This window comes from Rousettus aegyptiacus, unplaced genomic scaffold (genome assembly GCF_014176215.1).
Source record: "Rousettus aegyptiacus isolate mRouAeg1 unplaced genomic scaffold, mRouAeg1.p scaffold_m13_p_5, whole genome shotgun sequence".
NCBI lineage: Eukaryota > Metazoa > Chordata > Mammalia > Chiroptera > Pteropodidae > Rousettus > Rousettus aegyptiacus.
This window is the reverse complement of record NW_023416308.1, coordinates 115,722,770-115,790,676: the sequence shown is the minus strand read 5'-3', so window position 1 is coordinate 115,790,676 and position 67,907 is coordinate 115,722,770. Positions and strand designations below refer to the sequence as shown.

The 67,907-nt window shown below is 52.3% G+C and overlaps 1 protein-coding gene and 2 pseudogenes across 2 annotated transcripts; 1 reads left to right on the top strand and 2 right to left on the bottom strand.

The window, feature by feature from the left end:
• The first annotated feature begins 1,989 nt into the window (after window positions 1–1,989).
• LOC118603218 lies at window positions 1,990–2,108 on the top strand (annotated as a pseudogene).
• A 51,774-nt stretch (window positions 2,109–53,882) lies between these two features.
• Window positions 53,883–54,001, bottom strand: LOC118603225 (annotated as a pseudogene).
• Window positions 54,002–56,006: 2,005 nt separating this feature from the next.
• Window positions 56,007–66,404, bottom strand: RPS6KA4 (ribosomal protein S6 kinase A4). Of its 2 annotated transcripts, none has more exons than XM_016118607.2 (17): window positions 66,255–66,404; window positions 66,081–66,152; window positions 65,200–65,418; window positions 64,962–65,077; window positions 64,280–64,387; window positions 63,991–64,071; window positions 63,805–63,908; window positions 63,562–63,712; window positions 61,068–61,232; window positions 59,254–59,382; window positions 58,971–59,104; window positions 58,790–58,883; window positions 58,220–58,393; window positions 57,943–58,137; window positions 57,462–57,621; window positions 57,126–57,289; window positions 56,007–56,865 (listed from the first exon to the last, which is right to left on the bottom strand). In XM_016118607.2, the coding sequence occupies exons 1-17, from the start codon at window positions 66,307–66,309 to the stop codon at window positions 56,692–56,694; spliced, it is 2,295 nt and encodes a 764-aa protein (XP_015974093.1). In that variant the 5' UTR covers window positions 66,310–66,404; the 3' UTR covers window positions 56,007–56,691. The 2 variants fall into 2 exon arrangements, with proteins under 2 accessions (XP_015974093.1, XP_015974094.1); XM_016118608.2 differs by having other exon boundaries at window positions 66,127–66,152; window positions 66,255–66,390.
• Window positions 66,405–67,907: the final 1,503 nt, after the last annotated feature.

The following is a 67,907-nucleotide window of genomic DNA, read 5'->3' as shown; positions in this document are numbered from 1 at the left end:
GCAGAACGAGAGAGAGAGGGTGGAGCGGTATGCAGGGCCCTTGAATTAAAGATGCACCATCTTTTATCTGACCCGTTGCCTCTGGATGGCCCCATGGCTCCAGCTACCAGCCTCACCTAGCGACTCCCCTATGTGTACCTGCAGCCCAGGCCCCAAACTCACACCAACTGTCCGCCTGGGATGTCTAATGGGCCTCTCAGACATAACGGGTGCCATCCTCGACCTTCCCTGGGTCTTCCTCCATCTCAACGAAGGCAGCATCGTCGCCCGGCTGCAGGTAACCTGTGCGCGCTCCTCGATGCCTCTCTTCCCCCTCACTCCTTGTTCTGAACACGCTCAGTGCTCACCCACATCTGCTCAGACTCTCTTTACCGTGTGCCCCTCCTCCAGCTGCTGCCTGCTCGCCACCTTCTCCAGCTCCTGGAGCCGCTTTAACTGAGCACCCCTGGGATCACTCCTGGTCGGGTTCCTCCCAGGTCTCCTGGCAGCACTTCTGGAAGGAACCCTCTGCCCATGAGTTCCCATCTCACAGTCTGCATCTGCGAGAACCCGATCTAAATGTCCCCCGTCCAAGCCATTACCAAGTCCCGTGGTCCCTCTCCATGCTCCACATCTCCATGGCCACCCCCTCATGCAGGGAACAGCTAGTTCCAAAGTGAACAAGGGCAATGGCCTCTGAACTGGCCCCCTTGACTTCTCCCTGACCTCCTCTTCGCCCCCACCACAGTCTCTACCCGAATCATGTCACCACCCAAGGAAAGTCATCCTTTCCTCAAGGGTCAAACATGAGAATCTGCTCAGCTGCCTCTGGTAGCCTCACCTCCACCAGGACCCAGGCCGACCTGTTGCGGTCACTGCCCTGCACCTGGCAAGGATGAATTGCCCTGGCACTGACTTTAACTAGCTGTGTGACCTTAGGCAAGTGGCTAAGCCTCTCTGTGCCTAGAGTTGCTCATTTGTAAAATGGGTTTATTAAAACTTTCTTCAAGAGTTGTCGGAGGAATGTAAAGGACTTAGAATAGTATTATTTATTATTTACACAGAGTAAATAATAAATATTAGCCAGGCTTCATTCATTTAATTCACGAAGCAAAAATGCACAGAGAGCCTGCTATGGGATAGGCACCGTGCTGGATGCTTGGGATGTCCCACGTCACATCACCAGTCCAAACTGTGTTCCCTCGGATAGGATCCAACGAGAAAAACACAACGCAACGTCTCTGGTATTCCTGTCCAAAATGCATAAGCTGACTCCAGTCCAAAGGCAACATCAACAAGTCCTACCAGAGGGACAGTCTATGAAACGGCTGGCCCTAACTCTTCAAAAGTGGCAGGGTCGTGAACGTCAAGGAGAGACTCAGAAACCGTCACAGACTGAAGTGGACTAAGGAGGCAGGACTCCGACCGAAATACAGTTTGTGGTCCTGGACTGGATCTGATGGCTATAAAAGACATTATTGGGAAATTGCCAGACCTTGAATGCGGGGGGGGGGGGGGCGGGTTCCGTTGATTAGACGGTGATAGTGGATGAGTGTCAACATCCTGATTTTGACGTTGCATTGTGGTTGTGGAGAAGAATGTTCTCGTCTGTCGGAAAAATGCAGTAAAGTATTTAAAATAATGGGACATCAGATTGGCAATATATTCAAGGATGATTCGGTGGGGAACAAGCCATTCATATTGTTCTTACGATTTTCTATGAGTACGAAATCATTTAAAAATTAAAAATATCTTTTGCATTAAAAATAAGAGGGATGATAAGCAAAGAAATTGGTAAATATGTGGGTAAATCCAAATATTGACTACGAAACAATAATAATAATAATGTCTAATTTTAACAGTTAAAAAAAGACAGGCTGAAAGACCAGACAGCAGTATACAAATTGGATGAGTTAGGGTAGGATTTATGGTATTCTAAGGCCCTCGATAGCTAAGAAGAGTGAGATATTCATTAAAATTAAACTTTGTTAATTTATAAATACATATTAAGTCTAGGGCCATGCCACCCTGAACAAGCCTGATCCCATCTGATCTTTGAAACTAAGCAGGGTCGGGCCTGGTTAGTAGTTGAATGGGAGACCACCTAGGAAGACCAGGTGCCGTAGGCGTAAAAATGAAAAAATAAGGGATTGTAAGCTGACAAGGTCCTTGCAATCTGTGAGGTCAACCAAGGGTCGCATTGCTTAAAAAAATAAATAAATAAAAGCCTCACAAACCCCATCCTCTAAACATAATCCAAAACAGCAAGAATAATTAATACAGAGATGATCAAAAAATATTTACAACTTTGAAATTAAGAGACACATTGGTAGCTTACACTTAGCTCAAAGAAGAAATTTTAAAAAATCAATGACACATTATCTTGACAACAAAGGAAAAGAGGACAGGTCATCCCAGAATCTATGCAAATTCTCAAAAAAAAAAAAAAATGAGCCTTGGAGGAAATATATTACTTTAAATGCTTTTGCTATTAGAATAGAAAGATGAATAAGATAATTCATATCTTGTATTCATCATTAAAAAAGTAGGAAAAACAAAATTACTCAAAAAAAAGAAACAAGGAAAGGACATTGACTAAGGGGAAAGGCGACATTGGTGGAAGGGAGGGGTGAGCAGGGTCAATCTGTGCATGGCTTAGGGCCACATTTCAGATATTCCCATCAAGCCTTGGGGCACAGAGAAGCCGCTGAACAAGGCCATGTGAAGAGAGAGAGTGTTTCCTTGAAAGACGGCTCTGGCCGCAGGGTGGAGAGGGGGCTGGAGCAGGGGAGGATGCGCAGAGCTACCCAAGGTTGCTGAGCGGCCCGCGATGGCGGAGACATGGTCAGGACTCAGGTGGGACCCGATTTGGATTTTTCCAACAAGATCCCGCAGGTGGCTCCTTCGTGGCCACGGATGGGATGTGGGTGGTTGTCGAATGTGAAACGGACCAGTCAGACTGAGTAATGGGGGCGGAGGCCTGTGGGTTTCTTTTGAGCAATATGAGTGTGAGAGAGTGTGTGAGCGGGTGCACGTGTGCACGCGCGTGTGAATGTGTAATTTCCAGAAGGTAATCACAGAAGGCCACACCCGGCAAGAGTCTCAAAAGTTGGGCAGAAATAGAAGTCACTGAAGAAAAAAGGTCGTTCTCTGGATGGACTTACCAGATAGATGTCTATGGCGTCCAGTACCGGTCGGCGTTAGGCCCGGGCGAGGACAGCAGAAGACCCCACTGGCATCGAGACGCCAAGGCGAGCAAACGCCAGAGGCCAAGGGACATTAGAAGAAGGAGACTCCTCGAGACCCCCAGCCTGTGGGGTCACAGGCTGGCTCTGGGCCACTCACTGTGAGTAGGGATCTGGCTCCTCCCGTCTCGGGGAGCCCTCGGGTGCCGCCATGAAACCCCCGAGGAAGGGTGACGTCCATCCATTCTTGCCGTCTGACATCTGGGCAGCTCCTTCCAGGGTTGCGTTTGTGAACAGAAGTCTCCCAAATGGCTGAAGCTGAACTGATGGCCTAACTTAGCAAAGCCCCTCGTCCCTGAGGCCCTGCCCCGGCTGTAGCCACGCGTATCCATGGCAACCATGGCTGACCACAGTGGAGGGTGCAGACTTCTCTGGAAACAAGGCCACCTCTGAGCGAATCTAAAGGGACTGTGGGTCCAGCTTGTGTGGGGCGCCCCCAAGTGGTCAGTCATGGCAGAGGCACATGTGTGTCCCGGACACCAGGACTGCGGGATTCTAGACAAGTAGCTGAAGCCCGACCTCTGAGCTCGCTGCCACCGGGAAGTGAGTTTGCCACGCCGCGCCCTCCCCACCCACCCTGGCCTTCCGGCATCGCCGTACTGTGCATCTGTTTTTCCTTCGTCCTTACGTGCGCTGGGACCCAGGGGAGAAGTGGGGCTCCCCAGCCCCTCCCCTCGAGGAAGCGCGAATGACGCCCGAGAGAGTGGGTCCCGTTACCCCGCGGGCGAAACAATTCGACTAGTGATTTCAAATCGTATTTTCATAGGAAATCAAAAGCAGAGAGTTATGGAGCAGTATAAACAATGTATAAGAATTTTTGAGGTAAAACAGGAGAGTTTCAGAAATTTTACAGTTGGATAGATCATTTCCAGCCCTTCCTCTGTCTTCACAGGGCACTCGTGAGGCTCAGGATGCTCCTGCGGAAATATTTGAGCATGTGGCATGTGGCATGGGCTACAGCATCAGCAAGATCCGGGTTGGAGTCCCAGCTCAGCCTGCCACCAGCCGTGTGGCCCTGGGTGTCCCTGCCTGAGTGAGTCGCTTCATCTCCTTGATCCTGTGTCTTCTTCTATAAAACAGAGATTCTACCTATTTTCCACAAGTCACAGAAACCTTAAGCTCATTTCTAAATCTCTGAGGAGTTTCAGATTACAGTGGACTCTCGTGACTCGAGGTAGTTAACGTTCCGCGAAGTCACCCGAAAACACTGAAGTATGGAATACGGAACGAACGCTCTTCGGGGAAACAGGTCGGTTAGGGTTCTGCCGCCCCTGATCGCGACATGATGCCAACTCATCGGTATGTAACCTTGTTTTGTGTGTGTTTCTATTCAAAAACTCCTCATTTGATATATATATCGCTGACCCATCGGTACCGAACTCACAACCAACAGCTCACGCCTGACACTTATCTAACACAGATGTTTTCTCCATAAGGCACGTCCCCACCTCTGGGACACTGGACAGCGCTTCAGCACAACCCTCGGGGGCACCAAGAAAAAGCACCAAGATGCACGCGCGCACGCACACACACACACACACACACACACACACACAACGGCAGCGCCACACAGGCTTTGAGGACGCTCGTCGACAGCGTGAGTGGAGACCAGACAGCAGCCTCCCCTTGTCCTGCTGCAGCTGGGAATGGGCACATCGGGCAGCTCAAGGTTTTGGCTGTTCTGCACGCGTCTGTCTGCAAATGACCGCGAAGCTGTTCTGCACGCGTCTGTCTGCAAATGACCGCGAAGAAACCGCTTCGAGTATTGATTTGGGGTCACAAATCAATTGTAGCAAGTAGGTGAATTTGCATATGCGGAATCTGCAAACAGCGAGGATCAGGGATCAACTGTATCTGCAAGTGGGGTTCTCTGGCCCCCCTCCCTGCTGCCCTCTGTTTGGATCACTGAGCTTTCTGCAGCTGTTGGATGTGGGGGTGGGGACACCTGGGTTGGGACCTTTGGCGGTAGCTTCTCCTGGGCTCGTCAGGAGCAGGCCTGCCCCTGGCTCATATCGACCTCTGCTAAGCTGCAAAGAAACCCCAAGAACTTGATTTTCCTTTTCTCTGAAAGGATGTTTCTACATTTAAGTCATCTTCAATCCTAGGTCTTCACTCTGCTTTTCTCTCTAACGAGAAAAGAAATAAGAAGAGACCTAAGGTCCCCTCTGGGCCTGTGCTCATCCCTGTTGCAGAGAGAGGCCAGACACCCTGGTCCCCTGCCTCTGCCTCTCTGGCCGGCGTCTCCCTCCCCACCTGCTCCTGATCGATCGACCCTCCCTTCCCCTCCCTCTCTTGTCCAGACCACCCGTGATGTCCTTATTGCCACACCCAGAGGGCAGCCCTCAGATCTCAACGACCAGACGTTTCTGAAGCCCCTGACACAGCTGATCATTCCTCCTAGAACGTTCTCTCCCCTTGGCTCCCAGGACTCCGCGCTGCAGGGGTGCTCCTGCAGGCCCTCTCGCCGGCCCTCCCCAACCTCCCCACACCCACCCCTGCAGGGGGTCAGCCAGTCTCAAGGTCGTCGGCAGATCCACCCTCCGGCCCTGACTCACACGCTCAGCTCCCTGACGCCAAGCATCCAATTGAGCATCTCCCTTGCAAGGTCCAGGAGGCATCTCCACTTCACATGCCAACAATGAATCCTGTCTGGTCCCCCAGGCTCCCCCATGAGAACGAATCCTTGGAGCCATCCTGGGTTCTCCCCTTTCTCTCACGTTCCATGTCCGGCCCACTAGCAAATCCCATTGGCTCCAGTTTCAGAATAAATCCAGAGGCCGACCTCATCACCCACCCCAGCTACCACCCTGGACCAGGCCTCCATCGACCATCACAATTCCACGGCCTCCCTGTCTCCACCCAGCAGCCCGGGGACCCTTTTAGAAGTGTTCGTCCCCAGCGGCAGGGCTGCCCCCAAGGGGCATTTGCGAGTTAGCAGGCGCCACATGGGTTGTTGCAATGATCGTGTCAGGTCGGCGTGGAGCGGCAGGGCCAGAGCGGCCCCCAGGCCTGCGACAGCACCCCAGGGGAGAACTTTCCTGCTCCCTGCAGTGTTTCCGGGCTTCTGCAGGACACTCCTGAGGATGCGAAACCTGTCGACCACATTATCTGCGCCCGTCGTACATATAGAACCAAAGCCTCTTTTGTACGTGTCTCGGCTTTTCCAGGCATGCAGCTGCCAGCCGCACGGAGCGAGGGGAGGCTGTGCCTGTTCGGTCGCGACGTCTCCGAGAGCCGTTCGCCATGGCGGGGCCTCAGAGTGCTGGGGACATCGGCGTCTGTCAGCCAGCTTCTGCAGCCGTCCCATCCAACACTCGCCGGTACGCTCGGCCCGCGGACCTGTTAACAGATTATGGAACAAATATTATTAGATCCGAAGACACAGGATTCCGCTGAGTTTCAGTATAAGAGGTTGTTCCACATATTTTTAATATCTCATAGGACAAAGAAAGGAGATCTGTGCTTGAGAAGTGACATAATGGAGTTATCGACTTGCTTCGGTTTGCCTGGTGGTTTGCCTCGCCCTCTGACCTTCTCCCGAGCCCCCCCCCCCCACCGTCACCTCTCAGAAGCCCCAAGGGACTGCTTCTCGTCCAGCCATTGTCTCTCCCATGCCACCACCGAAGGCGCTGGGAGCAAGCCCTCCGACCATGTGAGGCTCCTCGTAAGACCCCCGACCACGGCAACGTGATTGTACAGAGTGGTTGCGTTTTAAACAACAAAAAATATGGTTTTATTGTGATTTGCTTTTCTCTCCTTTATACTGTGGTTAGAACATTATATGGCGTTTTAAAAAACACTATGCGTAGGTACAGTGTACTGTCTCTAAATTTCATGTCCAGTTAGCATGGAGGGTGGCACATACCTCTATGGGGAAGGAAACCTCTGGGTCAAGAATCGTGAGGACAACCGGTCTGAGAAGTACGGCCCGCCGCGCCCTCCCTGCTCCCAAGGCCGTGTGATGTGCCGGTCGCCGCCCCACGGAGTGCTGAGCTCCCCGCCTACTCTGCTCTATGCCGCAGGCCTGCGGTGGCTGCTGCCGCGCTAACCGCCGGGCCCACCCCACCCCAGGGCCTTTGCACCAGCCGTCCCTCTCTTCTCCCCGGAGCCTTCTCCTCCCGGGTATCCTCACACCTCACGCTCTCACTCCCTTTGGACTTTCCTCAAGTATCTGCAGCCTTCCCCGATGCCCGGTCCAGCCCAGCCCTCCCCACCCCTCGGCCCTCGCCTAGACTTCCTGCCAGCATCTGTCACCAGCTGAGGAACTATTAATTCACTTCCTCTCTTTGCTTATTGTCTGTCCTACGTGACCCTCCACACTCACACCCGCCAGCACCACCGCCGGAACGTGTGGACATGGAGTTTTGTCTGATTCGTTCACTGCTGGATCCCCAGGGCCTAGATCCATAAACGAATATTGAATGAATGAATGAATGAATGAATGAATGACTACCTGCCTCACAGAGTTGCTGGGAGGATCAAACGAAAGGGCCTGGCTCGGCGCTGGACCCGTGGCAGCTATGAAATCCCAGCACCTGCCTCCCCGGCCCTGGCGTCCTGGGAGCTCGCGCCTTCACAGGCATTCGGTGGTCCAGAAGGCGCTAGGAGAGTTTCCGTGGTCCAAAAGTAACGTGTGTGGATCCAAGAAGGAGTCCGGAGCACCAGGCACCGGGGCCTTCAGGAGAAGAGCGGGGAACAGGGCCGGGGTGTGAAGAGCTCGTCCCTCTGTGAGCCCAGCGGGAGGGCTGCCCCGGGAGGCGGGATGCTGGCTGGCAGGGAGCGCTGTTCCCGACGACGCAGGCCAGCGTCTTGGCTTCCAGCCTGGAGCCGACAGGATCTGGAGCTGCCTGCCATAAGGACTTGCCACCCAGGCCCGTGGGCACGCGTCGGATTAAAAAAACAAAAGAACGGCTTTTACACTTGAAGAGGGTGTTTGCTTTCTTCACAGTCACTTAGATCTGCTAATTCATATTAAATAAATACATGGAGAAAAGGAGTCTGTGGAAAGTGGAATTCCATCATTCCAGAACGATGACCGGGTGCGGGGCAGGGCTCCGAGGGCACAGCATTTTCGGAGGCGCTCACCCCTTTTTAAGGCCCACCCTGCGCTCGCCAGGCCTTGAGAGGGGGAGCTTCCTTAAATGTTACGCCTGGGGCCTCTCTTGCCCCACCCCGGCCCTGGTGTCCTTGCTCAGAAGTTGTTCTCATCTGTCTGTCGTCCTGAGGCGCAACGGGACGGAACGACTCTCCGAACACATCCGTCCTGGGTTGTCAAAACCCGTTGAACTGCACGCTCGAAACAGGTGCGTTTTATCATATGCAAATTCCATCTCATAAAGTTCATCTTATAAAATCCCACACACTTCGCGTCCGTAGACAGGAAGGCCAGACACAGCGTCGGTCTGGGGCTCGCGTTCATCAACTCTGAAGAGAGAATTTAGAAACACCTGATGGGGTCGTGAAAGGAGATCCAGATAAAGCCTTAAAAGGAGTAGAAGCCACACGTGTCAGTTACAAACGGCTTTCCCGAACATAAAACAATAAAAAGAGGATAACACGTCATCAGGAACAGGGTTACCTGGACACTACGACTGACTTGTCTGAGGCTTGTTAGGGGAGGAGCTGGTGTTGACAGACGGGCCTGTGGAAGAGGCTGGACTGGAGAGTCCGCAGCCCAGGGGAGGGTTGAGCCTGTGAGGGCAGATGAGCCGAGTGGAGAGAGGAGCTGGGGAGGGGACCCTGAGCCAATCGCCGGCGGGGGCTCTTGGCGGGGGCAAGAAGAGCCGTGAAGGAGCCGGGTGTCAGGGGAGCAGCAGGTGCCTCTCCCAGGTCCTCTTGACAAAGAGAGAGAACCGTGCTCAGCCGAGGGGGCCGCCTCCCCGGGGACTGCCCGAGAGCTCGCACTGCCAGCTTCCCAAGGCTGCTGTCACAAAGCACCACAAACTGGGTGGCTCAAACGGCGGCCGGTACACTCTCAGGGTGCTGGAGTCTGAAATTAAGGTGTCGACAGGGCTGTATCTTTCCAAAGCTCAGGGCCCTCCCAGCCCCTCCCAGCTCTGGTCGTTGCCAGGTGACCTTGGCATTCCTTGACGTGTAGCCGCCTCACCCCAGTCTCTGCCTCCGTCGCCGCATGACCTTCTTCCCCGTGCAGGTGCGTCCCCACACGCCTCCCTTCTGTGTGTGTCTGTGTCCAAATCCCCGTCCTTTCATAAGACACCCGCTAAACAAATTTAAATGAGGCGGCGAGAACCAAATGAAAGGTGCTTCCTGCTGCCTGCCCGGCTGGCTCGTTCGGCAGGTCAGCCATCCACAGGCCGTCACGTCATCTTTGCAGCCACCGAGGCCTTGCCGGGCCTGCTCGACCCAAGAGGACCGTCCTGCCCCTAGTTACGTAGCCGTCGCTGGTACAGAGTTACAGAGTCGCGCCTGCCGAGGGCAAGGCCAGCATCTGCCGTATGAGTCCTGCACAACCTGGTCCCTCCCAGCCTCTCCTCTCCACGCCCATGTCCAGGATTCAAAGACCACACTGCCGGCCCCTGTGCCTCTCCTAATGGCCGGTCCCCAATGTCCCGTGATACCCCACGTTAGGATTTAGTTCACTGATCAGCATAAATCTGCGATGTTGAGGCTTCAACGAGAGCCCTTGAATCTAATTAAAATCTCACCAGCCATGAAGCCGGGGAAACTCGCAAGAAATGCCCTCCTGGGCCCGTGTTCTCGCCCACCCCCCCCCACCCCCCCCCCACCCCCCCCCCCCCGTGGCCAGTGTGGCTCTGCGCTTCTTCTTCCCCATTCGTGTGGTGCGCGCTCTCTCTCCTCCCGTTCCGAACTTCAGATCTAGTTTGCTCGAGGTAACCAGTCCGCTGGGAGAGGCTCCTGCCTTTCCATCAAATGATTAGCGCCCGGAGCAGATGAAGACAGAAGGTCAGCGTTTCAAAATGTGCCGGCACTATTTTCCTACAGATGACAATGCTTCCGATTCTCTGTCTGCTTCTTTCCCGTTTTATTTTTATTGTTAACGTTAAAAAAAAAAAAATGGCTTTGGTTAACAGCTTACAGGCGGCTCTCCTCGTTTTGTAGACGAGACTCGTGCAGCCACTGATTGAAGCCAAACTCCCAAAAATCTCAGCTCTCGTCTCCCCTCCGCTGCCCCCTCCTAAAGCTAATGAGCAGAAACCGCAGGAAAAGAACCTTGAGAGTGCATGTGCCAGAACCGCTTTGGAGAAGCGGTCAGAATCCACGACCTAGAAGATTCCTGGCATCAAAGGCTAGTAAAACCGATCAAGGAGGATGGCTTCCCCTCCAAAGAGAGGGGGCCCTGGGGAGAGAATCCCCTGGTGACGCCTGTCACCTCTCCCAAAGCGAGAAGCGGCCTGTGGTTGTGACTGGCCCGCTCCTGGGGGGGTGGGGTCCCGGCAGGGACTGCTGTGGAACACTGTTCACATTCAGGTCCCCACCCCCTGCCACAGTCCTGGTTCTCAGGAGAGGTAGAGACTCGAGAAATCCGGATTTTCCCAGTTTCACTGTTCACTCACTGTTAAAGGCTGAATTGTGTTTCCCCCCTAAACTCATACACTGAAGCCTTAATCCCTCAGGGCCTCAGACTGCGACCCTATTTGAAGACAGGACCTTTCAAGAAGTGACTAAGGTAACATGAGGCCATTGGGGTGGTTGTGACTCGATCTGACCAGTGTCCTTATGAGAAAAGCTGGACGCACAACGAGGCACCCGGGATGCACATGCGCAGAGGAAAGACCGTGGGAGACACAGCGAGGAAGAGGCTGCCTGCGCGCCGAGGAGGAAGGCCGCGGGAGAAACCCAACCTGCCTATGCCGCGGTCTTGCACGTCTAGCCTCCAGAACTGTGATCAAGTAAGTGTGTCATTTAAGTCCCCCAGTCTGTGGCATTTTGCTATGGTGGCCCTAGCAAGCCAATACACCTGCGACTCGAGTCGCCTGAGCTTCCGTGGCCACAGGTCTCCGATCTGCCGTAGGGATGGGTTCCCGCCCTTGTGGCCTCACAGGGTCAATCTTGGGGGTTCACTGGGGTCACGGACACAAAGCACCAGACGGTATGCTGCCCGTGGGAGCCACGTTCAAGGCCGGGGCTGGAGAGAATCTGGGCTCAGACACTCGCGAAGCATCTGCCTCCAGCTTGAAACGAGCAACTGAAGCCTGCGTTGGTCTTTCAGAGGCCAGTTTGTACAAAAATCCCGAAAACACCTGTTGCCTTGGGCTCCACGATTCTACCCCTAGGAGACAAGCTGTCGAGTGAACCAATATCAGGAAAAGAAAGGTGCTTGTCCCATAGATGGTAGCCAAAAGAAAAAAAAAGAAAAGAAAAGGAAATCCAACAGGGAATCGGTTAAGAAATAATCACATGATAGAATAATTTGCATTTATTAAAAACCGCGTGGTAGAAAAAGTTTACCACATGGAAAGGTGTTCATACTATATTACTAACCAAAAAAATCCACGTGACAATGGAACCATAGTGAAAAACACCTTCCTAAGACTTTATTTGTATCTATCTGAATATAGACATAAAGAAAAATAGAAAATTTATCAAGAGGCTGACAACAAAGAGACTCTTACGGATTTAGGGTATAATTTGTTAAATTTTTCTATATATATTTTTTTATTTTTCAGCACTGGACAAGCATTACTTACTTAAAGTAATAACCACTATTTTTAAATAAATAAATGGCACCTGGAGCCCAGAAAATAAGTCTCATGGTTCAATAAATGACTCTTAGGTGTAATAACATAGCGGTGGCATGAATCGAGTCCTAAAGATGGGGAATTTATCCCTCTCTTGTTCATACTTGTCCTCTACAGATGCAAAGGGAACTTTGGCATCAATTACATGAGCACCTACTACGTGCTCAGCACCGTGCTGACAAAGTGAACTGTGTGATCTGGCAAAGGACGAACCCTATTAGTGACTCTCTTCCAGGGATGGCTCGACTTCCGCCCTCCTGGAGGTATTTGAAAATGGGGCGGGGGTGGCACTTTGCCTGCTGGTTGACTAACAAAGACACACCCTGCGTCTGGTTAGGGGCTGATAGAGCAGCCCCACTCGGAGAGGCCCCAGGGACAGCCGCGAAGGAAAATCCTCCAACTGGGCAGAAGACTGTCCCGGAGGAGAATGTCTGATTGCCCACTGTGCCTGGGAGCAGAGACGGCCGGAAGGGCGGACCCACACCGACTCCCGGGCGGAAGCCCATGATCTGTCTGGAAGGCTGGTCTGAGAGGTTTTATCCTCCCAACACCAAATGTGTGGGATTTTTCTTCTTACTTCTATTGCAATGGACTGAACGTTGTGTCCCCTCGAATTTCCTATGTTGCACCCCTAATCCCAATGGGATGCTATTTGGACGTGGGGCCTTTGGGAGGTAATTAGGTCATGAAGTGGAGGGAGCCCTCATGATGGGCTCAGGAGAGACCAGAGAGCCGGCTCGCTCTCTCTTTCTGCCACGTGAGGATCAGGGGGAGGTCAGCAGTCTGAAACCAGAAGAGGGTCTCGGCAGAACCTGACCACACTGGCACCCCGATCTCAGATTTTCAGGCTCCAGAACTGTGAGAAATAAACTCCTGTTGTTTGTGAGTCCCCGGGACTGTGGTGCCTCGTTGTAGCAGCCTGAACGGAGACGCCGACCAACTCTGCAACGCCAATGAGGCAGCCAACAATTCAGTTCAATTCCTACACTATCCATGTGTCAGAGTCCACAAGTTAAGGGGCTCAGTCCCACAGCGCTGACTCTGCTTCAGACCCCAGACACAGCCCTGGGTCCCCCAAACTCCTGAGCGAAGGCTCCCACGACTCCCTCCTTGTTTGATCCTTTCCTAGAACGGTCCACAGAACTCAGGAAGGCACTTTACTTACGACCGCAAGTTTGTTCTAAAGGACACATCTCAGGGAGAGTCACATAGAAGAGATGCGCAGGGTGAGGTGGGGGCGTGGTGCGGAGCTCCGGCGCCCTCGCCAGGTGAGACGCCTTCCCAGCACCCAGCACCGCCAAGTGGTTTTTACAGAGGCTTCATCATAGGGCCATGATCAATTATTAACTCGATCTCCAGCCCTCCTCCCCTTCCCAGAAGGTGGGGGTGGGAATGAAAGTTCCAACCTCCTAATCAAGATGTGGTCCCTCCGTTGACCAGCCCTCATCCTGAAGTGACCTAGGAGCCCGCCAAGAGTCACCTCATCGGAAGGAAGGATGCTCCCGTCACTCAGGGAATTCCAAGAGATTTGGGAGCTCTGCGTCAGGAACTGGGACGCATTTTATGGGCACATATCTTATCGTGCCACGGTCAAGGGATAGGAAGGAACTAGAGTGGAGCTCCGGTGTCAAGGACATCTGGGGAAGAGTTATGCGAATAGATCTCTGGGAAGGGGCACAGAAAGTGAGGACCCGTGACCTGTGCGAACGTTCACCCAAGGGCAGTCCCTGCCGTGCAGGAATCCAGTGGGGAAAAAACGCTTCAAACCGAAGACCTAAGTTTGCAGCCAATAAGTTTCTTCTCACATGAGTAAATTTTACAGTACACCCAGGGGGTGCTGAGCCACTAATCTATCTGTGTGAATACAGTTACCAAATTCTCCCAAGCAACACCAAGAGAAGGAGCCAGCTGGTTCAATTTATAATGAAATTTCAATTCACTGGGAACAGGACGCATTATTCCATGAAAATTTTGGTGTAATTAACTATTCATTTGGAAGGAAACAAAGTTGGATGTCTACCTCACACTATACACACAAAAAATCCTAATCAATCCAGTACTTATACATATATATTCATAGGATGGCGTATTTATACTTTTGGGGTGGGTAGGGCCCCTCTAGGCATAACATACAAACCCAGAAGCCAAAAAGGCAAAGGCTCCCATATTTGATAACATACAAATTTTAATTTCAGTCGAGCATAATATAATTACAGTTAAAAGATAAATGACAGATGGGAGAAAATATTTGTAGCATATTTGTTCATTTACTGTTCAACAAATATTTAGCGAGTACCTACTGTGTCTCAGAAATAATGCTAGATGCTTGCTCATAAAATTAATTTAAAAATATTAATGAATTTACATTTTTACTCAAATTTTTAATTTATGTGTTACTAAGACAAGGGTTTATATTCAGAATATGTGAACTCATATACCTAAAATAAATTATGAATAAACAACAAAATAAAATAAAAATAAAACAACAAAAATAAAGTCACACACTCACAAAAGATATATCTGATACATGTTGGGGTTCATTCTGGCTGCACATAAAAAGCCAAGAAAGCCAGTGGCTTAAACACAGTAAAAATACATTTTTCTCTCACACACAAAAAAAAGGTGGCTGAAGGCCATCTGGAAATGGCACAACGGTCCCATTGCCAACAGAGACTCCGCGTTTTTCCTTTTTCTGTTCCATGATTGCAGCCCTTGGTGCCATCCTCAAGGCAACCTCATGTACCAAGATGGCTGTCACTGTTCCAGCCATCCACTCGGCATTCTGGGAGCAGAAAGAGGAAAGGGAAACAGAGCAACCCGCCAGACTGACTCCCTAAGCGGCCTTTCCGTCCTGCCAAAACCTCATGGGCACCTGTTGCAAGAGACTCTGTTGGAATAGTCTTTTAGCCAGGTGCATTTTTATCACAAATATAATTTGGATCCGCCCCTAAGAAAGAATGGGAAAATGAATACTGGATGGTGACTAGAAACCTCTACCACCCTAGACAAATACTAACCGAAACGAGCTGGCCTGGCAATATTAAAATAAGGATTCATGGCAGAAAGCATGTTAAGCATACATAAACAAACATATAACATAATAATAAAGTGTACTATCATGAATTTGTATGCATCTAACAATGTAAATTCAATACATACAAAGCAAGAACTGGTTCATTTGTAATGAGAAATTGAAAAGCCACAGGCAGGGAGGAAGACTTTGATACTCATCTATCAAAAAAGAATAGATCAGGCAGATAAAAAAATGTGTTGCAATACTTTATAATGTCTGAACAACATAATTCACAAGCTTAATCTACTTTATATATTTGGATCCAACAAACAAATGATATTTGTTATCTTCAAGCACATGTTGAAGGTATATAAAATTTGACCATTTATGAGGTCACAGACGTCTTAAGAAATACAGAAGAATTTATGTCTTATAGGCCACAATCTCGGAGCAAGATACGATTAAACTGGAGAGCCGCTATTTTAAAAAAAAATTTAACCTCACTCATTTAGAAATAAGAAATTAGCCTTAGATAACTATAGATCATGAAGAAACCTACAAATAAATGACAAAATATTGAGAATTGGATGTCAATGAAAGTACTGCTTTTGAAAACTTGTGGGATGCAGCTAAAGTACACAGCTACTAAGTTCTAAATTTATACCCTTAACTGTACGATATTAAAAAAAAAAACAATAAAGATTGAAAACAATGACTAAAGCATTCAACTCAAAAAGCCAGACAACATTAAAGAGAAAACCAAAGAAAATAGAAGGGAGAAAACAAAAATGTTAAAAAGAAACATAATAAAATAGGAACTTTTAACTCCTGGAGATAATTCACGTTAGTGGAGACTCTTTGTCTTCTGTTTCTGAGAATTCCATCCAGGTGATGGGAGGAATATGGCGGGCCTCTCTGCTCTCCCTCCTCCGCCCCCTACCTCCTGGGGGGATGGGAGTGGCTCCCCTACTGAACCCAGAAACTAAGCCCGTAAGAACCTGCCTCTTCCTCTTCCTGTCTCCTCTTCTCTTTCCATCTCAATCTCAAACTAACTCTCTCTCTCTCTCTCTCTCTCTCTCTCTCTCTCTCCACCCCCCACCCCCAATCCAGCAAAGAATGTACTCAGTATCGTCCTATCAAAGCATCCAACACACCTATGACTTTTTGCTCGGCAGGTCTGATTTACGTGCTACTGCTGGTAGAGGGGACCAATGTGGCAGTCTGCAAGCTGTCCAGATGGACCAGGTCTCTTTGGATTATACTGTGACAGACAGCAGGAAAATTAACATAGCCCTGGGCTAAGGCCATGAAGGCAAAGGTTGCCCAGATCAATAGCCGCATCCCATGTTCCCAAGATGCTATTAACCAGCGTTGGGATAGATGCCACACCCTTCACAAAAGGCGCACAGGGGCTACTACTTGGTGGAGTCTCTGGTTGTCCACGGTCATCTGCCTTGATCGATTCAGCTTTTGCGAGACCCAGACTGGGGAATTCAACAGGGCCGTGATAAAGACCCCTACTCCTGCATCCTCTAAGACTCTGAAGATGGCACTGATCTCTGTCATTCCTCCAGAAATGCAATGTCGATTCTGATTTAGTATCTAAGCTGGGATGGGGCAGTGGGGAGGAGGATGGAGGAGGCTGAACCAAGGTCTTCCACTTGGCCTTTGCAGCTCAAGGCACCAACGCAAAGGTTCTGCCAACTGCTAAGTACTTCATACATTCAGGGGCTGGACACAAAAGGCCCATTGTGGGATGGACCTAGGCCATGACCCCATTTACTACCTGGTCACTGTGTTACTCTACTGTAACATGATGGCCCTTGGATCCTGAGTATCAAGGTCATTTTGAACTCTATATCCAACAGCCCTCGAATGGTCTGGGTAGCCCACTATGACAGGCCCGGAGATGTGCCTCTGAGCTCTCCCTTCAAAACAGAACCTGCCACGAGGCAGTGAACTCACAGCCTCCACGATGGGACCCCAGTGTTGCAGCTAAGACCATGCCCTCCTGGTCCATGAGTCCACAGCAGGCTAGGAGGGCCTGGCATTTTCTTCCCAATGTGGAACCTCTCTAAAGGGCAAGCTGTGGGCTCTGAGTCTCCCAGAGACACACTGCAGCTGGCGCTTTTCCTGCTCGATCTTTGTTCCTTCCCATCCCCCTCCATAGGCATCATATCACGATTGCGGCCCGAAAGCTTCCCCAGCTGCTCCTGCTCCCGCCCTTTACCTTTCCCAGGTGATGCCCCATAACCCTCTCGCATTTCCAGCTCCATCTGCCCACCCCCGGAGGACATGAACTGACCTACGGCCTTTCCCCAAGAATGGTCACTAGAATGAATGGCTGAAGTTTCCTGCTATGGGTGAAATTGCATTCCCCACAAAGATGCTGAAGTCCTGACCCCCTGGCATCTGTGAATGTGACCTTATTTGGAAAAAGGGGTCTTCGCAGGTGATCAAGTTAAGATGAGGTCATTAGTGTGGGCCCTAAGCCAATATGATTGTGTCCTTATAAAGTGTGGATCTTGGACACAGAGACACACACAGAGTAAGAACACCCTGCGAAGATGAAGGCAGAGATGGAGATGATGTGTCCACAAGCCAAGGAAGGCCACGGATGGCCAGCAAACCACCAGAAGCCGCGGGGAAAGGCCCGGAAGAGACTCTCCCTCACAGCCTGCAAAAGGAGCCAACCCTGCCAACCCCTTGATTTCTGACTTCTGGCCTCCGGAACCATGAGACAATACATTTCTGTTGTCTAAGCCACCCAGTTCGTGGAACTTTATTACAGCAGCTCTGGCAAACTCATACAGCTCCTTTGGAGACATACTGGAGAAGTCACCACTCCACACACGCGCCATGGCATTGCAGGTCCCTCCATTGGAACCAACCCCTCTTTCAGTTTATGGATTCTGAGTTTGAGAACTGGTTAAAGTTTGGGCAAAGGATCACGACTTTCCCTTGGGGCATCTGACCGCAGCCTCCTGCTGATCCAGTCCTGATCACTCTTGATTATATACATTAAACAATACCCTTGCAGGCTGCCCAAAGATCCTGCCCTTGGAAATGTCATAATCCCACTAGGCACATGCATAGGTCCCTGCAGGTGAGGGTCCTGGCTGTCATCCCAACTTTGCTGTTCTTTCTGGTACTTGTACCTACCTTACTTATGAGAGTTAAACGCTGGGCTCTGGTCTCCGCTATTCCAGGATCCTATCTTCCCTGTTGCTACTAGGGAACTCGGTTCTGTAGCAACGTCTCCCGCTGTCAGGCGCAGCCTACAAAGCCAGCCTTGGCTGCTGTCTCCTCCCCAGTCCATTCCTCTCACCTTGCTAAACAGGCGGGCCCTGCCAAGGAGCAGGGTCAGCCAGTGGGTCTTCCAGTCTGCAACAGAAGACCCGTTCCAGCTTGCGTACTTCTCTGAGCCTTTGCACACCTCCCTCCATGGATGCCGTTCCAGCATCTACTTCATTGAATGTGCACCGTCACTTCTTCCAAGGTCTGAGAGCCGTCTCCAAAGGGCCTTTCCGAGGGTCATATCTGAGACAGTCTTTCTGCACCGCTGAATTCTTCAATATCCAGCTTACACTTTGCCTCCCTTGCCCTAGAACCTCCAGAGTCCACTCCTGGAAATATTCTCCATCTCTGTCAGTCGTTGTCGGCTTGCTCCTGCAGCTCCTTTGGTGACTAATTCCTCTTGTCCCTTAACAGGCAAGACACTCCCTTGGTCAGGTCATGGTGAGATGTTACTGCACTTTGGGGTCTGGTGGCTAAGAGGGGAGGTGGGGCAGATCCTGAAGAGGACGAGCCTTGCCTTGCAGGACATGGCACCTTATGTGAGCTCTCTGCATAGTCTTTAAGTAAGAGAGGGCCTCCATCTTCCAACAGGGGGAATGGGTCACTTCCATAAACCAGAGAGCATAGGAGAGTCTAGGGGTTCAAGGTTCCCAAGAGTAGCTCCCCAATAGTCTATCTCAGGTCTCAGGGTCCTCACCCCTCCCTAGGGGCCCTGGCTTCAGAGAGGACACATCCCCAGGCTTAGAATTCAGGATTCCCTGAAATTCTGTTACAGCTGAGTCCTGAGCCTGTCTCCAGCCTTCGGCCCTCGGTAGATGCTGCAATGGAATCCTCCTGACCTTGCTTTAAATTGCTAATCAACAACCCAAACTTGTCATTTTCTGTCTTCAAAGCACAGTCCTTATGATTATTATTTTCCCTAATGTCTCTCAAACACCTGGGAGATTGCAGAAGCCAGGCTATCCCCGCCCACTTGAGCCCCGTCCCAGGTGACTAAGGTGGAAGCCGAACAGCTCCACTCCCCACCAGTGACAGGGGACTTGTCACAACTGGCCAGCAAAGTATCCAACTGCAGAATCCCACCCTTGGAGTCAGCTTCCTAGGACCACTTCTGGTACAATCTGCTCTCAGGTTTCTAGAAGAAAAGCCTGAGATAGGCTTTCAGGAGCAGGGACCTACTAGGGGGAGCTCACTGGGACATGGCCCTCAGGGTGAGGGAAGCAGGACAGACAAGAGGAAAGGTGAGCAGGACATGGTCTCAGGCTAATCTGAGCCTTGTCTTGACGCACAGATTTTACCCCAGACCTGTCCCTGTCTTGAGGCTAGGAGACAGCCTTTTGCATGCTGCATCGGTTAGCCATTGGCTACGGGCTGTCTCCTGAACCTTCCAGGCACTGTGGCTTCATTGGCCAGGACACTTCTGCAGGGAAGGGGGCTGGGCACACCAGCCCAGGAAAGGGGACCTGGTCAGGGCACACCAGCAGCTCCCCCAACCACAGCCCTCTGTTCTGCTACCTCAGGCAGACTCACTAGCCAATCCCATTTCATTGTCTCTGGCAGGAGTCAGGCACCCACCCAAGGTGTCCCCCAGCTGCAGAGGACACAGATGGAGCTCTCCGGGCAGCTCTGTGTGTGCCTCTCCGTCTCAGCCTGAGGCTAGGCAGGCGGGCACCACAGGCCACAGCGCTCTGAGGAAAACCCCCACTCGCACTCCTCTTGAGGCCTCTCTGACCCCTTTGAGAGGCTGGAGGAGGGCGGCCATCTAGCAACGCCAAAGCCAGTTCTCCATCACCAACTCTGCCAGGATGGGGGACTCGCTGGCCTCTGTTTTCTTAAAGCGTCCGCCAATGGGAACACCCCGTTATCTTGGTTTGTGAGCTGCATCTGATCCCAGCGTCCAACTCCCCACCCTTTATCCTCTCTACCAGGCCTCACCCCACCCTGACCTCCCCATCTCCCCAAATCAGCAGAAACAGAGGCCAGAGCTCCATCCCTCCCCCACCACCACCCGAAGCAAAGCCTGAAGGAACGGAGAGGAGGAGAGCGCCACCTGGTGGACGCCAGGAGCAGCGGACTCTGCAGGTGAACGAAAGGGCCTTAGGCTGCAGACCGTGCCCCAGGGGAGGGGTGGGGCCAAAGGCCTGGACCGCAGAGCACTGACTACAGGGAGAGAACTTGGGAAAGAGGAGGAACCAAGGCACTTCCACGGGGGTGACCTGGGCCTCGCCTATACACACAGGAGTGAGTTAACCCAGCGAGGACACAATGTCAGCCGCCTCCTCTGACTCTTGGGGGAAATTTATTGAATATTCCAAGAAAAAGTCGCTTAGAATTAGTTTGGTCCTGGTGTTTGCTTTGTTCCAAGAGGGATAAACAAAAATTAAGAAGAGAGGGTGTCCCCTCTTGAGAGGGGCGGGGGGCGTCGTCTGTCAGGCAGCCCGGAAGGTGAGGGAGGCAACCGCCGCCCAGAGGCGGAGATGGAAGGTCAGCACCCCGCCCCCCCCCCCCCCCCCCGGGCTACGTGGAGCCACGTGGGCTTACAAGTATATTAAAAGGTCTGGAAGAAACTGTTCCCGAGTGTTCGCTGAGGCTCTCGGGGGCAGGGGCGTGGTGTTGAGGGGGCAGGAGACAGAGCTTTCACTTCTTAATTTATGCACTTCCCCAAAAATGCGGCGGGATCGTGGGTGAACTTCACTTTCAGTTTTCACCTATTTTTGTACTCTTCAAGTGAAAAAGCAATTGGGTCCTAGTGATAGAAAGCATCATGGTGGCTGCCAGGGGCTGGGGGAAAGGGAGGTCCAGGAGCGAGCGTCCAAGGCGGGCAGTTTCCATTTCACGAGATAGAGAGTTATCCGGATGGATGGCGGTGATGGCCCCGCGACACGCGAATATATTTAATACCCCTGAACCGTACACCTGGAAATGGTTAAGTTGGGAAACGTCACGTTACGTGTTTGTCACAATAAAAAAGAAGAAGAAAGGGGAACGACGAGACAAGACATGCCTCCTTAAGAACACGGCACCACCCGTGAAGTGCCCAGGCAAACCTGAATCTGAATGAGACCAGGGGTCTGAGAAGCAGGGCCCCAAGTCTGCCCGGAACACATTCCTGCTCCTTCATTCACATGCTGTTTGCAAATGCTTTGATGCTGCAATGGCAGAGTCGAAGAATTGCGACACAGAAACCATCTGGCCCACAAAGCCTAAAATATTTACCATCTGGCTTTGACCAAAAAAAAAAAAAAGTTTGCCCACCTCTACTCTAGGTCCAACTACCAAACTATAAGAAATATAGGAACATGTTCAGCAACCCCGAAGGCATGTAACCAGCCAAACCCGGGCTATAGGAAACTCCAGGGCAAAGTACCAGTGTCTTCAATATGGAATATGGAGGGGCCTCTAGATTCGAAAATGCAGGGACGGATAATAGAAATGTAGAAGGTAAGAAAAAGAAACCTAATTTCCCTTGGGAGCAAGTGAAAAGATATATCTAAAACTAAAAACCAGGAATTAAAGTATCTAAAACTAAAAACCAGGAATTAAAGTATAAACTGTTTAATTTAGAAATGGAGGTTCAAATGGAGGAAACATCTATGAAAAGCTGAACAAGGCTGCTTGTGGATAGGAGTTTCAGGAATCAGAAATGAAGCGCGGTGCGAATTTTTTAAAGTCTAATGGTAGTATTTGATTTTTTAAACTATGTATATGTTTAAACATAAAATATTTAAATATCATTATTTGAATAAAATATTAACTTAAATTTTTTTTCACTTTAATATATGGATATTTTTATAATCTTGGATTATGGAAGGACTTTCTCAACATGACCTGAAAATCAGAAACGACTAAGGAAATGGTTGATCTATTTGGCTGCATAAGAATCTAAAACTTCTTTACAGGAAAAGCTATTGGATGTACAAGGTTGCAGAGAAATGACAACTGGAAAAAAGATTTGCAATAGGTAATACAGACAAAGGTTAACATCACCATTGGTTTGTTGTTGTTGTTGTTGTTATTTTGTTCTAAGCATTTTTAAGCAGAAAAGGTATAGCACAGACCCCAGGAAAACTGGAGTGCTAGTCTTGAAGGCCCCCCAGACAAGAATGGCGATTTGCCACAGCCGGTCAGGCAGAGAACCCACTGCCCACCTCCATGCTGGCACTGGGTACTGGCATAGGTCAGCGGCCATTGCTCCCGTCCTCTCTTGAATAGAGTCTGCACAGTTCCTGCTGCCTCTGATCATTAGCTTCCAATTGCATTTCTGAGGCAAGAGCATCTGAATGGCAGAGCCTCAATCACAGGCTGGCCTCCTAGCTGCAAGGGAAGCTGGAAAACAAGCCCCTGACATTTCTAGTTTCCGTAGCAGAAGTGAGGAATACCCCAAAAGGAGGAAGGGGATTCAGATACTGAGTGGACAGAACTAATGACAGCTGTGCCTTAGAAGCCCTGATACATCAGAATGCCCTACAATTCATTAAATAAATGATGAAAAACTTAATAGAAAAGTAGGCGAAGGTCACAAAGAGGCAATCGACAAAACAGGTGAAATTACCCAAAAAATATATAAAAAGCTGTTTAGCTTCACTAATATAGCAGCCACTGGTGGATGCCTACTCCAAATCAGTTCCTACCTTCTTCCTTGCCGGCAAAACCCTGATGTTGTTTGGATATCGACCCCACCTGCGAACAAGTCAGGGGAGACCATGTAATCCACTTCTAGTCAATGAGCTGGAGAGAGAGGTTGCCGGGAGGCTTTCGGAAAAGATCTCTGTATTAGTCACATAGGCTAGCTGCTGTAACAAACAGGCTCCAGACCTCTACGGCTAACACAACAAGAGTTCATCTCTTGTTCATGGGTATTCTTGTCTGGGCACTTCTTCCACACAGTCCTCCAAGAGTGACTCAGAAATCTAAGATCTTTCCATGGTGTAGTTCGACTGCCCTCAAGATATGGCTCCTCCCACCACTGCCAGATCACTGCGCGAGGGTGCCTTCTGCTCACATTCCATTGGCCAGAACAGGTCACATGGACCCATCTAGTTGCAAGGGAAGCTGGGAACTGTAGTTTAGCTCTATGCCAGGAAGAAAATGAGCCAAATTTAGTGAATACTAAGCACTATCCTTGCCACAATTCTCACTCTAGTCACCACATATCAGTTTGGCTCTTCCTCCTGCATAAAAGACACTTCTTGATTGGGCCCTAGTCCTCCTCTCTCAGCAAAGCTCTCTTTCCATTGCCCTCCATGACCTCAGGGTCCTTTTGCATTAACCTCCTTGACCACGTCAGAAGTGAATGTTTGGGGTCATGCTCCCATCGGGGTCTCTACAGCTTTTGCCCCTGACTCTCTGCTCCCTCCATTGAAACCTGAGAGTACCCAGTGCCATCCCATAGGATGTCTCAGTGAAGGGTTCCAGTCTGGCCCAGTGGTGGGAGTCTGGTAGGTCCCAGTGGCGGGAGTCTGGCAGGTCACCAGCCCTTGTTCGACCTGCCAGACTCCTACCACTGGGCCTGCAGAGAGCTCCTTCTTTGGGCCAGCCAAGAAAGGTGCCAACCCGAGAGGGACCAGGGCTTCCTCTGCTTCATAGGAAGAGGCCTCAGTGATACGGATGAAAATTGTCAGGGGTTATGCAAAGAACACAGGAGAAGACTCTCAGGAACTCAGAACACAGATGCACATATGATTTCCAGAATTAAAATTTAATAGAGGAAGTGAAAAGAGAAAGCTCTTCTGAGAACAAAAGCTACATTCCAGAAGGTCCGATGACAGAGCTCGTTCTGGCACAGAGCCAAACGCAAAGGAATGAACGCAAAGAAAAAGAGGCTGCATGCGAAATCAGGTCCGGGACCCCGAATTGTGGGGAACTGGGTTTCTAGAAGGGGAAAGATGAACAATAGGATGTGTGGTAATTTAAGAAATAGTGGAGTCGTGGAGAGACAGGAACCTCGGGCTGCAGGCAGGAGGGATGAGTCACAAACACATGGTCTGGTCACAGCCCGACGCGGCATCAGACCTCCTCACATAGAGGCAAAACGTTTGAAGCTTCTGCACAAAAAGGCCCTGGCAGACAGAGAGCCCGCTTCTCCTGTGCATCCTGGAAGTGAGAGGCGACGGAACTCATTTACAAACTGGGGAGAGAAGGCAGCCGAGCAGGGCGAAAAAGAGTCCTTCGTGAGTAGCAAGGAAGACAGACCAGGAAGTGCTCTCACAAGAACTGAAACAGCAGGGGCTTGTTTTCTAGCCTCCCTTGCAGCTAGGAGCTGCTGTTCAAATTGGAACAGAAGTCCTAAAAGAGGAGAAGAGAGTGTACGGGAAACGGTGGTGAGCCGTGAAGTTTGTTTACACTTACGTTTCGGCAGATGAGAACGCGCCTGAGAAATTGAGTGTCATGATTAAGGGAGTGATTATTGAAACCCAAGAAACACACTGGAAGAGAAAACGTAATAATGAGTAGCCTAAGAATGGAACTAAAATTTCTAAATGACATCAGCAAAACTCTGGGTTGAGTTAGGGGCAGCAGCGAGGGAGCAAGGCGGGGAAAGTGAAGCGTTCCAGAGTTTTCTTTGGAGGGCTGTGGGCAGAGTGGACAAGTAAAACATTAGAGGGTAGGGGCTTTTTAATACCTTGGATAGTTAACGCTTGGTAACATGGTAAGACGGAATAATGTTGTTTAGGTCGAAAAGTTAACCTCTAGTAGAACTGAGGGGCCCAGGGGAACATCTAAATTGGGAGTGGAAAGGGTTAGGGGGAGTGAAAATGAAGTTGTTCAAGCCAGTAAAAGTGAAGACAGGAAAAAAAAAAAAAACAGAAAAATCAAATGGTCAGAAAAGCTGTAGCATTCCGATCCCTTGCTGAAAGGTGGAAAACAAAATGCATTTCCCAGACACCCTTGCAGCTCAGTTCCGCCCATGACCTTGCTTCCCCCGAGCAGCTGCACCTGGGTCAGATCTGCGGGCGAAAGCGAGGCCAGGCCCTGCTTCCGTTTTCGGGCCAATGGGAAGGGGCGTGGGGAGCCAAGGGCCCCAGGGCTGAGGCAACATGGAGCACCTACTGTTGGGATGATTTATGGCCAGGCCATGCTGTCCTGCAGCCAAGCCCATGGTCACGGCAGCAGCGTCCTGACTCCATGTCCAGCGACAATGGTGTGGTCCCGGGCCAGCATCTGGGGTGGTGGCAGGCTGAGTCCCCAGCTTCCTGGTCATGCTGGAAATGGTGACTCCTTCTCAGGCCAGTTTCTTGGTGCCTCTCAGACTGTCACTCCGGAAAGTTCAGCCCCAAATCTGCTTCTCCAACGAATCCAACAATTCTGTGGGCAAAAGCACCTAACGCCTGTTCACAGGTCACCGTAACGCACACAGTAAAGATGAAAACAATCGAAAGTGTGAGAATCACTGAAACGCGGCACAGAGACACAAAGCGAGCAAACGCGGTTTAAAAAGTGACGCCGGTAGATTGGCTCGACGCGAGACCGTCACGAAGCAGAAACCGCCCTCTGCAAAGCGCAACAGCGCGGTCAGACGGGGTCGCCGGCACGTGACGCTCAAGAACGGGCCGTGAAACGTTCGAAGGAGCAGAACTCAGAACGCCGGTTGCCTGTGGAAACGGCGCGAACGCGGCAGCGGCAAGCAATGATGCTCTGCATCTCCATCGGCCTGTTGGTCGCTTGCGCAGAGAGCCGCGTAAAATGTGACCGAGCTGTTCACTTAAGATTAGTGGACCTTGCCCACTGGGCCAGATGTGTATTGTACCTCAGTAAGTGTTTTAATCCACTCATGCTACTTAGAAGAGGCGTCTAAAACCAAAGGTAAAGAAATGCTGAAGAGAAACTCACTTGCTAGAGACAAAAAGAAAACCCTAAAGAAGTTGAACATCTCAAAGCAAACAGACTCCCTCTGTTGCCTGCTCTTCGGGGAGCAATGGCAAGTCCTTAAGAAGGGAAGTCAAAGCCCCCGGGGGCTCCCTTCAGGCCCCTTTCTGCCTCTACCCAGGGAAAATCTCCCTCCCTCACTGCTGGGCAGAAGAGTGTCTGATTTCCTTCACTGAACACTGAGTAGGCACCTACTGCATGCACCCCCCACCCCCCAGCTGTGTCCTGTCCCCGCTCTGCACCCCTCTGCACAGAAAAGCTGGATCTAACCATTTGCTCATACATCTCCCGTGGACTGCTTGAACCGCTCCCTCAGCGAAGGCTCCCGATGGGGTCCCGGGACCACTCGGGAAGGGTCCTGCCCCCCATGGGTGAGCTACTGCAAAGAGGCGCCAACCCGAACAGACTGTGCCCTTCCACACCGTAGACCGAGGCGCCAGCCCGAACTTCACGTCCTGCGTGGCTCCGCACCCAGGCTGTGGCCTAGACTCGGGCGGGGGCTCGTTCCTGATCTTTGACTTTGAGGTCGACCATGTGATTTGCTGAGCAGAAGCGACGGTCGGCGAGGTCCCGAGAGGCCTCACATGTTCTGCTTACCCTCTCGTGCCTCTGTCAGGGGGACACGCGCCCCAGCCAGCCCCACGGGCCCAAGAAGAACGAGAGACGCCTCAGCCCAGCCAGCTCGGCCAAGCCCCGGCCCGTCCGCAGCGTCGTGAGGATAAATGGTTGCTGTTCTAAGGCACCGAGGTTGGGGACGACATGACCCTGTAGTGGCGATAGCTAACCAACACCTCCATCTCGTGGGGGAAAACGATCAGGACCGCATGAGGGGCACTAACCGCAGTCACAGCCGTGCAGAGGAGGGCGAGACCGACATGGCAGAGGGACGCGTCCCCGAGACGGCAGCTCCATGAACTGGCGTCCTGTGGCACGGCGCGCGCCGCGCCTGCGGGCTCGCCCATCCCCTCGAGAGGTAAACGCTGATCTCCCAGCAGGGCCGGGCCTCTCCATTCCCACACGACAACGGTCAGCGAGAGCTGAGCTTCCCCCTGCCCCGTCCACGGGGCGCTCTCTGTCCCGTTGCCCATAGCCCCCTCCACTCCCTATCGCCTCGCACCTGGCCCAGGCCACTCGTCCCCGTAACCTGCCTGGTCCTTTCGGGCATGCGGTTCGAGACGCCAGCCCTGCGGGGTCCCAGCATCCGTACCGGCCCCGCAGCGAGTGGCCGTCTGTCTTCCTGAAGAAGGCCAGCCCCAGTATTGGAGAATTCACAATGTTCCAAGGCGGTCTGCCCTCCCTCCTGAGAGAAGGGACACCTGAAGCCGTGGACACAGTGGAATGGTTGCGAAATGCCTGCAGAAGACCAGCGGGCCGGTGGCAGAGTGGAGGGGGCGCCCCGAGGAGAGGGCGTGAACCCAGGCACCCCCCCTCCCCGGAACAGAAACAGAAATGTCCCAGGGGCTGAGAGAAGCCTTGTCTCTAGGGGGAGGGATGTCAGCATTTGCTGTAGGGAGGAGGGGGGCTAAGGAGGGGAGCCCCACGAAGACCCCACCAGCAGCAGGAGAGGATGTGCCCTTTGAAGAAACTGCTTCTGCCGCACAATAGGCGAGGAGCCAGGCTGTGAAGGGGTTTTTTTTTTTTTTGCTTTTTTTTTTCTCCTCTTTAAAGACCAGAAACAGCTCCTGAGGACTAAAAATCGGCTGCGTGAAGGCTGACTGGACGGGCTTCCAGCTGACGTGGGCACACCGTGTGACCCGGGGCAGGAAACGGGGTCCCCGTTCTTTCAGAAACGTTCCTACAACTGGGTCGCTCCCTCCACGTTCCCCCAGGTCCCTACACTCCGCTTTGCTCCACATTCTTCCGCACAAAAGAGACCAAAATACATGAATAGGGTTGGGAGAGTTCCCAGAAGAAAAAAAAATAATAATAAAAGCCCTCCGGTTTCCATAGCTGTGGGATCGTTGCTCCTTAAATATCTGGGCCCCGCGTGGCTTTTCTAGGCAAACCCCGGGAGAACAAGCCAGCATGCCGCTCACTCGTCCAGTCCCACCTCCGCCCCAGATATCTGAGCCCCTTGGGGAGCGGGGACATCAGCGGGGCCAAAGGTAGGACAGACGGCCTCATATTCTAGAAGCCATTAAAGTATCCTCGACTAATAGTCCTCAGAAAATGACAAAAGAACCCCAGTTACACCATGTGAAATCTCTCTCGTTCTCCCAAGACTGCCTCTCTCTCTCCTTCTCTTTCTCTCTCTCTCTCCCCCCCTCCCTCTTTCCCTCCCTCTGTCTTTCTGTCTCTCTCCCTCCCCACCGCCTTTCCTCTTCGGCCCACCCAAAACCCCCCACACCCACCAGAGCAGCTCCCACCCTCTCCCTGACTCTGCCACCCTCCCAGAGTTGCATCGAGGCGTTCAGAAACTCATCTACCTGGCAGAGACGAGGTGGAGACGTTGACCCAGCCGGACAGAAGGTCCCTCGGGTGGCAGGAGGAGGGGAGAGACCAGCCAGGGACACTTGCAGGCTGGAGAATGGCACTCTGACAAAAACGAGCCTTCGCTGCCACACAGCACACAGCGTCCTGAGGGCTGGCGGTGCTGACCTGGCAGCCTCCCGCCCCAGCGGCCGAGCCGGACCACTTAGGAAGCTCTCGAGACAATGGAGACCTGTAACCTGAATGTCCAGAGGTGAGGTGCAAGCAGATGACGTCATCGAAACCCATACTCTTCTATTGCTCCGCTGTCTTCCTAGGCGTTAGCCTCATCCGACCGTCGGCCCCGCTGTGGTCACGGGGTGGCGGCGGCCACCTGCAGCAGCTGGGGCAGCCTGGCTCCTTGACCACAGTTAGTGCGAGTCGGTCAGCGCTGTGCTGTGAGCCGGCTCTGGGGGGCGGCAGGACCCTGATTTGTAGCATTCGCCAATTTCTGTGGTGTAAACACTCTTCTGCAGAGACGTGAGGACAAGTGAAAATGGGCCCAAAGCACCCTTGCCCACGATGCAAGGCCACTCTCAGGGCCGTGCCCCACCCCCAGAAAAGGAAAACCCATGAGGTGGCCGACTTGGGGGCACCAGAAGACATTTGTCTTCCTTCTGTAATGGGGGGTTGGGGTGGAGAGGTTGTGGGAGTGGACCTGACTCTGCCCTAAAGTGAACCAGGACGCATGGACAAGACTCTCCCTGGCCACACTGGACGCCTGCCCCACTAAGAACGCTGGGACGGGTCAGTCACCGTGGGGATGCTGTACCCTCCCACGTCCACAAGCGCCCGGTTTGCTCTTTGTGTGCGTGTGTGAGACATGGTGTTTAGGGGTGTTCCCTCCACGGATCTGTCGAACTGGGTGCTGTCGGAAATCATTCTAGAAGAGATGAAACCCGTCCTGCCCCGAGGCCATGGCAGGCTCGGGCCAGCCCGTACGTGAACGTGCATGCAGGTCTACGGCAGCCAGAGCTCGGGATCCTCATCCCCACGGCCCCGGCACACTGTGCGAGTCACAGCCGGAACCCTGTGCAACATTACTCCCTTTATACGTATTATGAGTCGAATGGAAAAGTCAAATATACTAGTTAGAGGGGAACAATAAAATCCGTGGTTCTGCCATCTGATGACGGCGGCCGGCCGGCGGGCCGGGCAAGACTAACCAGCTGGGGCGGAGTCTACAGGTAGACAGCAGGGGGCGCTTTGGTCAGCCTCGGACAAGTGCACCAACACTGTGGGTCCTCCGTCCCTCCAGCATAAAATGCAGTGAAGGCAATGTCCCCCTCAGGGAGTTCCGGTGAGGACTGCAGAGACTAAGTGCCTGCAGCTCGGAGCTCGCCCTGAGTCGTGCCTGGCACCAATGACAGATGGTGGCTCTTGATGGCGCCAAGCAGATCTTGCACCTACCTAGGCCACCTCAGACCGCTGGGTCTGATCGGGGGACGCAGGGTCATTGCTTGTTTTCTCTCTAGAGGAGTTGGGACTCAGGCCTGCCTTGAATCCTCACAGATGAAGGCCCAGACAGGCTCTGAGCAAAGACGTCCTGTCCCTCACAGCTCCAGGAAAGATGACTTTCCGTGGAGCCCTCCCCCCAAAACGCAAGGTTCTTTTGAGCCTCGAGATCTGGGGTAAGGGGTATGTCTTTGAGGGGAAGCCAGCCAGGGCCCAGGGAAGGAAGCAGCTACCCCACAGTCTCCCCAAGTCCATTATCTTCTCCCGTGGGGATCCACGGGGTGCCTGCTCAAGCATCTGCCGGCTTAGAAGGTGACAGCATCTGGCTTTTATCAGGACAAAGAAAGAATGATGCTCAGCGGGCCTGACGATTACCTGTGGTTTCCTTAGAAACCAAGTTCCCTGCTTACCTTCTCTCTCTCCTGCCTGGAGCCGGGCCACGAACCCAAGAAGGGCCAGGTTGCCACTGTAAAGGGGAGCCACCAGTGAAGAGGAGAGAACCCCCCAAATTCCCTGTCTTTCCTGTAGGGTCCTTACTGCAGGGTCACTAAGGGACCCTAGTTGCTGAGGGAAAGAATTCCTGCAAATCGATGTGGCAGGAGTCATGAAACTACCATTTTGTGACTTTTTATAATTGATTCAGGCAACGATCACCAATGGTTGATACGTTTTGAGGGGAAGTTGCTGGGTGGTCTGGTCAGTAACGAGCCGTCCCAAGGCGCGGTGGCCGACAATAATTTCCTACGATGTCTCACAGTCAAAGTCCACTGGGCTCACTGGATAGATGTCACTTGGGGTCTGACAGCCGGGATCAGATCGAAGCTGGGGCTGGAGTCTAATCTTCGAATCATCAACTCCACCATCATTCTCATGTCTGATGCCTCAGCTGAGATGGCAGGGACTGGGGACAGGTAGGGTCGGGGCATCGTGCTCTCATCATGTGACCTCTCTAGGTGGTGGCCTGTGCTTGCTCACAGCGTGGCAGTCTCGGGTTAGTCAGACTTTTTGCATGGCGGCTGGCGTCCCCCAGAACGAGAGTCCTGAAAGGCCTGGGAGGGAAGCTACAAGGCTTCTTATGACCTAGTCTCAGAAAGCAGAGTCACTCCCATCACACTTTAGGGGACCGCCCAGATTCGAGGGGTGGGGACCACATGAGGGCGTGAATATTGGGAGACACGGTTCATTGAGGGAACATCTGTGGAGGTCAGCTACCAAATGAGGAACCTCACCGCGGGGGGGGGGGGGGTGAGTGGGGGGCAGGTCGTCACCATCAGGACCCACGGATCCTTTTTAAGAGTCACTAAAGGAGGGACGAGCTGACCATGTGTCCCTCCTGATATGATGCAGCGGAAGCCCCAGCACTACCCCTGGAGTGTTCTTACAAAAAAGGAAAATTCGATCTAATTCGAATTGGACCTCTAAGGTTAACATTCATTCACAGGAAGTGTAGGGGAAAGAGGTAAGCAGAACGAGGAGGAAGCGACCAGAAGCGTCCAGCCATGGGACGATCCTCGGGAGAAACGACGAGGCTTCTACAATGCATCAATGGCATTAAATTAAAAAGGCACAGGAGGAGACCAGCCCTAGACTGGAAACGCCTTAAGAGACCTAAAGACCAAACCCCACACACAGGCCTTTTCTGAATCCAGATTCCAACAAACCAACCATAGTATAAAACGGCATTTTTGAGGCAAACTGAGAAATCTTATTATGGACTAGGTATTGGATGATCCCAAAGGATTATCATTTACTGTCTCAGGTGTGATGCTGGGTTTGCAGTTACATAAGTGTGTGTGTGTGTGTGTGTGTGTGTGTGTGTGTGTAGAGAAATACGTAAGAGTGAAGCTACGTTATGATTGAGATTTTACTTCAAACACTTCGATAGAAAGAAAAATAAAAAAAAATAAAGAGGAAGAGGAGTAGACGAAGCAGACATGGCAAAATCTTGCTAATGATCAGATCCGGGTGTGTGATGGGCGTGTGGGCTGTATTGTGCTATTCTTTCCACTCGTGTGTGTGTTGGAAATAGATCATAATAATAATAAAAAAAAAAGTCTTTTTAAGGGGCACCATTGAGAAGGAGACTTTTATCTCCCACCGCTCCTGACAGCACGGCCTCGTACTGGAATCATTTGTCACAGTACGCTCAGCTGCCCAGACCCCGTCGAGAACAAATGCAGCCTTTCAAAGTCACCTTTCGGGGAGCCAGAGGCTCAGTTTTTAAGCTGTCCCCTTCCGCCCCTCCTACTGATAAGTGAGGGCTTTGCTCAGGCAGGTTTTAGCTCCTGAAGAACAGCAGCCCCACCCTGACACCTGCCGTCCCCAGCATTCTGTCCCCTTCGGAGCGGGGAGGGGCCGGCGACATGGCATCAAATGGATCCCATGGGCCACACGTGGCACTGAGGAAGCTTTGAAGCAGACAAAAGGAAGAAGGTCGACCACATGGCACATGCCAGCCCGCAGGCACACCGTGTTCCCCACAACGAGGACGACAGGGAGGTGGGGGCCCCCTTTTAGTTCGCCCACTCCCAAGAGATGTCTCTTCCATAGGTTTGGAACCTGCCTGTCTTTGAAATTCCCTTGGATTTCAAGGTCAAGGTCCTCAGAATAGCATTTCGGGCCCCAAGGCCTGAGTGCGTGGGCCACCCCATGAGGTCAAATGGGCTCACTCGGACCTCCTGGGAGGGAAAGGGGTGCAGAGGGAAGACTGTTGGCCTAGGGGGGTCAGGAGCCCGGACTCAGCCTCAGCTGGGCACTGCTGGGAGAGCCACCGTTTCTCTGAGCCTCGTGGGTCAGCAGGGCGCAGCCCCTGATGCTGGACCAAGACCCAGACCTCTGAGATTCTGCACGCTGTGAAACGGTGGAGAATAAAACACTGCGCACCTGTTTGCCTGTTCACCTGGCCAAGGCTACGCCGTGTTCAACACGCAGCAAGGCACAGCAACTACAAGTGAGTCCGGTTCCTCACAGCCAGGTCTGGATCTTCTATCCACTTTCTTCACAAGGAGAACCCAGGCCAGGCCAGTGACTCCCCTGGGAGATGTCATCTGAGTCTTAGGTCTCACCTGAGAGATGGAGTTTTACAAAGAAGTCACGCAGGTTCGAGGTACGACAGCACCTAGGGAACTAGTGGCATGTGGGTTCAGCCAAAGGCACATGGTATGAGGAGCCCGAGCATGAGAAGCCCTTGGCCTCAGAAAAACTCTTCAGAACCACTGCGTAATCAAAGAAATGAACCCGAATGAATATACCAACGTTTACCCAAGTTTCCTTCTTTTCCCTAATTAACAAGGTTATAGAGTCTCTAGTGTACCTGTCTGCCTTCTAGCTAGGCGATGTCATGGCAATACACACACACGCACACTCAGGCACACACCTGAATTCAGTGGAAAGACGTTAGCCACCCAGAGAATGATATGGGTCCCACCTATAGACAAACCAGGTGCTCTGCCCCGCCCTCACCTGACTAAGCCCACCTTCTAAAGACGACTCACTCACGGATACCGAGCATTTCCCTGCCGCTCTGATCAGCAGGGAAAGGAAACACATCCAGGGACTGGCCAAGACCCGCTGGGCACTGAAATGGCCCTAAACAACACATTAAGTCTCATAACCATGTGGGCAGAGTGGCTGGGGGAAAATTCAGAAGAGCCAGAATATTCTATTATATGAACATTCCTTTTCTAATATATATATATATATATATATATATATATATATATATATATATATATTCTTTCCTAACTGAAGTATTTTTCAATGTGTCAGGTTCTTCTTTTATTCTCTTATCTGCATTTTCAACTCTTTTTATAATACTCATGTAGCGCTATTTCCATAGAGACTTCAGCACCGTTACCATTTGGGGCCAGGTAATACTTTGCCGCTGGGAGCTGTCCTGTGCATTGTGGGACGTTGGCAGCATCCGTCATCTCTACCCAACAGCGGTCACTACCATCCCCCCAGGGGTAACAACCAAAACTATCTCCAGGTATTACCTAATGTCCCCTAGTAGGCGAAGTCACCCCCATTTGAGAACCACTTGCCCTGATGCGTACCTGCTAAGACTGAGCATGGGTGGCCCAAGAGGTGAAGTGAGGACAATAATTAGCAGTGCTCCCCAAGTGCCAGGTGCCATGCGCCACACTTCCCAGGTGTCATCTCCTCTGATCTTTGCCAAGAACTCAATGAGAAAAGGCCTCGTGGTCATTCCCATCCTGGTGAGGCTAAGTTAGTTGTCCTGAGTACCGTGGCTGTTAAGAGAGCACACTACGAAAACCAAGAGGGAAGAGTTTCAAGGAGAAAGCAGCCTTCCGCCATTCGAGATGTGAAGCGCCTTTGAAATGAATATAAGTGGCACAAATACCCACAAATTAGGTATCTCAGGTGAAATGGACCGATTCCTAGAGAGACACAAACTACCAGAACTGACTCTAGAAGAAATAGAAAATCTAAATACGCCAATAACAAGAGATTGAATGAGTCACCAGAACACTATCCTCAAAAAAAGTTTAGGCTCAGATGGCTTCATTGGTGATTTCCATCAAACATTTAAATAACTAATGCCAATTCTTTGCAAATTCTTCCAAAACATGGGTGAGGAGAGAACATTTACAAACTCATTCCCCGAGACCAAAACCATAGAAAACTATACAAAAAAAAAAAATCACAAAAAAACCTACAAATGAATATCTCTTAAGGATACAAATGCAAAAATCCTTAAAAAAAAATAAAGTCCTCATTTAACATCCATCAAGAGTTTCGTGAAAACCAACTTTAAGCAAAATGATGTATAACAAAACCAATGTTACCATAAGCTAATTGATATAAACAAGAGTTCAGTTCATACAGCATATTTCTGGTCCCAGAAAATATCACCAAACTTCTAATTAAAGACTCAAAACATTTCTAACATTAAACATTGAAATAAAGGTAAGTTATACTTACATTTCAGAAAGATTAATAAAAACAAGTAAGATAATTCTTTTCTAACCCAGTCATTCCTATTCAGGGTTGAGGGTGGCCGGAGCCTCTCCTGGGAGCTCAGGACACAAGGTGGGAACCCACCCTGAACAGGACACCCTTCCATCACAGGGCCACTCACACACACACCCACATTCACTGAGACGGGGACAATAGGTACGCCAATTCACCTAGCGTGCACATCTTTCGGATATAGGAGGAAACTAGAGTCCCCAGAGAAAATCCATGTAGATTTGGGAAGAATGTGTAAACTCCACGCAGACAGTGGCTCCAGACAGAAATGTTGTTTCCTCATCAACATTATAACAAAATGACGTCGAACAAAGTGACATTATTCAAGGAGCTGCTATACTTGCAAACTAAATCCAGCAACATATAAAAAGGTTTACACGCCATGACCAAGCGAGATTTCACCCAGGAGTACAAGGCTGTTTTAACATCTGAGAATCAATTACTGTGATTCACCTTATTAATAGACTAAAGGACGAATTCCACATCATGATCTCAACAGATGCAGAAAAAGCCATTGACGAAATTCGACACCCCTTCATAATGAAAACATGCAACAACCTGGGAATAAAAGAGAGTTCTCTCAATTTAACGAAGGGCACTTATGCAGTCCCACAGCTAACACCATACTTGGTACTGAAAGACTGGAGCTTTGCCCCAAGAAGAGGAATAAGACAAGGATGTCTGCTCTCAGCACTTTGATTCAACATGGTACTGGAGTTCTAGCCAGGACGATCAGGCAAGAAAATGAAAGTCATCTACACTGAAAAGAAAGAAATCAAACTATTTTTATTTGAGGACAATATGATCTTATATATTTTAAACATCATAATAAATCCACTAATAAAAACTACTAGAACTAATAAATGAGTTCAGTGACATTGTGAGATACATCATCATATATAAAAATTAATAATATTTCTATACATTTGCAATGAACAATCTAAAATTAAAGGTAAAAAACACAATTATTTATACAATAACATCAAAAAGAATAAAATACTTCATAAGTTTAGCAAAACAAGTGCAAAACTTATACACTGAAAAACTAAAAAATATTGTTGAAAGAAATTAGATTGAAATAAATGGAAAGACATTCATATTTGTGGATTAGAAGACTTAATGTTGTTAATATGGCAATACTCCCCAAAATGATCTACAGATTCAGTGCAATCTCTGTCGAAATCCTAGCTAGTCTATTTGCAGCAATCGATAAGTTCATCCTTAAATTCACATGCTAACTCAAGGGATCCAGAATAGTCAAGACAATCTTTAAAAAGAAGAAAATCAAAGAGCTCCTATTTCTGGATTTCAAAACTTACTACAAAACAGCAAAATCAAGACAGCGTGCTGCTGGAATAATGATAAATAAACCTACAGAGCGATGGCATAAAACCGAGAGTCCAGAAAGACATCCTCATGTTTACGGTCAATCGGTTGTAAGCAAGGGTGCCACCATAGTTCAGTGGAGAAAAAAACAGTCTTTTCAACAAATGGTGCTGGGACAGCTGGACATCCACGTGCAAAAGAATTAAGTTGGACCCCTACCTCACGCCATACACAGAGTCACTCAAAATGGATCAAGGACCTAAATGTAAGTGTTGAATCTAGTAAACTCTTAGAAGAAAACATAAACATAAATCTTGGTGACCTTCGATTAGGCAATGATTTCTTACATATGACACAAAAGTACAAATGACAGGAGAAAAAATAGATACGTTAGAAATTATGGAAATTGAAAACTTTGTGCTTCAAAGGACACCAGTGAGCAAGGAAAAAGACAATCCACATAATGGGGAAAAAATGATTGCAGATCATATATCTGATGAAAGGCTGGTGTGCAAAATATGAAAAGAACTCTAAGAACTTATAAATAAAAAGACAAGTAACCCAATTAAAAAATGGACAAAGTCTCTCCATGTACATTTCTCCAAAGAACATATACAAATAGGCGATAAACATATGAAAAGATACCCAACATCATTAGCCATTAGGGAAATGTTAATAAATCACCTTGAAGTGTATCACTTTGCTCCCACTAGGATGGCTACAATCGAAAAAGACAGACAATAACAAGCGTTGGCAAAGATGTGGAGAAATTTCAGCCTCTGTACCCTGCAAGGTGACGATGTAAAATGGTGCAGCCACTTCCGGAAATAGACGGGTAGTTCCTCAAAAGGTTAAACACAGAGTTATCATCTAACCCAGCAACTCCACTCCTCGGCATATACCCAAGAGAAATGAAAACACGTATCCCCATCAATAAGGTCCTCTTTCAGAGAGGGCAGCACCATCTGGCCTGGCACCCCGATCCTGAGATACGGCCACCCGACCCCAAACGCCTCCAAGACAGAGATCTACAAATGCAGGACTGACGGAGTGTGCCAGGTCTTTTCTCCTCGGCTTCCGGCGGGGAGCACTCATTCACTGAGAAATAACTCCTTGCTTCTGGAGCCGTTAACTAACTGCACAGACTCTTCCTGAGACTGATCTCATTTTCCCTGTCACCACTCAGCCTGGCTATCGCCCTCTGCCATCTTTCCGGGTACCTGCGTTTCTCATATATTCTCTCAATCACTCTGGGAGGTTAGTTTTTTTTTTTTTTTTTTAAATACATCCACAGGCTTTCTCCAAAAGCCCTGAGGCCAGATGGATTACAGAAATCACGTTTTAGAAAGGTGATGTGATGTACACACTGTATATTCTGTAAGAGCCCCAGTGAACCTGGGGCATCGCCCCGTAATCAAACCTATTGATATTTTCGCAGTGAGATGTATAAATCTTCACACTGAGTGACATGAATAAAAACTATAAAGAGCCTTTTATCAGCTCAGGTCACATTTTAAAGAGTCATATGTCTAACCAGGTCTGCCTGCTTTAAGGGCCCCTGCCTTCACCCCCTCCACTCAGCCCTCCCTACACATGCTCTTGAATCTTCGGCCACATCCATTTCCCTCTCCCATCTTTCCAGGCAAAAGCATATCTTTGCCATATTCTGTGGCCCCAACGTGCGTGCCCAGCCCTAGGGGGACTAAAGTTTAGTGCTTAAAGTCCATCTCTCACCTTCTGACCAACCCGTCCCTCGGAAAGCTCTTCATGTATACAAACCCTGTTTAGATGGAGCAGTGGACCAAATGGACACCAGAGTGATATTTTTTTTAAAAATGACATCCCTTTGCTCCCCACCTCAGGAAAAAGGCTCAGACACCCTGACCCACTCAAAGTTTCTTCTCTTCTGAGAAAACAAAAGGCCAGGTTTGGCAGAAGAGGCCCTGTTTTGAGTCTGAGACCTGCCATCGATGTCTCTGCTCTAGAACCTGCTGTGGCTCCCGGTTACCTACTTCCAATGACCTCCTCCTCTGACTGGCCTGAATCCCAGTATGAGCCTCAACTACCTATGTGCTAGGTTCATTTCATTCATTCATTCATTCATTCATTCAACAAGTCCTTAGTAGATACCATGTCAGGCGCTATGCCAGTCGCCAGGGTTTTAACAGTGAATAAAACAGATAAGGTCCCTTTCCACTTGAGCTCGGACTCTAACGGGGTGATAGATAAATAAGTAATTAGTTGCATAATATGATGTTAGGTGGTAAAAAGTGCTGTGAGGAAAAATAAAGCAGGGAAAGGGTATAAAGAGAGAATGGGGGTGCTATTTTAGATTGTCACAGACGGCTTCTCTAAAGGGGTAACATTTAAGCGGTAATCTGAGCTCCTCGAGAGAGCAAGCTATGAGGATATCTGGAAGAAGGGCAGAGAGCAAAGCACATTTAAATGCCCTGGGTAGGAAGTAGGCTTACGTATTCAAGGAAGGCAGGAAAAATGGAGGCCAAGGAAGTCACTGACCCATGGCAACTCTGATATCCGGCCAGGAGCATCAAGTGTCAGTCGGAGCTGATTAACGATTAGGAGATCTGAAAAGGTTTTAGGAGAATTATACGGACAGAAATGCCACCAATTGAAACTGAGAGAGGCAGAGACAGGACAAAATGAAAGGAAGACTGTGGCCTCCCAAACGTCTACAGGCAGGAAGGAGGCGGAGAAAATCAATCAACTGCTCAGGGAAGCCACCTTTCATGGACAAGGACAGACGACTCCGAAGGCAACAACGAGAGCCCGCAAGGCAGGGCCAAGAGCCATGGAAACTTACTTCCAGCCCTTAACGCGTAACGAAGCAGCTCCCATCAGTGGAAGTTTTGACGTATTTCAGAATTTCTGTTCACCCGTGGCCCCTGTATGCTTCCTTTTTTGAACTGGGAGTGTCCGTAATAGTTATCTTATGCATCTCACACCATTGTGCATTGCAGGTTGGGGGGACAGACAACTGTCTCTTTGGGTCGCACGTCTTCAGAGCAAGGGGAACTGCACCCTCGGAGCAAAACCTGAAGAACCTTACCCAAGAAGCCTCAACTGTACCTGATTTAGATGATGAGATGCCTCACTTTGAACTCTAAGACTTTCGGGGACCTTGGGAGGAAGTAAGGGTGCTCACATGTGGGAAGAACATGACATTGGGGACCAGAGGGTGAACTATGGTAGATGCCCCCATATGATGCCCCCTCCTGGCACTCACACATCCTCTCGCATTAATGAGAAGACCTGTGGAACCGATAGAGTATTGAAGAAATGACTGTGTGTCACTTCTGCGTCTAGGTCATAGGACATCGAGGCTTCAGCCTTGCTCTGTCTTAGAATCATATACTCCGGAAGAATCCGGCCACCAGGTTGTAAAAACGCTCTAGCATCTGTATGTCTAAGTCCATATAGAGAAAAGTTGAAACCTCTTGCCGATGGCCAGCCCCGTTAGTGACCCATGTTGGGAGCAGAGCCTCCCGCCAGCCAAGCCTGTGGATGACTACAGCCCTTGCTAACGTCTTGGCTACAATGTAACGAGAAACCTCAAATCTAAATCATCATCTAAGCCACTCCCGAATGCCCGATCCACAGAGGCTATGGGAGATAATAAGTGTTTATCATTGCCTTAAGCCACTATGTTTGTGAGCCATTCGTCAGGCAGTAATAGACAACTAGTCCAAGGGGGACCCATCTTCACTTAAATCCTTCCAGGATCAGGGAATTCCTTTATTCATTCATTCAACAAAGTTATTGAGCATCTGCTCTGCACCTGCCAGTCACCCACTAATGACAGGCGCAGTCATATATGACCAGTGACGTGTGAACAGAAGGGATGTATGTCACTCTGGGCAGACGTTCCCGAACCTTTTCTCGGTTCTGCCATCCCTTTCCCTCTGCCTCAAACCCGGCACTTCCCGAGCTGATCTTTCAGCCCGAACCGTGGAAGGAAGAGGACATGGAGCCAGGCTGCGGCCACCAGGACATCAGGTACCACGAGCAAGCGCCAGCCAGTCCGTTCCGGTGGCTGTCGGTTACTCAGCGCCATGGTCCCACAGCCAGACCGCATCCGTGCCTCGGGGGAGCCGTCTGCTGAGCCTTCCATCCCGATGGCCCTCCTTGGCGGTGGGAATGCCTCCTGGCTCCCCCACTTCTCCTCAAAATGCGGCTCCTGGGGCTCAGCACAACTGGAGTCTGAGCAGCCCAGGGCACAAGGCCTCTCCCCTCCCAGCCCTCCCAGATCGGGAGACCTGGTGTGTCACATGGCCCCCTCCACCGCGCCCTGAGACTTGGGAATCTGCTCTCTGGCAACCTCACTGTCTGGAACACGGACACCTCCCACATAACTGGAGAAGAATGTCTCTGGGGACCGAAAAGACGTCATAAGTCCACACTCTGAGGCTTGGGAACTTGACCCTTAGGACAGTCTCCTAAACTCCTCAGAGCCTAATTAAACCTCTTAACCTACAGTCTAACGAGCCAGGCGGCGCGGCTGCCGGTCCACAGCAGGTCGGAAGGTGCGCCCTGCGCTCCATCGGCTCGCCAGGCAACGAGGCGGAATCGCGGGAAGAACGGAGGGAGGGCTGAACGCCAGCCGGTGTCGGGCAGGCTCCAGCTCACAGCCACCCAGCAGAATCGGCATCAACGTGCCCACTCCCCAGGACGGGGGGCTGAGGCTCAGGCAGGTTCGTAATCTGCCGAAAGTCACAAGCTCGTGACTGGTGCTCCTGCACCCCACTCCCTCCGGGGAGGTGCAGTGGATTCACACCTCCCCTCAGCAGAGGTGATGCATGAAGGAGTAAGCGTCCCCCACCCAACCGCGGTGTGCACGGAGCCCGGAGGAGGGGGCCCTGGCTGAGACCAGAAGCGTGCGGCTCAGTGGCATTGCGTAACCATCACCACCACCCATCTCCAGAACTTCTTCATCTCCCCAGATTGAAGCTCTGTGCCCATTAAACGCTAACGCCCCATCTTCCGCTCCCCTCTGCCCTGGCGACTGCCATTCTACTTTATATCCTTACGAAACTGACTACTCTAGCTACCTCCCGTCAGTCACATCATGCAGTATCCGTCATTTTGTGACTAGAATTATTTCACTTAGCACCATGCCTTCAAGGTTTATCCGTGCTGTAGTATGTGTCAGAATGTTCTTCCTTTTTAATACTGAGTAATATTCTGTTGAGTGTATGTACCACATTTTGTTTATCCATTCGTCTGTTGGTGGACGTCCGGACTGCTTTCACATGCTGACTACTGCGCATAGCCAAACATGGCTGAACAAATATCTCTTCGAGACCCTAATTTCAATTCCTTTGGGTGTATAACCCGAAGTGGAATTCCGGGATCATGTGATAATTCTGTGTTTACCTTTTCGAGAAACCGCTAAACCATTTCCACAGTGGCCGCTTCATTTTACATTCACATCTGCAGCGCACAAGAGTTCCAATTTCTCCACATCGTTGCTAACAGGAGGTTTAAAAAAGAGAGAGAGAGAAAAAAAAAAAAGGCATCCTAACGTGTGTGAAGTGGTATCTAATTGTGGTTTCGATTTGCATTTTCCTAATGATTAGTGATATTTAGCATCTTTTCATGTGCTTATTAGCCGTTCATACATCTTCGGAGAAATGTCTGTTCAAGTCCTTTGCCCAGTTGTATGTGTTTTTGTTGTCGTTGTTGTCGCTGAGTTGTAGAAATTCTTTATACATTCTGGATATTACCCCCCTGTCAGATACATGGTTTGCAAATATTTTCTTCCGGTCTGTGAATTGCCTTTTCCCTCTTCATGGTGCCCTTTGATGCACGAAAGTTTTTAATTTCAACGTAGCCAACGGCTCCATTTTTTTCTCTTGTTGTCTGTGCTTTTGACGTGACAACCAAGAAATCGTTGCCCAATCCGATGGCACGTAGCTTCCCTCCTATGCTTCCTTCTAAGGATCTTATAGTTTTCGCTCTTTTGTTCAAGCGTTTGATCCATTTAGAGTTCATTTTCGTATATGGTATAAGGTAAGGATCCCACTTCATTCTTTTGCATGTAAATAATTAGTTTTCCCTGCATGACTCGTTGAACAGAACTGTTTTCTAAACAAAAGCGATGTTTACAGTTCTTACAGAGCGATGAGCCAAAATGACTACTACATAAACACGCACAAGTGATCCGTAAAATTCAAACGGCTCTCAGTTAACACAAAGGACGATGCTGTTTTGCTAAAACTCGCGTGGCCCACCACTCAGGGGCAGTGCACCAGGCGGTTGTCCCGCCACGGTTCTTCATGTCAGCTGCGGCCTGAACACAGCTCGGGTCTGTCCCTGTGAGCTGGGGCATGTGAGATTCCAATGTGCTCACAGACACGGGGAGCATGAAGCCACACGCCACGTGCCTGCACACGTGCTCGTGCAGCTGGGCCGGAACCGGCCCGTTGAGGTTACTGTTGACATGAAAACCCCACCTAAGAGCTCTTGTAAAGCACTCGGTGAATCTTGAAAATACGCCTGAGGACCCCAGGGAGTCCACGAACCCAAGGTTAGACACCCTGAGGGAGGCAGATGTAGCCCGAAGGCCTTCCAGAACAGGCAAGTTTGGAACTGGCGTTTCTAAGGAGTTAAAGGGTTCAGCTTACAGATGTAAACAGTTGGCTTTACAGAGAGCAGAGTTTCATCTCTGCAGATTATGCTTAAGACAAATGTGTCTGTCTTTCCTAAACCTAGATTCCTGGGCTAACCTCAAGCAGGCTGTTAGTTTGCCTGCCAAGCAGATCTCAGTGCCCCAGCTGGGGCCCCGCCCCTCTCCCCAACAGCTCCTTCCTACCTTTGCCACTGCCATACAGCCTACCTTTCCCCGTCACCTCCCTCTCAACCTTCGTCCTTGCTTCCTTTTTCACTGTGAACGTCCTCACCCCCAGCCAGCACAACCGACCTCCTAGGCCTTCTCTCCTGATCCTTAGAGGATCCGTCCTGGCCGCTATCCCAGCCACCCCTCCACTCCACTGCCGGAACCCTCCCCACTCTCTGGGGCTCAAGGACATCCTTCCGATATGGCTCCCCCTCCTCCTGCATCATAAAATCTTTCTTCTCTGCTCAAGCATCGCCATCGGCTCTGCATTCTCCTGCATTCTCACTCCCCTTTCAAACACCGTCTTATTTCTGTCTTTCCCTTCGCAGGAAAAAACTCTTAAAGCCCCTGTGAAGAGCAGTCTCTATCCTCTTCTACTTTCGCTCGCATTCTCTCGGAACCCCACTCCAGGCAGGTTTACAAGCAAAACCGCCCTTGTCGAAGTCACCTGGCTCCTCCACTAACAAGCAAGTCGATTGTTAGCCCCGTGCACTCCACCGCCGGCAGCATCCGACATGGCCGCTCGCTGTCTCCTTCCCGAGACACTCCCGCTGCCAGGCCTCCCGTCGCTGCTCACTCGGCTTTCCTTCTCCTCCATTCCTCACAGCCCAGCCTGTTGTGTAGGTGCGCCCAGCACTCCTTGCACCTTGTGGGTTTAAATGTCACCACAAGCCGACGACGTCTAAGTTTACACTTCAGCCCAGGCCTCCCTCTGCCCCCCTGACTCTCAGCCAACCGCCAGCTCTAGGTCTCCACTGGCAGGGTTGGAGGGGAGGGGCCGGTCGAACAGGTACAACACACTTGACGTGACACACTGAGTGCCTCTGCCGCCTCTGCCACCTCTGCCACCACCCCCCCACCCCACGCCGCATTCGTTGACAATTCCATCCTCCGGTTACTCAGGCCAAACACTCGACAAGCACATGGAAAGATGCTCGAACAGCATTAGTCATCGGGGAAATGCCAATCAAGACCACAGTAAGATTTCCCTTAACGCATCCACTAGGGTGGCTATCATTAAAAAAAAAAAAGAAACAAAAAGCAGACAACGACGAGTGTTGACAAGGATGTGGAGAAAGTGGGACTCCCGTGACAGGGCTGGTGGGGAGGGAAGGGTTCTGCCCGTGTAGAAAACGGCTGGACAGTGCTTTATAACGTGAAGTGTAGAATTACCACACGAGCCATCAATTCCACTCACAGGTGTATTCCAAGGGAAAGGAAAACGTACGGCACACAAACGCTTGTGAAAGAATGTCCGCAGCGGAATTATTCGTCATAGCCAAACAGTGGAAACAACCCGAAATGTCCATCGACTAATGAGTGGATAGACAAAGTGTGGTATATCCATACAACGGAACATTATTCAGCCATGAAGAGGAATGACGTACTGACATGTGCTACGACCTAGATAAACCTTGCAAACATTCTGCTACGTGAAACCACTTACTTGTACACTTTAAAAGGGTGTCTTTTATGGCACGTGAATTAGATCTCATTTAGAAAATGGTACTTGTTAAGAAAAAATCGGAGATACCGCCACTAGTCACGCGGAGCTCCACAAAGGAGCTGAGGCAGCTAGGAAGCTTCTTTTCGGCCTTGAGGTGGGATCTCCAAATGAGACTTACCAGGAGGTCCTGTGCTCTGGGAGTTATTTTAATAAAACTCTAATCCCCATCTGGTGCCTCCTGTAATGTCTACACTGGTCAGAAGGCGGAGGCAGCAAGAAAGAGACGAATGAATGGGGGAGTGGCAAGAGATCGGTCCGTCAAGGAAGGGAGACAGATAGCGTAGTTGGCTTGCTCACCCTCCTTGTCTCCCACTTTAAGAGCCTGCAAAGCTAAATATTGGCATTCCCAGACTCCCTTGCAGCTAGGGTGGCCTTGTGACCCAACTGGAGGGAGCATGATGCATAGAGGTCCACAGGAGATGTCTGAGAAAGCCTTTGCTTTCTTGGTCCAAGAGCCATCTGGGGTAATATAAAGGGTCCGGTCGCTGAGCAATCACTGGAGGCAGAGTGCTTGAGCCCCAGCGGACTCGGCATTAACCCAATCATTGCTGGGTAGTAGAGACATGGGTGTGTGGCCCCTGGGAGGGCTAGGGAAGAAAAGCAGCACAAGGGGCAGCAGCTCTTTACCAGCCGGTCAGGGCTGTTTCGATATTGCGGCAAGCTGGGGGTGCTTGCCGAATCTCTGCTTCTTCTATTGCTGGCCTTCCCCTCTTCCTCTTGCCCCAAACACGTTCATGGCTAGAGCTGCAGCCACATCTTAGTGATCTTTCAAAGTGGGTGGGGATGACTCTCGCCTTTCGTCCTGGACAACTCGGTGCCATTACGAAGACAGAGATGGTCGGGAGGGGTGGGGCGAGGGGGCTGGCGGAGATGCTGATTCTGTTTCAGGCAAGATGAGGTGGAGGTGTCTGTGGGACATCCTGAGGAAAGTGTCCAGTAGGAAGGTGCATGCCCAGGTTGAAGCCCATTTATAGGGACTGGGCGGGACCTGCAGACGGAGGTGGCATCAGCGTCAAGGTAATGCTGAGTCCACGAGGATGCAGAAGGTTCCATCATCAGGCTGCAGAGAATGGAGCTCCCTGGATTTCTGCTCGCTTGACAGGCCCCACCCTGCAGAGAGACTCAAGAGATGAGCGCAGGGTTTGAGAGTCCCCCAGCACTATAGAGGCTCCACTTGGGAAATGGCCCCCAAAAGGAAATCAGGAACCAGATCGAGGATGGAATTTCCAAGACCTGCCTGAGATTCGGGACCCTCTGTCCCTTCTCCATCATCCGATAACTTGGAAAAACCACACAGAAGCAAAATTCTGGGATAACCGTCTCTCTCCCAAAAAGGAATCAAGAAGTGGGACTGTGACAACTGCTTTAAAAGGACAGGCCAGTCTCCCAGGCTTGTAGGGGAAGCACAAGATGGGGTGCACATAGGCCCTGGGCTCCAACAGCCCTGGCTTGAGCCCCAGCCCTCACCGATACTCGAGAGACCAAATCTCCCTGTCCTCAGTTTTCTCGTCTGTAAATGGGGGTTCTGTGAGACTCACCACAGGCTTAAAGAAGACGACACTGTGAGGCGCTGCACACAGTAGGTCCCCTTACTGCTTTCTGCCAGGAGGTTACTGTGAGTTTCCCAGATGGTGTCACGTGAAGAAAGGTATGTAGGAACTTCCTGCCCTGAAGAGTCTGTTTAGCCACTGCCCACCTGTGGGCCTTCACCAAGAATGCCGACCCCTATTCTCCTCCTCAGGCTTCCAAAGTCGACTTCTGAGCCATTGTGGCTTCCCTTCTTAATGTCCCAGCAAGGCGGGCCTCTCTGGGCAAAATGCTGCCATCGCCAGATGGGGCTTGTGCCGAATCGGCTCCCCTGCAGATGAATGACTTGGCCCTTTAACTCGTAAATCACCTCCGTGACCAGCCTGGCCAGTTTCCAAGAGAATGTCCAGCCTCAGAGTGGGCCACATTGAGTGCAGTTTCCCAAACGACATTCTAGGGAACGCTGGCGTTTCACAGGGGTTCCTGGGCACAAGGCTGATAATGCAGGACTTCTCAGAGCCTTTAATATACTACTGTAACACTTGATAAGAGGTGACAAAATCGACAGCTTATTACAAGTGAGGCAGTTCCCTGCTACTTTCCAGCTGAGGACACTGAGGTCCCACCTCCTGCTGGGACAGTGGGGAGCCAGCCTGTTCGCGCCACACTGGGACTCTCCATGGCACAGGATTTCTAAGGCGTCTGAGCCAAAACGCCAATCTGGGATGCAAAGCGGCTGAGCCTCTGCCTCCTCCCTGGGGGATGTCCCTCTCCTGGACACCCCCTCAGCTCCAATGAGGTCAGCGAGGCACAGAGCCCCAGGCTCCCAGGTGGCCCATCAACATTCTCTCTTCCCCCAGCCAAGTCCATGCTCCCAGCCTTGCCCTGACCCCTGTAGGACACGGAGAAGCCCTCCGGCAGCACCCACCAAAGCTGGTAAATGAAGGAGGACCTTGGAAGCCCCAACGACGTCCACAGACCTGCTCGTGGCACCTGACGACAGGCCGGGCTTGTGGAAGGGGCACAGCCCCCTGCGACCTATCAGCTCTCTGCATGTCCCTTTTGCCAGAGCTCAGGGCTATATGCCAACCTGTGCCTACGTCCATCCCGCAGCCGGGCCGGACTCCCCTGGGAGCCCTGCCATTGCTGAGCCTGATCCCCCTCTGCCAGCCACACACATCAGCCCAGAGGGGACCTTTTGTTAGTTGACATAACGATGGGCAGATGACTTGGGGGCTGTCCATAGCTGGCGAAAGGAAGGGAATGTTCATTCCACGTGTCTCGGTGACTTAGGTCAGAGTGTGATCTAGAACGCGCTTGAATTGTGGAGGGACAGAGTGGACACTTGCAAGAAAATCGGGAGTTTTTAAGAAAGTGTAAGTGGGAGGGAGGGATGTTGAGTAAGCTGCATATATTAAATGAAATCACATGTTGACGGCACTTGGTCCTGGGCCAGGTTCAGAGCTGATGCTCATGTATCAGCTAGCACTTTTATTCCACTTAAATCAATATTTTGGCTAATTGACCCCCCTCTCCCTTTGGTGCTAATAGTTTGGAGGATGGTAGAACAACCTCTTTTTCCGCCAATTACTGGTCACATGGACATCAAGCAAGACCCCACCTTAGAGTCTCTACCCATAAAAGGAAGGTTAAAATCTCCCTCCACCTGACTCAGAAGGAAGAACATGCTTTATAAACTGCAGAAGTGCTGGCTGTTGCACTTCTGAGCCTGGCCGTGTGCTTTGCATTCTCATTATAAATATCAATTGGCAAAGGGCTTTTTCTTGGAATGGAATAGTTTGGCAAATGGTAATCTGGACAGAGCGGCTTAAACTGAGTTAGAAGGTTTTGCTTAAAAAAAAAAAAAAAAAAAAGCTGTGTATGCCTTTAAATCCATTTGGCGGAACTGCTGATTCAATAAGCAAATATTGAAGAGAGAATGAAAATTTGGCATGAGCTCTAAGACAGCGAAGAGGGCTGTGAACTTCCAGGGTGTTTATGGAGCGGTAGCTGAAGCCAGCTTTGCAAAAGGGGAAGTCTCACCAGGTAATAAGAAAGCTACACACTAGAAGCCAGCGCTGGATTTATGATGTTAATTAAGTCCATCAGATTCCCACTCCCTTTATCATTGCAGCTGCCTGGGGCTACAGATGAGGTCTTGTCCTCGTCCATGTCTAAGTTGCCAAGCTACCCAGCACCCAGCTGCGTACCCACAGGGCAGGGCCAGCTCAGCACCCTCTGGGGTATTATTGCACAGGTGCTCGGACGATCCCTGTCTTGCTCCCTGGCCCCCTCCTATCTGCGTTCCCTGCTTCTACTGACCCGCCCTTTAGGTAAGCAGGCCCTGCTCTCACGCTCACCCTCCACCCCACCCCAGGCCATCAGGGCTGCCTCTGCTGTCCCCAGGCTGCCAGTCCTAGAGAGTCAGGGTCCAGCTGGGGTTGGGGCAGAAATGGAAGGCTCTGTGCCCGCGTCATAGCTGTGTTGTCCCTTGTCACCCAGGCCTGGAAGGGACACTGCCTGAGCCCAGAGGCTCACCACGTCTCACAGAAACAGCTCTGTAGGTCTCAGGCAGAGCCCTCTCCCTCCCTCCACAGTTCTTGCCTCCCCTTCTTCTCCATGGGCACTTCTGCACCAAACGCTTGCATCCTCCTCATCCTACAAGATGAAACCACATGCGTGTCCATTCCTGCAAAGAGGACCCGGCCAACACGAGCCCTCGGGCCTGCAAACAGTGTCTCTGCCTCCCGTGATGGCCACCTCGGAGACACCCTACTATACTAAACACCTCTTCATTCGTGAATAAAGATGGGGAAAGTTGTACTTAAAATCTTTGGTATCAGTAAAGAATCGCACCTGGCGACAAGTGACAGAGAATTAGAATAACGGTGACTAGAACAAGACGGAGGTTACATTTTTGTCTTGTGTTGAGAAGTCTAGAGGCAGCCAGTTCAGGGTTAATAGAGCAGCCCCGCGGCCATGCCGTCCACAGTGACCCAGGTTCCTCTACCCCGCCTTCCTCCATCATTCACATGAGGGTTCCGTGGTTGAGGTCGCCTCGTGATCCAAAAATTGTGACTGCAGCTCCAGACATCCTATCCACATTCCAGGCAGTGGGAAGCAGAAAGGAGCAAGGGCAAAAGGGCGTGCCTCCCAGCTGAGTCAGCCTCCTTCCAAGCGCTTTCCCAGAAACCCCACCCAATAACTTCTGCTTCCATCTCGCTGGTCTCTTTCCGAAAGTCTAAGAAATGTGGTACGATAAAAAGCCCACTGACACACCCAACACTATAGGCTTTTTGTTGCTAAGGAAGACAGGGGTGTGGATATTGGGTAAGCAAATAGCAGCCTCAGACACACTGTCTTGAGAGCTAGACAAAAGTAAGGGAATAGAGGCCCACATTATTTTCTCACCTGGTTTCTTCTGGGAATGATACAAGTCCAGAAACAGCTTGTTCTACACCTGAGATGCCACACTGATGTGTGGTGCTCACCTTAACAAGTCTACTGTCACACGCAAATGCTAAGTAAATGTAAAGCACTACCTGACCAGTCTCGGCTGGTGGTCTACTAGGGCCTCAGGGTCTTTGTCTCCTGAGTGTTCAGAGCTGTTCCTCCTCATCCATCTTTTGTTCGTGTTGATTGCTTTTCTCCTTGAAACAATTTACTCTAAAACCCTGTTCCTAGTGCTTCTGGACCTCGCTCTTCACATTTCGGTACCAAGCTGTCGATCAGAAATGGAAAGCTGAGCTCTGATGAGGGACATCGTAATGTCCCATGATGTCTGGCACGCTTTATTTCCGCAAAGGCCGATGATACGTGTGCCTTTTTGAGCTGACATGTCTACCTCCAATAAAGAAAGCCCAGAGCTGGCATTAATGTGCTTTAGGCTCTACAAGTTGAGGCAAGAACCAGACCTTAGGTGCAAAGAAGGCTGAAACCAACAGCAGAGGAACGCAAATGACCACACCGCTGGTGGGGAGAAGCATCTTAAAGGTAAGAGAGAACTCCGAGCGGCGGAATAACACGGCGATGCAGAGCTTAGGGTCTGGAGTAGAGAGACCTGGGATCCAGGGCCAACACCTCTCGATATCATCATGTCACCTTGGGCAGTTTACCTCTCCGAGCTCGCTTTCCCCATGCATAAAATGGAACAATAACAGATGATAAGAATGCAGAAACTGTGCATGAAACCATCTATGGACAGCACTTGGCCCTGTGCCTGGCTGGCCTCTGCCGCAGGGCAAGTGCCCAATATCATTAGCAATTACTATTATTTGTCTAACAACAATAGTGATGATAATGATATCCAAAAAGTGTTTTTATCTTTCCACAGGCAACTAAAGACACTTCCTCTGGGGCAGGCTCCCTACCAAGCCTCGGGCTGGGGAGAAGCAAGATATGGAAGCCACCGAGAAGAAGCCTGACGAGCTGCAGAATCAGTACGCATCTGCGACTTCTTCCAGAGAGAAATGCCTGCCCTGCTGACCCGTCAGTGCCCGTCTGGGTTCAGGGGTCCAGAGGCCACATCTCCTTACTCCCTCTGTGTCCGGTGTCCTCCCCACAGCCTTCCTTGTGACGAGTTTGCGGGGAAATCTGTCACTTAGTTGGCCCTGCCAGGCATCCGTTGGCTCTCCGTGGACAGGTAAATAACTGGCAGAGGATCTGGGTGTGGCGGAGGGGCGTGGCAGACACCCCCTTGCCCCACAGAATACCCCTCTTCCAGTAAATGGCGATGGCCTGCATTTCCGGCAGAAACTGGTTTCTGAGCACTTGTGCCATGAAGCTGGATGTGGCCTTGCGGAAAATTCCGCCTTGCAGAAGGCATGGCCCGGGGAGCAGGAAAGTACCAGCACACCTGGCTTTGCCATTCTGCGGCTCTGGGACTGTAGGTAAGGCCCCTGCCCTCCGCGGGCCTCGGTCTCCCCCTCAGGAAAGTTCAGGGTGCTAGCGAAATATTGGCTCTAAACTGTACATCAGGGAAGCTTGTTACAAAGGCAAATTTCCAGACCCAAGCTCCGGAGATTCAGACTCAGCTGAACACAGAGGGCCCAGGCGCCCACTGAGCCCCTTCCCAGGCGCCCTGCGCCCTGACTGCCACTCGACCAGTGCTTTCAGGCATCCCAGAGTCTTATCTGAACATGACTGTCTCCCAGGCCCAGGGGCATCGAAGGGAGTATGGGGTCCAAGAGGGGAACAGGCAGGGGACAGGGCCCCCAAAGGCACTGGCCTGGTGGCTGCTGTGTGTGCCCACCCAGGCAAACCTGCTCTGCCCGGCTGGGTGCCGCCCACTCACCTTCCCCAACCCAGCGGGGCAGCTGCCGAATGGGGGTTGCTGGGAGATGCGCCTTATGGACACAGGTCTCCTTGCTCTTACCTTGGCCTCCTTGGCCCTCTTTCGAGGTTTTCCTCTGTCGCAGCTGAGAACTGGGCGAACCGGGCTCGGCACTGGGGCGGAGAGGCTCCCAGAGGCTGAGTTCTGACCACCTGTCTTCCCGCTCACCTGTGCGTCCTCAGGCAGGGGCATCCATCCCGCTCTGGGGCTGAGTCCCACAAGTCCCTGCGGTCACTAAGGTGCAGGTGGACCCCGGTCCTGGCCTGGAGAGCGGATAAACTGGAAAAACGAGGTTTTTGCCGCAAAGCTTCTACGCTGTGCTCTGGGCCCCCTCAGAGTGCTGGGGAGGAAATGCTCACACATTCGTGCGCACGCACACTCATACATGCGCACTCACTCTCATATACTCAAACACTCACGCAATACACATGCCCAGCTCACGCACACTCATATGCATTCCGTCTCACACACATCCTTACACAAATATGCTCACAAAACACACTCACATCTCTGCCGACACACTTGCACACATGCACATGCTCCCAGTGCACACACATCCTCACACTCACACGCATTCTCACACTCACATCCTCAGGCTCACACATTTACTCACACGCACACACATTCGTGTGCTCACACACACAAGGTTGTGTTTCCACCACCACCTGCTCCCAGGTGGTGTGTTTGTTCCCAAGCTGCTGCTTCCGTGGGGGGGGGGGGGCGGTGGCTGAGAGACAGACGGACTCACACTAAGTGGTGAGAATGGCCCCGCGGACTGCTGGGTAAGGGGGTTCGGAGGGCTGCACCAGGGAAGAGCACCCCCCCCCTTACCCAGACACGGGTCTCTTTCACAAGCATCCTGGGCTGGTCCAGATCCCCCCAGGTTCTCTAATTTTCCTTTTTTTAGATTTAAGCCGCCATTTGTGCACTCACAGCACCGGGCGCCTTGCCAGGGGCCCTGCCACACCTTCCGGCTCTCTGAGGTGGGTCCTGTTCTAACCCCACGTCACTCAAGAGGCAGCGGAGACCCAGGCCCGGTGGTTTGGTCCCAATCGCCCAGCTGGGAGGAACAGCACCGGGGACTGGACCTACTGCTGCTCGGCTCCCAATTCTGCCAGGCTCAGGTGTTCCCGGCCATGCTCTGCCCGCCCTCACCGCACCCCACTCCCTGGGGACTCCATGGGGTTCCCCTCCACCTTCTTCACACAAACACCCAGCCTATCCCAGCATGGAAGGAAGAGAGAGGGGGGCTTCCTCCCCATCGCCCTGCTCTTGGGCCACAGACACCCCCACCATCACAACCCAGCCAGACTCCAGGCGGGAGGAAGAAGGGCAGCTGGTGACCTCCAGGAGTTCTGCCAAGAAAAACGCAGGCGAGGGGGTGAGCAAGGACACACTTGGCTGGCGAGACACGTCATTTCATTTTCAAGGAGACAGCACATCTTGGATCTTGCCCATGCTGCTGCAAGTCGTATAAAAAGACAGGATCGTTTTGAAGGGCAATTCGATCATATCTATCACAGCCTTTAAAATGCGCACGCATGGGCATATCCTGTAGCCCATTAATTCTACTTCTAGGAAACATATCCTAAGGGAATATTTGGACAGATGAGCAAAGCTGGAGGCACAAGGATGTTCATTGCAGTGCTGTTTAAAATAACAAGGAATTGAAAGTAGCCCAAGTAGCCAAAAATAGAGAGCAGTCTAAACAAACCCCAATATACCCATACAATGAAATATTATGCAACCACGAAAAATATTTAATATCGTCATTGACGTACATATTCACAATCCATTTCTGAGTTTAAGACAGGCTATAATAAGCTTGGCCTCCTTGGCCCTCCTTCGAGGTTTTTACAAAATTTACATTTTGATGTCATTTCCATTAAACAAATCTCTGTCAATAAAGAAAAATCTGGACTTAAATGCATCAAAATGTTAACAGATTATCTATATAGAGTAATGCCACAGATGATTTTCAATTTTTTTTACTTTTCCTAAAATTAACATTCAATGAATGTGAATTTTCTCAGTTTTATATACATTTCATTAGATTGGTTTAACTACACATAAAATATGCCCGAAAGACTACACAAGAACTGGTGACATTAATACCTCTGGTGACAGAAAGTTGGTAGCTAAGGGTCAAGAGACATGGAAGAAATTTTTTCACTATGTACTCTTTTGTATCTTTTGAATTTTGTTTTATTTAGGTGAGGCAACCTTTGGTTGACCTCACAGATTGCAAGGACCTTGTCAGCTTATAATCCTTTATTTTTTAGTTAATTAATTTTTTTTTTACGCCTACAACACCTGGTCTTCCTGGGTGGTCTCCCATCCAAGCGCTAACCAGGCCCAACCCTGCTTAGCTTCCGAGATCAGACGGGATCGGGTTTGTTCAGGGTGGCCTGGCTGTAGACGCCTTTGAATTTTGAATCACATGAGTTTATATCTTTTCGCAAATATAAACTAAATCTAAATTTTGAAATGGAAAAATTTAAGAAGCATCTTTCGCATTTCGTGAACTCCGTTTTCGTGCAGGAATAAATGTGGAAGGAAACTGTTTACATCAGAGATAAATGAGGAGATAGGAGGAGGAGGAGATAAATGAGGAACAGAGCTGGAGTGCGCGATAAGGAGTGCTAAGGACTGCGGCAAACCAGAAAGCGAGGCCCCTGATTCTGCTCCAGCCAATTCGGCCATGCGGGGAGACTCGCCAGCCCTTTCGATTTCTCGGTAAGTCAAATATCCAGAATTTCATACGCATTTTCTCATTTTAAAACATGTGCTGCCTCCCCGCCAAAAAAAAAAAAAAAAAGAGTCTCCGTCAGCAATTTACAAGCAGCTAGTCTGTAATCCATATTATGTGTCTGTGGAATAGTCTCGTTGAGAGCCCCAGGAAGCATTAGGGAGGCGCAACTTGTCCAGAGTCAAGTGGAGGTTGCACAGGGCTAAGGCTAAAAGCCAGCACCCTCATTTCATTTCTAACAGAAGTTTGTTAACAGGGAGGTGAACGTTTACAGGGCTATTGGGCCATTTCGGGGGCTTTGGTATTTTAACAGAGCCAGAAGTCTGAGCCTGCTCCCCAAGGCCGTTCGAAGAGTAGAATTAGAAGCAGAAGGGAGAGTCCTCCCTGCTCCCGTGAAAGGGACAGCCCCATATAAAGCTGGGCTGGTCAGAGGCCAAACTCAAGGTGTAGAAGTGGCTGGGACTACAGATCCCCATCGCTTCCTCCCCAACCTGCAGTCTGAGGCCCTCTCCCCGCCCACTCTGCCGGTTCACACCCTGCCCAGCCTTCAGCCCAAGCCACATCTGTGTCTCCCTTAGGGCTTTCTGACCACACAGGGCAGAGGTGGATTCAACCCAGAGTTGGCTCATTCCTTCCAAGTCCAGACCCTTCCCACCCCACCATCCTTCGAGCTCTAGTTCCTTTATCCATGAAATGAAGCCAAGAATACCTCTTTTTTAGGGTGGTTGTGACTTATGTGGGATGAAGCCTCAGGAAATTGAAGATGAGAGACCACTTTTTAGCCATCAAATCGGCAAAGGTTTTACAATGATAAGACGCGGTGCTTGTGCGTATGTGAAGAAATGGGACATTTTCATATCCTGCTTCTGAGACTGCATGGTCAGTGCAATATTTATGAAGAAGGTTATTTAAAAGTATCTTTCAAAGTATATATCAAAGTCTGTAGGCAAAACTATAGTGACAGGACTTAGATGAGAGATTGCCCAGGGCTGGAGAGTAGTTTCTTTTGGGAGTGAAAAAAAAAAAAAAAAAACGGATTGCAGTGATGGCTGCACAAGTCTGAATATACTAAAAATCAGTGAACCGTACTCTTAAATGGATGAATAATATGGTATATGAATTATAGCTCAGTAAAGCTATTTTTAAATGCAGATTTATGTACGAACGTGTTGGTCTCAGCATCATCTATGGTAAAAACAAAGTTTTAAACAGTCCATCCCACTAGCCCCTGGAGCACCTGGCACCCATTTGGGGAGTCCTCCGTAGTGCAGCAACGCCAAGAAAACAGAATAAAAATCTGACTGGGGAGCTGGGTCCTGACTGTATGTTTGCGCCTGGATCAGGCCTTGGCGGAAGCTACCCCTGGACTGTGTAGTTATGGGAGCTTAAAATTCCTGTTCTGCTAAGGCCAAGTGTAGGTTAGGTTTTCTATTACTTACAGCCAAGAGAACTGTAAATGACATGTGGCCGAGCTGTCCAGATACAAACTCAAGATGGTTGTTTGGCCGTCCTGCTGCTCATGCTGAAAGCCAAGGACGAAGGATAGCGTCTTACCCAGAGGGTTTGCTGTGCTCCTCTCTGAGGCCCCAGGCCCCTCTGGCTGTTGGTTTGCCTGCCCCAAGACCTCTGTTCCCCGTTCCCCTCTGCCCCCCGCACACACACAGATGCCACAGACAGCACTGGGTGGATTTTTATTTTAATGTCAGCCCAGATGGGCTGAGGCAGTGATGGGAAGCCCAGCCCAGACCCCCAAGGCCCTGCCCCCAGCCAGGGGCAGCTATGCCAAAGGGGAAGGGTGGGTGAGAAGGGGACCTCCTCTTTTAGGGGGTCGCCTACCTCCTTCTTTAGCCCCAGTAGGGGAGAAGCAGGTGACATAAAGTGAGGCAGAAATGCTTCAGGGGGTCTCCCGGGGCCTCTCCCTGAACCCCCAAACACAGGTCTTTGGTGGATGCGATTGCACAGACAGTCCATAAAGTGACAGCTTGAGGGGTGCCCCCTCCCGAGAGAAGGGGTCAGAGGAGGGCAGGGGAGAGGTCCCAGTTTCTCCCTGTGGCAACTCAGTGCAGAGAAGGGGGGGAGGAGCCCTCCCCCACTGCAGCAGCTCCTTGGGGAGAAGCGCCTCTGCCAGACGAGGCAGTCTTGGCAGAGGGGGCCCCCACACCCCACTCCCCAGCAGGTCCCCTCCCTCCCTGCATCTCTAATTCTATCTGGTAAGACATAAAAAATTCTCTGCTTATAAAAATACTTCTGGCTCTGTCCGGGGTAGGGGGGGAAGGGCAATCCCCGGGGATGGGGAGACGCGATGATGCCGGAGGCCGGGTCACAGCCCCTGTGGGGGGAGGGGGGTCACAGTGGCAGGGGCTAGGAGGGGGGCAGCGGGCCGTTGGCTCGGCGGGCGGCTCCCTTGGCAGCAGGCGCGGGGGACACACGGCGGGAAGTGGCTGCGCTGCGCAGCTTCTGTTTCCGCCGCTTGGCCAGCGGAGCATTCTCCACGCTCTTCAGGAAAAAGCCCTCGCGCTTGCCCCGGTTGAACGCCTGGGAGAAAAAAGGGGATGAGTCCCCACCACCAGCAGCAGCTGGGCCTCGACCCTCGACTTCCAGATCCCAGCTTTGGCTCCCATCCCGGACCCTCCCTCACTCAAGGCCAACAGATCCTCGGCCTCTGGCCTCCAGCGTCCTGAAAAGTCAGAGCCCCGAGCCGCCAGAGGCCAAGACTCAGTTCACCTCTCGTTTCGGGGCTCTGAGGACATGGCCTCAGCTCTGTCCACGCCCCCCTCACATGCCCCGCCTCTCACCATGAAGGTGGCGTTGAGCCCGGAGCGCACAGCTGGCCCCGAGGACTCCAGCACGTCCGGCGTCCTAAGCGGGGGCGAGGAGCGTGCGCTGCCGTCCTGCAGCCACGAGCTGCCCCGCAGCCCCTCAAGCTTCAGCCGCTTGGCGGGGTCCACGGTCAGGAGCCCTGGAGGCGGGACGGGAAAGCATCGGGGCGCGTTCGTGTGTGGAGGCTGCCAGCCCACTCGCCTTCGGACCAGTCTCCTCACCAGGACACCTGACCCAGTGATGATCGCTGCTCCATCATGAGCCCAGTGCCTCCCCCTCCCGAAACAGGGCCTGTGACTCTGGCTCCGCACCTCGGACCAGCTCCTTGGCTTCCTCGGACACGCCCTGCCAGGCCTCCCCGTCGAGGGAGAAGCGCCCCTCGCGGATCTTGCACATGATCTCTGCCGCTTGGCTCTGCCCGCCTTGGCCAGAGGCCCCCTGGAAGGGGACCTGCCCCGACAGCATCATGTACTGGTGGGGTGAGGGCGGGGGGAGAAGATGGGGGGAAAAAGTGAGACAGGCCCAGCCTGGGGGCCAAGGGAGGCCTACCCCATCTCAGCCCACCCCTAGATTCAACCTCTCCATGAGGGCAACTCCTGAGGCTCACGAGCGATGACCCTGACCTCCAACCCAGAAGACCTGGATACCCCGACCGAACCTCAGACCGAACCCTGCCACCCCACCGAGATGACCCCTGGGCCCTCTCTGGCGCCCCTGTTGCCCCTCATCGGGAAAAACTCTGACCCCAGGCTCAGGCGACCCTGAATCCTCCAAGGGGACTCTGTCTCATACCAGAATGACGCCGAGACTCCAGAGGTCGCAGGACTCGTCGTAGCCCTGCTGCGCCAGCAGCTCAGGGGCCGCGTACTGCAGGGTGAAGCAGGGCGTCTGCATGGGCCCTGCGGGGCTCTGCGGGCGCAGCCGTGCGAACCCGAAGTCGATGATCTTCACCGGGGCTCCAGGCGTGTCGTCGGCATACAGGATGTTCTGTGAGGGCGGCAGGCGGCCGTCACGGACTGGCCCGCCGCGCCATGGCCCTCTCGCGCCGCCGCCAAGGCCGGGCTCCCACCTCGGGCTTGAGGTCGCGGTGCACCACGCCCGCCTCCTCGTGCATGAAGCTCACGGCGGACACGAGGCTGCGTAGGATCTGGCTCGCCTCGGACTCGCTGAAGTGCCGCTTCTTGCGGATGTGCTCCAGCAGCTCCCCGCCCCGCAGCAGCTCTAGGACTAGGTACGTGTGCAACTGCGGGCGGGTCGGCGGGCCACCGTCACCCACGTGACTGGGCCCGGCTGGGCTCCACCCACCAGCCAGGCCCCGCCCCCAGCCTCAGGCCCCGCCCATGTTCTATCCCTGACCTCAAGACCACCCCAAGAAGCACTCTCGGGCTCACACGGCCTTACAGGCCCCCGCCCCTTTGTCCACTTTAAATCCTAACCCCCTCCATGCTCTCCTTAAATTCCGTTCCCTTGTCCTTCCCTTCTGGTCCTCCGTCCCTACCACTTGCCCGGCCTCACAGGGCCCTTCAGACACCTCCCGTGGCGCCTTCAGACCCCACCACCCACCACCTGTCGGCCTCCCCTCCCTATGCCAGCAGCCTTTGCGGCCCAGCGTTCCACTCCAGCCCAAAAAAGGCGTCACCTGGTCGTGATGCACCTCATGCAGCTTCACCACGTTGGGGTGTGACTGGCACAGCCGCAGGGCTGCCACTTCCCGCTGCGTGTTCGCCTCCAGTCTGGGGGCGGGGCAGGAGGGGTCAGGATGGCCAACGTCCGGCCCCGCCCTCCCAGACCTTCCCTGCTGCGTGCCAGGCGCCGCCTACCTGCGGCTGAGGATCTTGACCGCAAACTCCAGGCCGCTCTGGCGCTGGCGGCAACGGCGACACACGGAGAAGCTGCCCTGGCCCAATGCGGGTTCCCGCAGGTCTAGCTCGTACTGCTGGAAGAAGGGCGAGTCCTGGGGGCGAAGGGGGCGCGTCAGATGTCCTACCTAGGAGCCTTGCGGCCGCGCCACGCCCCACCTCGGAGAGTCTCCAGACCTCACCGAGAGCCAGGTCCGGATTCCCTGGGCCCAGAACCCCGCCTCCCAAGTCAACTTCTCCTGACCTGCATCATGGCACTCCTGGCCACCGCTGCCCTGCCCGGTCGGTCTCCAGCGCCAGACACTTCCAGCACATCAGTCATCACCGCATTGTTGTGGTCAAACAGGATGGAGGGTGCCACGAAGGAATACCCCTGCGGAGGGCAGGGGGAGGCGGGTCAGGGGCGGACATGCATCTGGGAGCTGGAGGTGCAAGTGGAGTCCCCAGAAGGCCCGGGGCGCAGTGGGGGGTGTTTCCTGTGCATCCTGGTGCACGCGGGATGTGTGAACATTTCATTCCATCTTGTTCTGTGGTCACTTGGGGCCATGTTTGTTCCCTACCGGTCTGTGACCCCACCAGTCTTATCACAGTGACATGCCCCTCAAGTGCCAAGGGTATCACCTGGCACAATGTATCAGTTGCCCAGAAAGTGACTGGTACATGCATGAAAGGACTGTGCCCTGGCATCACGCTGCTTAGCTTATGAGAATTCAGCTACTGGGTGACAAAAAAATCTGTAATCCTTCCTTTCACATCAAACAAACTTTGACCTCCTCTGCAAGGGGGCTTCTGAGGAAATGTAAAGAGAAACCAAAGTTGATGCTTTGCCTTTCCAAAGGACTCATGTCCTGTTATTTCAGGGCAAGAGTTTCTCGAGGGTAATTTTATTAACAAGGTGTTATTTTTCTCCTAAAAATGTGGCCCCACTGTGTGCTAGCATGCAAGCTCCACTGGGTGGGATTTTTTGTCTGTTAGGTTCGTCGATATGTCCCCACTGCCCAGATCAGTGCCTGGCACATTGTGGGTGCGCAACACATATTTTTGAATCATGAAATGAATAAGTAAGAGTAATCATCAATTCACAAGAAAGAACTTTCTCAGGACTATGAAACAATGGGTCAAGAAACATTCAAGCACTGAGCTGTCACTTGTGAAAGCTTCACTGTGGGGACTGATCTATCCATACTTGGTACTGGTCTACTCTTATGGTATACTCATGGACCATATCCTACAGGCCAGGCCCCACGCTGGGCATAGGAACACAGAAATTAAACACACAGTCCCTGCCCTCTGGGAGCTTCAGACCAGGGGGGGCAAACTGACAAATGCTCAGAAGGACGTGCTGTCTGCTGAGGGCTAATGCACAAAGGGGAGAGCAGCCCAGAGCCACGGGAGCGGGGAGGACTTCACACAGGGCGGCCCTGGACCACAAGGCGTGAAAGATGAGTGAGAGCTGGCCAGGCGGGCTACTGTGGGGAAGGCCCTCTAAGTGGAGGCAAATGCATGTACAAAGCTACAGAGGTGTGTTCCGGAACCTCTGAGCAGTTCATTGCTGCTGAAGCCCCACCTGTGACGGGAGTGAGAGCCGAGTCTAAGGCGCAGAGCGGGGACCACGCCGTGCAGGGACTTGAATGCAGAGCAAAGGCATTTGGACTTGTCCATCCCAGCTTCTAAAACTGGGATGGAGGGGGTCTGTGCCCCCAAGAATATGATATGGTGTGCCAAGGGTCATGCATAAAATGGCATCTCTTCTTAAAGGTCTACTTAAGTAAATAATTTAAAACTATTTTTATATAGCCATAAGGAGATATGACGGAGTAGAATAGAAATTAACATGAAATTTATAGATAAACCATGAAGTTCAAAGGTATGTCCTGCCATGGTGGTCTCTATGACCAACGACCTCCAGGTACCTCATGGGTGGAGAGGTCTAGGGGGAGATACTGAGTCCTGATCAGAACACGAGATCTATGCAGTACCCATGGGTCGGCCAGGGCTGAGGCGGGCAGCAGCGTCCTACCTCCCCCACATCTGAGGGTTCCATGAGCCCTCACTCACCTGGAAGATGCGAGGGTCCCCAGATGGGGGGCTGCCAGGGGGTGAGTAGACAGGCTCCAGCCGAGTAAACTCCTCGGCAAAGTTGCCCACATCCAGCTCTGAGCGGATCTGGGGTCGGAATGGAGCCGGAATCTTCCTGGCAGCCAGAGCAGCCCAATCCAGGCCCTGGAAAAAAGAAATGAGAGATTAGGGGTCAGAGGGCAGGAAGTGGAAACCCCTCTTCGTTCAGGCCACTCTCACTGGGCAGCTCCTCAGCGCAGCAAGGGTCTGTCCTGCATCTGGGAGGAAGTGTTCTTCTTGCCTCCTCAGCTTCTATTTCCCGCCCTCTGCTAATAACAATCCCTGTATCCCTTGGAGAATCACTTTCCACCACATGCAGTCAATTCTGGGACTTTTCGTAGAATGGGACTGCAAAATAAATACCCTCCTCCTCCTACATTTAAGCCTTGGAGGGTGTGAGCCTAGAACTGCTGGAGATGCTCCCTCAGAGTCTAATGATGAAGCCCCTATGCAGAAAAGCAGAACCGAGAGACAAAGAAAGAGATTCCTAATGATACCAAGTCAGTACCTGGATGCAGCCTTGCCTGAAGTCAGCCCACTTTTCCCTGGATTTTTCACTTATGGGAGCTAAAACATGCCTTTTTGTATTTAAGCTCATGTGGCAAATCCCGTTCAATGCCTGCCCAACATCCATTATCTCTGTCTCCCTTAGTTCCATAGCCCCAGTTTTATTCTGGGAAATGATGTGCACAACTAAGACAGTATTTTACAACTTCCTTGGAGTGTGAGGTGACCAATAACTTGCAAGCAAGCAGATATTGTGAGGTAGGAATCTAAGAAAAGGTCCTCGAAGGGAGGGTGAAAAGCTGACAAGTGCCCTTTTGCCCTACCCCTCCTTCTTCCTCCTGCTTCCTGCCTGGACATCAGCCTAGATGGCAAGGGCTCCAGCAGTCATCTTGGACCATGAGGTAACCCTGAGGATGGAGGCTACATGCTAACAGTTAGAGGAGTGTTTTTGTTTGTTTGTTTGTTTGTTTGTTTTAAGTTCCTTGGATTCATGAAGACACCACAGCAGCCTCAGCCTGTCACCCACTGGACTTCTTTTATGTCAGAAAATAAATCATTCTCTACCTTCTTTACACTACTGTTCATTCTAACTCTGTTAGTAGCCAAACGCTATTACACATGGGTATCGCCATTCTGAGTTGGTCTTTTTTCACTTGCAGCTAAGAAGGCTGACTAGACTTAAAGGCCTCAGTTCTTAAAGTCCTCCATCAGGGACATCAGCATTGCTACCACCAAAGAGGCTTTCTCAAGAAAAGGGGAAATGAGGGGAACACCCCTTCTAAGTGTCAGGCCTTGAAGACCTTAGGGCCTCTCTGGTAAGAACACTTGCTCACCCTACTCTCTGCACCCAGGACCCAGCATGCACTTGGGGTGAGCTTGAGGAATTCACGTAAGGAAACTGACTCAGCCACTTCCCCCAAAAGGGGACATCTTCACCACGGAGACTTAGATTCCTGTCTGAGAAAGCAGCTCTGAGGGCCCTTCCAGGCATGTTCTTGCCGGGGAGATTCAAGGAGATGGCACTCGTAACAAGGTAACGGAGCGCCAACCCACAGTAAATGCCCATAAATGGGTGCTTTTGTTACAATGTCAAACAAGTGGCAAATGTGATGCCCACATGTAAAGAGAACACACAGCATTGAAGAGCATGGGCCTACAAGTCACCCAGACCCGGGTTTGAATGTGAGCTCCACTACTGCCGGGCTGAGCGACCTTGGACGAATTACTTCACCTCTCTGAATCTCGGTCTCCTCATCTGCAATGATAGAGATACTCAGAAGGGTTCTGAGGGCTACGTGAAATAATGAAAGCAAAGGGGCAACACCTGGTGAAGGTTCACTGTTACGGGGTCCTGCTAGGCAATGACGCTGGCTGCGCACAGCACCCAAGCCAGCAGGTCGCACAAGGACATGGAATTCGCTCTGCATTGCCCTCTAAACTGTGTGTGCCCTTGGCAAGGAAGCGAAACCCACATGGCTCCTTGACCATCCACGTGAGCTACAGGCACACGTACTGTACAGGGACAAAGAACAGAACACTTGGGTGGCTGCTAAGTGTGGCTTTTAGTACTGATTTGGGCTCACCAGAGACCTGGCATCTATTCCTAGCTCTATACATTTACTGTATGATCTTGGGCAGGTCACCTCCCTTCTCCAAACCTGTCCAACGAGAGGACTGACAAATCCAACCTCAAGTCCCTGCCAGCCCTGAGAGTCAATGAACCTAGAATTCTTTTCCCCAGGGAACACATCTTCCAAGTTTCAATAGAGATGAATGAGAAGATGAACCTGCATTCTTTATCTGGGGATTTTCCTAAATCAAGTAAAATGGGCCAGTCTGAGACCATTCCTTCCATGTCCCCCAACCCAGAGCAGCAGCCTGGCTTGGGTATGTGCAGAGAGGCGCGGGGGCGACTCAGGAGCCTCACCTGGAAAAACGGGTGGTTCTTGACTTCCTGTGCCCCCTGGGGCCCCGCGCCGAGCCGCTTCTTGGGGTCCTTGCAAAGCAGCCGCTGCAGCAGGTCCTGCGCCACAGGCCCAATCCGAGGGGGGAAGGGAGGGGAGCACTTCAGGATCCGTCTGGGAGGATTGGCGGGGCGTCAGGGGCAGCGAGCCCCCCCCCCAGCCCTGCCCAGGCCCCTCAGCTGCCCTCTGCATCCCGCCCTACTCACCGGGACACCTCTGCTTGCGTGTTCCGCTCACCCTCCAGCGTGAAGGGCGAGGCCCCCGTCAGCAGCTCGAAGAGCAGGATGCCCAGGCTCCACCAGTCCACAGCCTGCCAGGCCGAGCCAAGGTGAGGGCCTGCGGACAGCCCGGCCTCACCCCACCCACACCCCCACTCCCCCCTGTCAACCCACCTTGCCATGCCCTGACTTGCTGCGGATGATTTCGGGGGCCATGTACTCGATGGTGCCACAGAAGGAGAAGGTTCGCTCTTTCTGGGAGGGCAAGAGGACCCATTTTGGACACTTAGCAGCCCCCAAAGCTCAGAGCGGGGCTCCCTGGACTTGCAAGGGTTAAAGCAGTGGGAGCTTCCTGCAGGCAGGGCCTGGGGCTGTTGACCTCTACACCCCTGAGAAAGAAGGTGAGGGGAAGGAGATGGCTTGCATGGGGGTGGGCGCAGGCAGAGAGGTGGCCTTCACTCACTTCCTCTGTCAGGAACTCCTTGCTAAGCCCGAAGTCCGTGAGGACGATGTGGCCCTCGGAGTCGAGCAGCACGTTCTCCAGCTTCAGGTCTCGGTAGATGATGCCCAGCTGGCAGGAGCAAGGGGGGTACTGAGGACTCCTCCCCCCGCATCCCCAAATCCCGCAGCTTGTGTCCCTGTACCGGGTCACTGCGCAGAAGGGGACCCCCTGGGCATCTATCTACTGTGCAGGAGTGGGCATGGGGCGAGACGGAGCCATTGGATAGGAAAGGCCATTTAAGACGCAAAAGCAAGGAAGGAGGACCCCGCGGGGGGGGGGGCGGGGGCGGGGGAGCACGCCTCAAGGTCCCCGGGAGCAAAAAGCCTGTGCGAGGAGCCCCATTTCCACAAGGCTTTGAGAACCAACACATGAGGTGCCATTTGAGGAAGTTCAGTGAACGTGGCCCGAGGAGGCAGCCCCAAGTTCCCTGTGGGGAAAAAAGCCCCTTCGAGGGGATACGAGGGGAGGAGGCAACACTGAGCCCTTCCTTCCCGGAGGCCTGGGGAAGGGGCCCCATCTCCGCCCCGCCCCCAGAAGCCCCGAGAGAGTGCTGCGGCTGCCGCGGCTGCCGTGTTTCGAGGCCCCGCATAAGGCTCAGACCCCAGGCCCATGGCAACAGGCACGTGGCCAGGTTCTCACCCACCTTGTGCAGGTGTTCGAGAGCCAGCACGACCTCGCCCGCGTACACGCGCACCTCGGCCTCCTTGAAGTGCTGGCGCTGGTAGAGGTGGGTGAACATCTCCCCGCCGTTCACGTAGTCTGGGGGAACGGAGTGGAGGTTGGGGAGCAGTGCCCCCTCCGGGAGGCAGCATCCCCACACACACACACACACACACACCTGCCTCCATGGAGCCCCAGGGACGGCAGGCCCCGGCCCTTACCCAGGATGAGGTGCAGCTTGGCGTCGGTCTGGAAGGCGTAGTGCAGCGTGACCAGGAAGGGCGCCTGGCGCACCAGCTCCAGCACCGAGCGCTCGGTGCGCGTGTGCTCCTGGGTCTTGGCGCGCTGCACCAGCGCTGCCTTGCGCAGCACCTTCATGGCGTACAGCTTCCCCGAGTCGTGCCCGCCGGCCTTCCGCACCAGGAACACCTTCCCGTAGGCTGTGGGAGCAGCACGTGGGGAGAGGGTCGGGTGGGAGTGACGCCAGCCCGGGGCGGGGGGCTGTGCAGATTGGGAGAAGGAGCTGGGGCGAGAGGCGGCGGGTGGGCAAAAAAGCTTGGCAGAGCCTTCTGAGAGAAAGGTGTGCACAGCACCAGGGGGGTGTTGCTCAGCAAAACCGGGGAGGGGGCGTGCAAACCGGGCTGAGGGGCATGCAACTCTAGGCCTGCAGGGCGAGGTGGGGGCGGGGCGTGTGCAAACCTGTGGAAGATTAGACAGACTGGAGGAGGTGCAGATCCAAGGGAGGGAAGCAGAAGTGTGTGCGGGCTCGGGAGGGCTGACATGGGAGGGACGTGCAAACCGGAGCTGGGGAGTGTGCAGAGCGGGGGAGAGGGCGCTCAGAGCAGCACCAGCAGAGGAGCTGTGTGAATGGGACGGCTGCAAGCCCCCGGGGGTGTAAACGCGGAGGCCTCCAGCAGGGAGGATCGGCTCTGGGAATGGGCATGCAACCCTGGCAGGGCAGGGCGGAGCAGGCAAGGCAGGCTGTGCCGGGAAAGGGTGGGGGGCATTGCCGGTGGCCTGGCCCAGGCCCAGGCGGGTGTGCCAGCAGGAGGCCCAGGGCACCATGCCTGGGACATCTGCCCGGCAGGTGGGGGGTCCTCACCTCCCGTGCCCAGCACCTTGAGCAGCTCGAAGTTCTCCACGCTCACCTTCTCCTCATGCCCCGTCAGGTTGGCTGTAGGCACAGGGGGCGAATGAGCCCAGCTGTGCATGACCCCTCCCTGTGGCCGCCGCAGCCATCACCCCACCCCGCAGCCCCTGGCGGTCCCTGCCCTACCTTCCGTGATCCTCAGCTCCACAGCACAGCCCTCGTCTTCGTCCTCGTCCCCCATGGCGAGTGGGTCGCTGGGGCCCGCGGCTCGGCTCCGGGCGGCGCCGGTTACATGGCGGCTCCAACCGGGGCGGGAGCTTCCTGGTGCCGCCTCCGGGCCGACTCGGGCGCCAGCGCCGCCTCCTAGCTCCCCGCCCCGCGGCCTGAGTCAGGCGCTGGAACGTGACAGCGCTGGGCTGCGGGCGGGCGAGCCGGCAGGGGCGGCCCCTCTTCTGCTGGCGCACGGGGTGGGCATCAGGGCTGTGCGCTCCGCTCCGGCCAGCATGCGACCCTCCTGGAGACCTCGGAACGCCCCTTGGGAGCTATCGTGGGGTCCGCGGATAACCTGGAGTCCCAGCTGAGAGGACGCGCCCCCGCCAATCTGCCCTGAAATTTCTGCTGAAGCCAGTGGTGCTGGGACTCCCCCCCCCACACTTCTCCGCTGAGCCTGCGCCCCACAGGGGGCCCACACCTGCACTCTAGAGCTGTCCCCTCCAGGCACCAGCCCCGGGGGAGCCCAGCATCTCTGATTCTTAGCCACCAGCGAAGTGAGGGATTTCATAAAATTCACAACCCACTACCTCATTTTTGATCACTCCCTGAAGGCAGCGAGTGGGGGAGGGGGTCTGCTGACCACCTTGACAGATGAGCAGCCTAAGGCCGCACAGCTGCCCCTGTCCAGCTGCTGTCAGCGCGGGACCAGCCCCGGACCTCTCGCTCGGTGCGGCCCGCTTTTGCTGCTGGGCAGCCTTAAGAGGGTATTTGGGTCCCAGAAGCCACCCAGCCCAGCTCAGCTCCCTGTCCACTCCCCAGAGGCCCCTGAAACCCTATCCCCTATGAACTTGCCTTTGCGGGGGAGGGTGTGGGGGTTAAGGCTCCCTGAAGATCAAAGCCCTGTCTCCGGGTTCTCCCTACCCAGGGGTCTCCTACAGGGGGTGCTGAGAAGGTGCTGAAGCCAAACCCCGCCCTGTGGCAAGGAGGGGTGACCAAATCTTTTTAGAGCCTACCTATAAAAACACCTCAGGCCCCAGCCACCCTTTGAAGGCCACCCAGTGCCAAACACCCCTCACGTGGTTCTGAAAAACCTGGCACAGTGCCCCTGCAGGGCCCAGAACAGGCCTCAAAAAGGGGTGTCAGAGCCACACAAGGGTGGCCTCCTCTCCCCATCAGGCCCAGAGCCCTGGCTGGCCTGTTCTCCGGAGCCTCGTCCCCCTCCCTGACAACTGACAGGGGCCACCAACAGGATGAGGCAACCATCGAACCCCCACCCTGAGGCCTATGGGAAGGGGCTTCCAGCTGGAGGCCAGGGGGTCCACTCCCACCCCATCGGCCTCTGAAGCTGGGGCTGAGAGGAGACAGGCAGGGCAGTGGGTTATCCCCAAGGGGGCTGTGGAAACCCCATGAGTCAGGCTGCTGCAGGTCACCCTGGTGAGGCTGGTCCGGGCACCCCTCCCAGTTCTGCCACCCCCAGATTCGGGCTGCCTCACCTCAGCCTGGGCAGCCCCTCCCTACCCTTTGACTCACGTCCTGCCACCTACCCTAATTGCCCCCTTCCTGGGTGTCATCCTTGAGGCCCTGGTCAGAGACTCTGTGTCCTTCCCTCTTCTTGTGTCCCTCCAT

What these genes read in the sequence shown, in the direction of transcription:
- RPS6KA4 (XM_016118607.2), bottom strand. Translation starts at nt 66,309, where the DNA reads ATGGGGGACGAGGACGAAGACGAGGGCTGTGCTGTGGAGCTGAGGATC. An exon ending in AGGAGTTCCTGACAGAGGAA is followed by an intron (nt 64,072 to 64,279) that starts GTGAGTGAAGGC and finishes TTGCCCTCCCAG; the next exon opens with AAAGAGCGAACCTTCTCCTT. An exon ending in CCAGGAGTGCCATGATGCAG is followed by an intron (nt 59,105 to 59,253) that starts GTCAGGAGAAGT and finishes CTTCGCCCCCAG; the next exon opens with GACTCGCCCTTCTTCCAGCA.